General features: G+C 43.2%; 1 protein-coding gene across 2 annotated transcripts; it reads right to left on the bottom strand.

The window, feature by feature from the left end:
* Positions 1-18,492: 18,492 nt before the first annotated feature.
* HECA (hdc homolog, cell cycle regulator) lies at positions 18,493-61,673 on the bottom strand. Of its 2 annotated transcripts, none has more exons than XM_061130270.1 (4): positions 61,300-61,673; positions 31,606-32,655; positions 24,389-24,543; positions 18,493-22,020 (listed from the first exon to the last, which is right to left on the bottom strand). In XM_061130270.1, exons 1-4 carry the CDS (start codon positions 61,568-61,570, stop codon positions 21,856-21,858), a joined length of 1,641 nt encoding a protein of 546 aa, XP_060986253.1. In that variant the 5' UTR covers positions 61,571-61,673; the 3' UTR covers positions 18,493-21,855. The 2 variants fall into 2 exon arrangements, with proteins under 2 accessions (XP_060986253.1, XP_060986254.1); XM_061130271.1 differs by lacking the exon at positions 61,300-61,673 and adding an exon at positions 58,781-58,823.
* Between the last annotated feature and the right edge of the window lie 1,468 nt (positions 61,674-63,141).

Raw genomic sequence — 63,141 nt, 5'->3', positions numbered from 1 at the left:
CCACTTGACTTCACATTCCAGGATGTCTGGCTCTAGGTGAGTGATCATGCCATCGTGATTATCTGGGTCGTGAAGCTCTTTTTTGTACAGTTTTTCTGTGTATTCTTGCCACCTCTTCTTAATATCTTCTGCTTCTGTTAGGTCCATGCCATTTCTGTCCTTCATCGAGCCCATCTTTGCATGAAATTTTCCCTTGGTATCTCTAATTTTCTTGAAGAGATCTCTAGTCTTTCCCATTCTACCATCAATCACTGATAAATAAAGGTCAGTGTTCTAAAGCAAATCTAATTTCTTCAAAGTTAATGAGACCGCTAGTGGTTTTGTTGCTCTAATGAAATGATGGTTGCCAGCACTAGCTATTAGTATACCTATTAAGCCGGGCAAGGCTAAAAACCACTGTAAGCCTGAGATTGCTCTAACATCTACCAGGCAGATGCAAACAGCCATGGAACAGTCAAGGATCCCATATGCTAAGAAAAATCAGAGTCCAAATTTATAAAAATAGTATGACAGAGATGCCTTTCATCACATCTAAAGTCACATGGTTAAACATGTATTAGTTGGAATACTACCAGTGTGATAGCATAGGCAAGATTTATTAGAATATAGCAATGCTCTACCCAAACCAGTGTAATTCCTCATAGACTATTGTAATATAGTCTATATTACAAGTAAGTCTCTGTTTTCTTACATTCTAATCAAAGAGCCATTCCCTGGAACAAAATCACTCCAGTCCAATCAGAGTGGAAAATGTAGATAGCACTAACCCAGGAATCAGGCTGTTGAGTCTCTTGTTTCTGTTCTGCTGCCCACTTGCTGTGTGACTTTGGAGAAACCACCTAACATCGCTGGGCCTCAATTCACTCAACTATAAAATGATTACCTTGGACGAGATGATCTCTGAGGGTTTTGACATCTCTGATTAAATTCTCAAAAGACTTCAGAAGTTATGTGTGTTTTCTGCTCTCCAGGGAGTTTTCAATCTAAGAGATCTGCACATCACCTTGGGCACGTCTACTTGAAGTTAGGCAAGGGGAAAGAGACAGGAAACTACTCTAATAAATTGTTTTTAATTTTAAACGTTAGACAAAGTGTTAAGGGGTCAATCACACATTCCTTGATTTTTCTCAACAAATACTGAAGTCCTTCTATGTGTGAGGTTCCCTAGTGGCTGCTGGAACGGCAGTGGCTACAAGGCTGAGCCAAGGATTTCAGGACCACCCGCACCTTAACTCTGCTCCCAGTCAGAGCGCCTGGTCATCTGACTCAGACTTGAGCATCCCTCCCACTGCCTGTCCCACAAATTTCAACAGCCAAACAGCAGGAAGGGAACCTCTCGGAGCATCTTCATTACAAATGCTACCCAGATCCCCAGGTGGGAAAGTGTGTGTTCCTGATAGAGCAGGAAGATCATATGAAAGGTGCGTGTGGTTATTTGTGTGTGAATGTATATGTATATGTACATATGTGTGAATGTATACGTGTCTGAGTGTGTACTCGTGCGTGAGGGCCTTTACAAGATTTGTGTGTTATATGTACCAGTGTATGTATGCAGTTTGGGGCAGGTGTGTGCTATAATGTATCTCTATGTGAATGCTTACAGCTGAATGTAACTATACCGCTGCATAGTAAGTTGACATGAGCCTATGTAAGTGTGTGTAGTTGTGTCTGAGTTTATGGCATGTACGTGATGTCTGGGAACTGAAAAGCTGAAATGCTATACATGTGCTTTTAGGCATGTGGCTAGCTTGTTTTTATGGGATCATGTCTTGTTGCAGACTTCCGTTTACACAGCTAATCCTTTATTTTTTTGCTTGCAGTGTCATTCTTTTTTGGCTGACAATCTGCCTCTGAACAAACAGGGAGGTTTGTAAGGCTATAAGTGGTAGTGGCTGCTATTCATGAAATACTTGCACACACCACCAGCCCAAGGTGACATCCACCACCGACCCATGAGTCCATCCTCAGGCAAGGCTATGGGTACATCTGGGGACATTTACACGGACCTTATGAGACCTTGTGAGCAAGGAACATAAGCAGCGGCAGCACCAAGGCCTGGTCTTTCTGTATGTAAAGTAAGTTTCTCACATGGTCTCTGTCTCTAAGGACAGGATCCTTGGAGGCAGTGTTATAATTTCTATCCTTGCTAAACCAGTTTCCAACTGAAACCAACCCCCTGAATATCAAGAATGTTTCTCTGAACTAAAAACCAAAGAGATGGTCCCCAATCTGTTTGTGCCTTAATTAGTGAGTCAGAAGGGAACCAGAGTTGATTGCAGATGCTACCAGTCCACCAGTCATGCCCATGACTCATCCTTCGCACAGAGAGCTTTTTGGCTCTAATACAGTTCATCTCCCCAAAATACCTAGTATTGAAGAGCTGTGATGTCATAGCTGGATCATCTGGCTGCTCCCTTGTCCATTATTAGAAAACTGATCCAGAAGTCCTCCAATTCCATCTGGGAGTCATTCAAAGCAACACCCAAAGAAAGGAGAGTGCGATTTCCTTATAACAAATGAACTGCCTGTCATACAAGTTAACTGATGATCTTCAAAAGTTCAGGGGAACAAAACAACTAACCATAAATAAAATTAAAAGACAAGCACAGATTGGGAGGAGTTAGTCACAATAAGTACAACCAAGCATTAACATGCAGAAAACAAACAGAAATCCTACAAAGCAATGTAAACTCAGAAGAGTTTTACACTGCTGGCATGGAAAAGGATGGGAGTTCACAGAAGAAATGTAAATGACTGAAATACATCAGGCCAAGAAAAAGTATAAAACAAACAAACAAAAAAAACTATCACTTTTGCTCATTAGACTGACAAAAATTTAAATATTGGTAATATCAAATATTAGCAATTTAACAGACACTTAAATTGGAGCAGCTTGCCTTACCCAATCATCAGTTGAAGTGATTTGAAGTTGGGCTTCTGACTTTTTAAAGAATCTTCTACTTCCTATGATATAGTAATTAGAGAGTCCCATCCCACAGCCTGAGTTTTTGCCAGGACCCTAGATCATTGCATGCTCAGTCACTTCAGTTGTGCCTGACTCTTTGTGACTTAAAGAGCCTGGGCTGTAGCCCACCAGGCTCCTCTGTCCATGGGGTTCTCCAGACAAGAGTACTGGAGTGGGTTGCCATTTCCTTCTCCAGGGGAAGCTTCCTGGCCCAAGGATCGAACCCCCATCTCAGGTCTCCTGCATTGGCAAGCAGGTCTTTACAACTAGCTCCACCTGGGAAGCCTAGATCATCAGCTCTCTAAACACCAAGTCTATTCTTGATGCCCCATAAAACTATAGGAAGCTTTGCTGAGCTTCTCAGCCTCTCAGCCACAGTTCCGGTTTTTGCAAGTTCCTTGAGGGAGAAAACCAGTCCAAATGTCACTTCATTTCTGTTTTTTTTTTTTTCCTTTTCTTAAGGACCTTGTCCCTTCAAGTTTCTGCTGCCTGAGTAGCACTCCAGGGCCTTCACATTTATGTGAAGAGGCATTTTATGTATTTTCTCCACCTCTTCTAGTTGTTCTTGGAGCAAAGAACAACTGCAATGAGTGCTTCCTCCCTTACCAAAAGCAGAATTCCCACCCAGCTTGTCTTCTGAGCATCAACTTCATCATCTTGAGATTCTGGAAATTCATCCCATTTCTTTTGAGCTCTAAAATTAAATGATTCCCTATGGCTCTCCTTAGAGTTTCTGTTTCTTTAAAGAACCAAGTCTAGGGGATCTGCTTTGTCGTTTCAGCTAACATTTTGATCTTTATTATCTAATACAATGAAAATATTAAAGATCAACTGTAGTTGAAACCAGACAAAGACCTTTTTTTCCCATGTGCCAAAGACTCTGAGGCCACAACCGGTCCAGTAGGAAAGTGTGCCATGATAAATGAATAGTGCCTACCCTTGAGAGGAATGGTGGCCCATATTTGCCAGGCATTTGTCAGACACAAAGGAAATGCCCCACAAGTGGACTCATCTCTCTGAGAAATTACTCTGTATCCATTCAGATTTTTAAAAGACACAGCTAATACCTCTCTTTGCAAGGTGGGCAAGGGTTTGCTAACATGGCAGATATTCATCCCATAAACGAAGAGATTGTTGTTGTTCAGTTGCTAAGTCATGTCTGACTCAGCAACCCCATGGACTGCAGCACGCCAGGCTTCCCTGTCCTTCACTATCTCCCGGAGTTTGCTCAAACTCATGTCCACTGAGTCAGTGATGCAATCCAACCATCTCATCCTCTGCCACCCTCTTCTCCTTTTGCCTTCAATCTTTCCCAGCATCAAGGTTTTTTCCAATGAGTCAGTTCTTTGCATCAGGTGGCCAAAGTATTGGAGCTTCAGCTTCAGCATCAGTCTTTCCCACGAATATTTAGGATTGATTTCCTCTGGACTGACTGGTTTGATCTCCTTGCTGTCCAAGAGACTCTCAGGAATCTTCTCCAGCACCACAATTCAAGCATCAATTCTTCAGCACTCAGCCTTCTTTATGGTGCAACTCTCCCATCTATAATGACTGGAAAAACCATAGCTTTGACTATATAACTCTTTGTCCACAAAGTGATGTCTTTGTTTTTAATACACCGTCTAGGTTTATCATAGCTTTCCTTCCAAGAAGAAAGTGTATTTTAATTACATGGCTGCAGTCGCTGTTTACAGTGATTTTGGAGCCCAAGAAAAGAAAATCTGTCATTGCTTCTACTTCTTCCCCTTCTATTTTCCAAGAAGTGCTCAGATCTGATGCCATGATCTTAGTTTTTTCAATGTCATTTTCAGTCAGCTTTTTCACTCTTCTCTTTCTAAAGAGGAACTAAAGAGGCTCTTTCATTTCCCTTTGATTTGTGCCATTAGGGTAGTATCATCTGAATATGTAAGTTGTTGATATTTCTCCTAGCAATCTTGATTCCAGCTTGGGATTCATCCAGCCCAGCATTTCACATGATATACTCTGCATAGAAGTTAAATAAACAGGGTGAAAATATACAACCTTGTACTCCTTTCCCAATTTTGAACCAGTCATTTGTTCCATGTCAGGTTCTAACTGTTGTTTCTTGACCCAAAGACAGGTTTCTCAGGAGACAGGTAAGGTGATCTAAGTAATCCCATTTCTTTAAGAGTTTTCCACAGTTTATTGTGATCCACACAGTCAAAGGCTTTTGCGTGATCAATGAAGCAGAAGTAGATGTTTTTCTGGAATTCCCTTGCTTTCCCTATGATCCAATGAAAGTTGGCCATTTGATCTCTGGTTCCTCTGCCTTTTCTAAACCCAGTTTGTACATCTGGAAGTTCCTGGTTCACCTAGGGCCAATGCCTGTCTTGAGCATTACCTTACAAGCCTGTGAAATAAGCACAATTGTCCAGTAGTTGAACATTCTTTGGCACTGCACTTCTTTGTGATTGGAATGGAAACTGACATTTTACAGTCCTGTGGCCACTGCTCAGTTTTCCAAATTTGCTGACATATTGAGTGCAGCACTTTCACAGCATCACCTTTTAGGATTTGAAATAGCTCAACTGGAAATCCATCACCTCCACTAGCTTTGTTCATAGTAACGCTTCCTAAGGTCCACTTCATTTCACACTCCAGGATGTCTGGCTCTAGGTGAATAACCACACTATCATAATTATCCAGGTGTTTAAGACCTTTCTTGTATAGTTCTGTGTATTCTTGCCACCTCTTCTTAATCTCTTTTGCCTCTGTTAGGTCCTTACCATTTCTGATGTTTATCGTGCCCATCCTTACCTGAAATGTTCCCTTGATATCCCAATTTTCTTAAGGAGATCTTTAGTCCTTCCCATTCTATTGTTTTCTTATACTTCTTTGCATTGTTTATTAAAAGAGACTAAAGTGAAAATCACTCAATCATGTCTGACTCTTTGCAACTCCATGGACTGTACAGTCCATGGAATTCTTCAGACCAGAATACTGGAGTGGGTAGCCCCTTTTCCAGGGGATCTTCCCAACCCAGGGATCAAAGCCAGGTCTCTCGCATGACAGGCAGATTCTTTACCAGCCACCAGGGAAGCCCAAAAATACTGGAGTGGGTAGCCTGTCCCTTCTCCAGCGGATCTTCCCAACCCAGGAATTGAACCAGGGTCTCCTGCATTAGAGGCAGATTCTTTACCAGCTGAACTACCAGAGACTAGCAAAAACCAAATCCCAGTGATTCATGGTTTCCCATCACTTTGTTTATAAGAACTGAAGTTTGAATTAGAAATAGGGGGCATGTTGTTGATTGTCTTAGTCTTCATACTGCTATACCAAAATATCACAGACTGAGTGACTTAAAAACAATACAAATTTACTTTTCACATTTCTGGAGGCTGGAAAGTCCAAGATCAAGGTGCAGGCAGATTCAGTGTCTGGTGAGAGCCTGCTTCCTGATTCAGAGCGGGTCATCTTCTGTGTCTTCACCTGCTGGAGGGGTGAGAAGGCTCTCTGGAGCCTCTTTTCCAAGGGCATTCATCCCATTCAAGAGGGCTCCACCCTTGTGACTGAACCACCTCTCAACAGCCCCACATCTTAACACCATCACACTGTGAGTTAGTCGCTCACTGGTGTCCAACTCTATCATCCCATGAGCCCGCCAGGCTCCTCTGTCCATGGAATTCTCCAGGCAAGAATACTGGAGTGGGCTGCCACGCCCTCTTCCAGGGGATCTCATCACATTGGGGATTACAATTTCAACATGGGAACTTGGAAGAACACAAACAATTCAGTCCATAACATTGCTTGAGACTCAGCTGTCAGAAAGTGGTAATTATGGTGACTATATATTCTATACCCCAAATAGAAAGAGGCACTGGGGGCTACTGCCCTTACATCAGTAATAAGATCGAGGGAAATCAAGACTGACCAGGAGGAGTCAGCTCATAACTATAAAAATTTTAATTCTGTCACTGGTTCAAAATATTCTTGATTTTCACTAAATTGGCTCCAAAATGGGGCTTTAGAGAGCTGGCCACATTGATGAGATTTTCCAGACCACAGTTACAGGAGAGAAGGGCCTGCCTGGACTCTGGTCTCAGCCTCCAAGCTGCTCCCGGACCCATCTGCAGGGAACCAGATAACAGATTCCTAACCTGCTTATTTCAGTCAGCGGTTTTGCTTCTTGCAGTGTCCAACCTCACAGATTCCAAAGGCCTTTACTCTGAACCTGCCTGCGAGCAAGGACAGTCAGCAGCAGCTGCCACTGCGCCGATAATGGGTTTCTGCTGCTGCCGACCCAAGGAAGCCGCTTTGAGTTGACGATCTATCTGCATCCCTGCGGCCCAACCAACACCCTCCGCCATGGCTGCGGCACAGAGAGAGCACGAGCGCCACCTACTGAGCGCTGCGCGCGTAGCCGGCTTCGCGGCCAGCAAGGCGGGCGCGGCACCCAGGGCGGGCCTGAAAACCACCTTTGTACAGACACTTAAGGAGGCCTCATCTTCTGCCAAGGTTAGTCATTGTGTTTGAGGGTTACGCTGAAAAAAGTCACAAGGAAGTTCGTTTTGCTCTGAACAAACTTGAAACTAAACTACAGTTGGGATCCAGGCTGTATTCCACTTAAGTGAGCCCTGGGCAAGCCAGGAGCTGCAGAGTTTATAGCACACAGTTGAGGACTCACCCTCAAGCCGGCGGTGGGACAGAAGGAGGAATGATCTACACCAGACCAACAGCAGAAAGTGGGAACGCTGTGTCTGTACTCCACAGCCAGCACACGCGCTCACTGAGCTCAGCCACCATTCACGCCCCAGAGTCTACCTCCAAGGGTACGATCTGGGGGAGCCCGGGTTTTCCATCTTTCCCTGTGTTCTATCACCTCCGTCTCTAAGCTGAGAAGGAGAAGTCGTGAGGACTTCTTTACTGTTCTGTTTTGGTTTGATTTTTGAGTTGCCGATTGACAAATGATATGTTTGGAATTTTGTTCTCAAAATAGCTGCTTTGCAGATGCCCTAAGCCTGTCCTCTTGGCCAGCCTTTCTGAAAATACTGCCAGGAAAACTCTCAAAGTGTTCAGTCCAGTCCCTGTATTCACAAACTCCTCCACATGTGCTAATAGCACATTTCTGACAATGATCAATAAAATATGGTTTCAAATGCTTTTAGCACCTAATGACCCAATCTTACGTCCTCAATACATACAAACAATAGGTTAGTTAGTAAATAAACAATCTATTCAGTAAAAAACCCCAAACTGGGTGATATGGTCATGCACTTTCGCAGCTGGGCAGCAGGACCTGAACGCCCCAGGGGACCCTTCCTGCAGAGAGATCCTGGTGCCCAGCCTCGGTCCACAGCCATCATCCAAGCATAATCCAATGAACTGCACAGGTACGCTTCCTTCTCCGGGAAGAGACCAGGTAAACACAAATAATAGGAAATGGGCAAAGAAGTATCATGTTGGATGCAAGATACACAGATTGAAGGGAGAATTTATTATTCACAAGCTAAACTTTCTTAGAGTTTCCCTGTTAGCTCAGTTGGTAAAGAATCCACCTGCAATGCAGGAGACCCCAGTTTGATTCCTGGGTTGGGAAGATCCCCTGGAGAAGGGATAGGCTACCCACCCCAGTATTCTTGGGCTTCCCTGGTGGCTCAGCTGGTAAAAAATCCGCCTGCAATGTGGGAGATCTGGGTTCCATCCCTGGGTTGGGAAGATCCCCTGGAGAAGGGAAAGGTTACCCGCTCCAGTATTCCGGCCTGGAGAATTCCATGGACTGTATTGTCCATTGGGTCACAAAGGGTCGGGCACAACTAAGTGACTTTCACATAACATCACAAACTTTCTTAAGCTACTACTGTGAGCATTGCATTTAAGGCCCTGCTAAAGTTTCTGGTATTTTACTATGATTTTATTTTTTACTATAGTCCAGGTGGGCAATAACTTAAGGTATTAAATATATATGTGAGCTCATAGTTTTACCCATAAAGATTCAATCATCATGTTTTCCATCCATTCCAGCCCCCTTCTTTTTGCAAGGTTCTGTGCGAAGTCGTTTTGAAAACATGTTTCCAACCAATCATTCAACTGCTGACCCGGTAAGATTTCTTAGATGGCTTATTCTTTAATTCCTACAATTCAGTTCAAAGGGGGCACCTAAAGCAACTATCAGCTACTATAAATTCAAGTTTAACCATTAGGTGAGCTGCTGGGAGAAACTTCTCTAAGTACCTTGAAAGCTTACTTCCTTGGCCCACATTAGAAATCCGGTCCAGAAATGTATACTTTCAAAATGAGCACAGCTCCACAAGCAGACCATTTACTTCAAGGCCTTTCTGATTTTCTTCCTTTGGGGTTGAATTATAAATTTTGAAATCTTTAAACTCATAATTAGTATCTTGTTAACTTAAATTATATTTAAACCAAGAAAGGGCTTACCCAGGTGATGCTAGAGGTAAAAGACCCACCCGCCAGTGCAGGAGACCTGAGAAACGCAGGTTCAATCCCTGGATCACGAAGATCCCCTGGAGAAGGGAATGGCAGCCCACTCCAGTATTCTTGCCTGGAGAATCCCATGGACAGAGGAGCCTGGCAGGCTACAGTCCACAGGGTCGCAAAGAGTCGGACACACAAACCAAGAAAACTGAAAGTGTCCAAGTACCCACTCCAATCTCAAAATAGAGGCAGTTTTAAAAGAAAAAACTTCTCAACTGTTTTAAACATCATTCTTCTTTGACAAAATTATCTCTTTTGAATTTTAGAACTTAGCAATTTTGAATACACTTTCTTCCACAGCTTCAGTGATTTGCTAGAGATATTTTCTTAAAACTTTCAACTAATACAAACCCAAATATGCACATCAGCTTTAAGAGAAATCATAAGGTTTTTAGCAACAGAAACATAATTTGCCTGTTACTTCCTTTTTAATTTTTTCACCCCCTAAAGCTATAATAAAACATTAGTACCTCTTACACTCAACATCATATAAATACTTAATGTTAAAATCCCAATTTCAAAAGAGTAAGAACCAGAACCTACATCCCATCTACCTAGATGACAGATTAAAGACATCTGGAAAATGATTGTGATTTCAACACAATTCTTCAAAAAAAACTCTTGCTTCCTTGCACATAATTTGGTACATATGCATTAATAAACCTGACAAAAATGTAAATGAGAGACACGCCAGGAGTGGAACTTCTCCTTCAGAAATTTTTCAAACTAGTAAAATTCTTCTTAATCAAAAAATGCAAATCTTATAAGTCAAATGCTTTGTTAGAATTTCAATTCATTATTTTAAGATGGATCTATATATAAAATTTCATTTCAGTGTCAGGGAAGATCACAGATGACACAGTAATTCTCAGCAAGAATATTTTAGGTGTACAATCCTTGAGGAGTCTCATCCCCGCTCATGGAATGCCACCACTTCAGAAGTAGAATTCAGCAGTTTTTAAAAGCTGCACACAGCTATCAAATGTGACCAGTCTTCTGAACAGTCATGACTCCTTTTGGCTCCTACCCCTGCACATTATATGTGCTCAATAAACACTGAATTGACTAGCATTTAGCATGTCAAGCATGACGTGTGAAAGACAAATTTTAGTGAGATAGTCATAGCTGTTTAACACCAGAAATCAAGAGCATCTGGGATAGATGTTTGGTTTTTTTTTTAAGTAGAAATGGAGTCATTACTAACATGTTCATTTTAATAACCTCTTATGTCTGTTTCTCAGCGAAGTTTATAAATTCATGAAGCTATTAATTCATTAAACCTCACTCTAAGAATATTAGGAAGTTGGTATTTGTGTTTTCCTATGGTAACAGAAAGCGTGACCCAAAAGGTTAAGTGATATGCCTGAGCGTGTAGAAGGCACAGTTTAAACCCAGGTTTCCTGCCTCTGAGTCCCCGGGTGGCTGAGTGAGTTCAGATGACTGTTAGGGGTTACTGATCCTGTAGTATTTCAGCAGATGCATCGCAACCTTGATGCCTCAAGCTGGACCGGGCCAGTAGAGGCAGATACCAACACCACAGGGCATCACCCTGGCCAGCACAGTATGACCATGATCTGTTACTATCACACTCCAAGTGTTATCATTTGCAAGTGATGTTCACTGCACTAAGTCAGGAGTATGGATGCCAGCCTTCATGGGCATACTTGAGATGAAAAATATAATCACTTAGCACAACTGACAGGCCCCTGTCTGTTTTCACCATGAAGGGGGAAAAAATGGATCATTTCCCAGCCCAAGAAAGCACAGGTCTCGGTTTGAATCTAAACCCAAATAGGCATAATCAAACATGGCTTTAACGAAATGTCTAACCCACCTTACTAAATCAGATGTCACCTGTTTATTAGTCCCACCACCTCTCACCCCCTTCTTTCCTTACTGCCTCACTGATGCTGGCTTTAGTTCGCTCCACACACCCACTGCTTTAGGCTGTGGGGAGGAATACTGACACTTCTAGGGCAGAATTCAGCAAACGTTTTTTAAAAGATGTTCACAGCTATTGAAGATCTGCCTTCTGAACAAGTAAGCCTGCTCTCAAAAGCAGCTATTTTATGAGTCTGACATAAGGTGTGCAATTCCTCCCCTGGTATTAGAGAACTGTCAATATCTTCAGGAGCCCCTTAGGAAGAAACCTCCTGTGAAGCGCCCTTAGCATTATCCACTTTTGGCAAAATGCTTGCCAATGTGTGTGTTGTTGGGCCACTTTCCTCATCTGTAAAATAAATGGGTTGAGTCCATTTCTAAGGTCCGTCCTGCCCTAATAGTATAAAAATGCTTTCTGAAATAACATACATGATCAAAATAAGGCACATTTTTAGCACTTACTACCTGCCAGGGTATGTGCTAAAGCATTTTATTGCACTAAGCACTTTATTTACATTCCTTCATTTAAACCTTAATAATACCCTTACCCCCAGGCAGACACTCTTACTATTTACAGCTGATGAAAGACAGCATGAGTGCTTGAGCAGGAGAATTGTCCTCAACCAACCTTTCCTTGGCCAATCTAGCAAGTGCACTGACTCCAGTTCATTTTGTAAATCTACACTGCGATGAATGACCTCAGCACTGTGGATGTTAGTAGCTGGTAGCTGCTCTTAGGCAGGGTCTCCATACAGTTTACCCCTGCAAAACTGTGTCCTTATCAAGAGTTAGTCGTGTTTGTCCCCAAACTTGTTTGTGCCAGTTATACTTGGCACCGCAAAAATGTAATTTAATAAAAATAGTACATAAGCCAATGACATATAATTATATAAAGAAAACACCATTTCAGTAACTCAGTAAGATGCTTTGGAGTGACGGGACAAATCATATACACACAAAAATGTTGTTGAGTATAATACACACAGGAGATAATAGTGTCAAAGATTAGGGGCCAGAAATCCCCAAAGTCAAGAGAGTTGGTAAATTTATATTGTTTCTCCTGCGCCTTTAAGTTCTCACTCCATTTTGAAGAAAACCAAATGGGAGGTTTCTTAGAGAATGCATCACAAAAGGAGATTTTGCAAGAAAGGCAGCCTGGTCCTATAAGTGCCAGAATCACAAGTTAAAAAAAGCAAAAGAACCACATCTGCCCAATGAATGTGTATGTCTTATATACATAAAAAAAAAAAAAAGTTGATGGTATATAAGTCATTGGGAGTGGGACTTTTGTGCTTTATGGAGGGATCAGTTCAGTTGAGTTCAGTCCATCAGTTGTGTCCGACTCTTTGCGACCCCATGAATCACAGCACGCCAGTCCTCCCTGTCCATCACCAACACCCAGAGTTTACTCAAACCCGTGTCCATCGAGTCGGTGATGCCATCCAGCCATCTCATCCTCTGTCGTCCCCTTCTCCTCCTGCCCCCAATCCCTCCCAGCATCAGGGTCTTTTCCAGTGAGTCAACTCTTTCCATCAGGTGGCCAAAGTATTGGAGTTTCTTTGGAGCTTCAGCATCTATAATTCACATAATAAACTACACATATATAAAGTATACAGTAAGTTTTGACATATATATAAGAAGTCATCATCAAAATCAAGATTATGAACACATCTATCACTGCCAACGGAGAAGGAAATGGCAACCCACTCCAGTATTCTTGCCTGGAAAATTCCATGGACAGAGGAGCCTGGCAGGCTACAGTTCATGGTGTCGCCAACAGTTGGACACTGAGTGACTTCACTCACTCACTCATCACCCCCAAAAGGTCCTCATGCCTCTTTGTAATCATTTCATCTACCCTCCCCCTCACTGTGCTCTGCTGTCGTTCAGTCATGTCCAGCTCTTTGCAACCATGGACTGTAGCCTGCCAGGCTCCTCCGTCCATGGGGATTCTCCAGGCAAGAATACTAGAGTGGGTTGCCACGCCTTCCTCCAGGGAATCTTCCCAACCCGGGGATCGAACCCAGGTCTCCCGCATTATAGGCAGAATTTTTACTGTCTGAGCCACCAAAGCAGCCCTCCCCCTAATAGTCCTCTTTCCATCCCCAGGCGAAACTGATCTGCCAGTACAGGCTCATTTGCATTTTCTAATTCTACATAAATGGGAGTCATAGAGGCTATACTTTCCTCCTCCTGACTTCCCTTTAGTGTAATTATTTTGAGACTCAGCCATGTTGCATGCATCAGTAGCTTGTTCCCTTTTATTGTGAAGTACTATTCTATAGTATAGGTAGCCCCCATTTTGTTCATCCATCCTCCTGTTGATATAGACATTTGTGTTGTTCCTGTTAGGTGCTATTACAAATAAAGCTGCCAGAAACTTCTAACCGTCTTTTTGTGGACATGCTTTCACTTCTCTTGGGTAAATACATAGAAGTGGAATAGCCGGGACACAGAATAGGTATATGTTTAACTTTTTTCCCATCAGCAGCGTGTGTTTTTTATGTCACGTTTTTTGCCAGCAATTGGTATTCTTTTTTTAAAAGTCATTCCAATGGGTGTGTAGTGGTATTTCATGATGGTTTTAACTTGCATATCCCTAGTGACTAATGATGTTGAGTATCTTATCATGTGTTTGTCATTTTTATTCTTTTGGCAAAGCATTCAAATATTTTGCACTTTTTTTTAAAGTGGCTCATTTGTTTTATTACTACATTTTGAAGTTATTCATTATTTTCTGGATCTAAGCCCTTTTCTTCCAGTTTGTGACTTTTTTTCCTTAACAATGTCTTTTGAGAAGCTCTTAATTTTAGTAAAATACAACTTATCTTTTCTAGATTTTACATTTATGATCCACCTTTAGTTAAAATTTTTTAATAAGGTAAGTGTCTTGATCCAAGTTTTGTTTTTCACATATAGATATCAAATTCTCCAGTTCCATTTGTTACATTATCTTCTCTTCACTGAATTCTTTTTATGCCTTTGGCAAAAATTAATTGCCCATCTATGTAAGTGTGGTTTACTTTGGGACTCTATCCTTCCATGGATCAAATTGCCCACGTCTGTGCAGGCTTTCCTGGTGGTTCAGATGGTAAATAATCTGCCTGCAATGCAGAAGACATGGGTTCAATCCCTGAATTGGGAAGACCCCATGGAGTAGCAAATGGCAACCCACTCTAGTATTCTTGCCTGGAGAAATCCATGGACGGAGAAGCCTGGCGGGCTGCAGTCCATGGGGTCCCAAAGAGTCGACATGACTAAGTGACAACACTTTCCCTTTCCCATTTCTGTGCCAACTGTAGCAATCTATTCTTTTTAACTTTTTTGATTTACCAAACCAGCTCATGTCTAGGTTTGTCTGGGGGGTTTTACTGTATTCCTGCAAAATGGGAGACCTGGGTTTGATCCCTGGGTTGGGAAGATCCCCTGGAGATGGGAATGGCTACCCACTCCAGTATTCTGGCCTGGAGACGTCTACGAACAGAGAAGGCTGGTGGGCTACAATCCTTGGGGTTGCAAAGAGTCAGACACAACTGAGCCACCTTCACTTTACTATATTCCAGTGGTTAAGAAAACTGATAGGGAAGGGAAGGCAGAAGAAAGGACAAGATGGGCAGGTAGAAAAAAGATAAAGCAAAGGTATCACAACAGGTAATAGCACAAAGATTAGAAAAAGCTGACACTTCCATTAATAAAAAGTGGCTTTTTCTCAACTCTGCCATCAACAAAGATCACCCCCCACCTAACAGAACTCTTATCTTATTCTGAAAGGTTATGTCTATAAAATGTACAGTATTAGATATTAATTCATTTATCTTCTCATGTACTATTCATCAAAGGCATATACCATTGTGTTTCTGAGCAGTATGAGATAACCAAGGTTGCTGTAACTTGTGCCAAAAATAAACTGACCTTTTAGATATCCTGTGCAGTCTTGTGATGGGCAGTGTTCTGATCCCCATTAAGTTTTGTGAAATATTCCCAGAAGCCCCTGGGACTGCCACCGTCTCACTCTTGGCCCAAACCACTCTCTTCTGAGAGCCATGGGGTTCTTCTGCAGCTTCAGACAAACTCCAGCCCAGGGGCTTCACCTGGCTTTACTTGCTCCATCAACCACCTGCAGTGTCATCAGAGCCTCAGAAAAATATGTGATTCGTTGATGCAATAAAAAAACAACAAGAAAGTGTGAGGCACTGATTGCCAATCCATGGTTTTACAATCATTAGGAATGCCACTCATGATTAGTTCAAGAGATAACCCCTGCACCGTGAAAAAATGTATTTCTCTCAGCACTACAAATAAACAGTGATCAGGTAGGGCAACTCCAGAAAATCTGAAATACAGAGTACTGAGGAGAAACTGAACATGGAACACCCCAAGAGCAACTGTTTGAAAACTTAGAAAGGAAAACTCTGCCCCAGCTGGCGAGACCCAAGCTATCAAGCCTGACGTGTTTGAATCCAGAAACATCTTGAAGTCAGCTTCCGAGTGAAGAGTGACGGATTCTTAGTGTAGACTGTTACAATGTCACCCGGCACTCAGACACAGCTCTCTTCAAGCAATGATTGATTTTAAAAAAGAACAGCAGTCAACAAATGAACGCACAAAAAAATGAGGGAAAAGACACAACTATTCTGATTTCAAATATTATTTCTCCTCTTTGGTGAGAAGTGTTCCCGTTTGTTTTCTTCGTCCTGAAAATAGGAGCTGCTTCCCCACGTGCTCGTCGTCCTCAGCAAGCCGCTCGGAATTACTTCCATTTTAGCACCACTGCTGCTGAAGTGAGGGCTACTGTTCCTTTGAAATCCAGCACCTTGTCCAAGGGCTTCCCTGTGGCTCAGTGGGTGAAGAATCTGCCCGGAATGCAGGAGACACAGGAAACAGGGGTTTGGTCCCTGGGTCAGGAAGATAGGCTAGAGGAGGAAATGGTAGCCCACTTCAGTATTCTCAAAAATCCCATGGACAGAGGAGCCTGGCGGGCTACAGTCCACAGGGTTGCAAAGAGTCAGAGGCGACTAAGCACACACATGCCTTGTCAGAACAAATCCAAAGCTCTCTCTTAACTGAAAACAAAGTACACACTCACTGAGGTCATTTTGAGAAACAGGAGAGGAAATCCAGACTTAATTCCCAGTCAGCCATTAACTGTGCAGACTTATTTATGTAGATTTCAGTTCTCTGGGCCTCAGTTTATCTTTAAGATGAATATAACAGTCGATAAGATTGAAACGAACAAATGAAAATAACAACACAGAGAACAAAACTACTGGTTACCAATGGGGAGAGGGAAGTGGGGAGGGGCATGATAGAAGGGATTAAGAGGTACAAATTACTATGTATAAAATACATAAGCTTTAAAGATATATGGTACAGCAGAGGGAATATAGCCAAACTTTTACAACTGTAAATGGAATATAATCTATAAAAACATAGAATATAATCTATAAAAACATAGAATCACTATGTTGCACATGTGAAACTGATATAATATTGTAAATCAACTATACTTCAACTAAATGTATGTATGCGTGTGTATGCTCAGTCATGTCCAACTCTTTGCAGCCCTAGCCTGCCAGGCTCTTCTGTTCATGGAATTTTCAAGGCAAGAATACTGGGGCAGGTTGCCATTTCCTCCTCTAGATCTTCCCCACCCAGGGATCGAACCCGTGTCTCTTGCACTCCTGCACTGGCAGGCGGATTCTTTACCACTGAGCCACCTGGGAAGTCGCCCCACCCCACCCCCACACACACACAATGTGAACATGACAAAAAACACAGTCCTTGCTCTAAATTCTGGGATCTCTAATTCTATGACTGTTACAGGTATGAATTTTCTACTTTTAGGCTTATGGGGAATGTAATTAGATAATTCCAAACTTGATTTTAGTTATGATCTAAACTTTCAAACAACTGTATCAGAACCCCTGGCATGGTGTCCATCACCAGGAAATGGTGCTATGGGGCCAGATTCCATTTGGATTCCACTTGGATACTGACAAATGTAATCAGTGTTTTTACTGAATACCATGAGACAAAGTGCTTTGTTTATTTTTGCTGTCCCTGAGACAATACCAAATTGAGCTTATATGAATTAATTATCACAGTGTCAAAGATTGTCATTAGAATAAAAGTATTCTTTAAAAATACATTATTCCTAGTATATCTGCATGACACTTTACTATCTTCAAAGATATTTCATATTCATTAAATAAGGTTTATCCCAGGTATAGAGAACCGAAAGAACATAAAAAGAATACAAGCTCAAGCAAAGCTTTTTTTTCTTCCAAAATTTAACTCTTTACTAAACAGCCTATAAAATTAGCAATCTAACTGCTGCTAAATTTAAGTCAAAGCTACATAAGCAAGATTTAGAGAAATGGAAACCACTAGGAACAAATAAAATTTTCCTCCATTAAACATAATTCTTAATAATCAGTTTAACTTTTCTTCTTTCTGCCATAGTAAGAACTATATGTTCCTTACAACTGCAAAGGAATTTTGTTGAAATAAATTACACTAGTAGCAATCATGAGATCCCAAGTCATTAAGGCTTTGAATAAATAAGATTTATATCTCAGATGTCTGTAGGAAATAATGGTAAAACAAGCCTAGAATCCCCTGGAGACTCTTTCCTCACCCTCCTTTCCACATGTTATTATGTACTCTAATGATTTTGTGGATTTCAATTCTTTGACTAAGAATAATATGTGAAATGAAGGGAACAAGGAAATTTGAAACATAAAATAAACTAGATCACAGTGCCTCAAGTCAGCAAGAAGTTTAACAACTCAGTTCTCATTTTCTTATAACGAAAAAGGATATAATCTAGTCTTTTCATTATGCAAATTGTTACAGGCCTAGAAACAACAACAACAAATTATAGAACAGGATTATCTACTTAGTCAGATATGATTCCCTATAACCAGAACAATAATTGTGGATCATCCACATGGAACCAACTCTGTTATGTAGAACGCTTATTTTGTTGTAAAGGGAATTTGTATGTGACGCATCACTTTTAAACAGCAAAAAAAGTTCTGAGTCTTTATTAGCTGCAGTAGTGACTTTGAAATGGCTACATGAATAGTGACCCAACCTTAGGAAAGACGTCTCTATTGTCTTTTCTGACCAAACAATCCCAAGCTCAAAAACCTAAAATCCCAACAGAAAATAAAGCGGCACACTAGAGAGAGAATACAATATTAGTTTCTGAAATTTTATTATTTTTAATACATACATTTCACAAACAGAAACCTTCTAACACCACACAATTCCAAATGTTTCAGTTTTATCAACATTCTTTAACTATTTACACAGTCTCCTCTCAACAAAAGTGCAATCCAAGACATCTTGACAAGAAATCTTTACTGACAAGAACGTATTTTTGAGCTGGTGTTAATGACGCCCATCCATTATGTTTTCTTTCAATGACCTGGAATAATAATAAAGTCGGCAGGACACAGAGATGAGTTGGGTTAGGCAGCATCCTTTTACAGGAACCGAAACACTGAACAAGAGCACCTTCTCCTCACCTCCTCCCCAACAATGACCCAACAGCTGCCACCATGAGACCAAAGAGAAGAGCAAACTGGAGTGCCTGACCCGGATACAGGAGCAGACCGTGTGTTAAGCGCTGATCTTACAGGACAAAAAGAAAGATTTCGGCAAGTTAGTCTGGGTGATCTAACAAGTTACATTCAAAGTTCTTCTGTTAGTTTTAGGATTTAAACACCTAGGGATAGTCTTTCCTGAGGAGTTCATCTCCCCCCAGGCAGATATGAAAATAATTTTTATTCCCAAAATGAATACACTTCTTTTACAAAAACTGGAAATTAAAGACTGTTTGGAAAAAGCTCTTTCTTAATTACAATGGGATAATTCAGCCCACTCCCTAACTTCATGGCCATAGGTGTATCAATTGCTTCAAATGCAACCAGAAAACAGAAGAGAGTGAAGAGAACTGAGCTAGCCTGAAGAGAAGATGACGATACGATCAGAAATAGTCATCCCACTAAACTAAAGCAGGTAATTTTATTTGTTCAAGGTTTAACTCTTAAAAATAAATGATAAAACAAGTTAAAGTAGATAAAAATTACCTATAAGTGGGTTCATGTCATTGAACACTATCAGAAAAACAGAAAATGGACCTCTTGGGTGACTAATATCCTTTAACATCTGAACCTCAACCAAAATAATGATCTTTTTTGGTACATTCCAATTCTTATCAAGGTACTCAGAGCAAAGTACTTCTAGAAAGTACGATGAAAATATTAAGGTCAGCAGATTCCAAAATAAAATTTATTCTTCACATGGTTGCATACTCAATTATATTTTATTCTCAAATCTGCCAAATTTTCCATTTTAGTCAAGAATGCAATGCCGTAAAGGCGTTATCAATTTAGCACCCACAGAATCCTAACAGAACCATCAAAATAAAGGCCACAAGCAAATTTTACTCAGTTATAGTGAAACCTCCTCATACTTATTTCTCCAAGAGTAGACAACAATGTTAGGGGAAAATGTTGAACACATCTGCGCTTGCACTAGTTTTAGGCTGAGGGGCATGTAGGTGATCTACATGTAAGCTTTTAAGCTTCAGAACAACAATACAAGCAGGTTTCTCTTTAGAAATTTAGGTGGGTTAAAGAACAGCATTACAAATATTTTACTACTCATTTGAAATTCAGAAATAAAATCCAATGGTACTCTGAAAAGAAAAACTCCTCAATTTTTTTATACCTGGTACATGACAGAGAATCAATAAGGAAACAGCTGATTCAGTTACAGTTTTGTATATCAAAGACAGATTTGCAAGAGCTATGTCCTATAGACCTCGTTTCCTTGCATCAAACACTGTCAGACCAATAACAACTTGCTGTGTCATATGAGCGTTGAGCATCTCCCCCCACTGTGAAATATTCTTCAGATCATCAAACATCAAACTAGATGTGGTCAGCCAAGTTATCATCATCCAAACCAAAGACAAAGAGTATTAGTCAAACTCTCACAGTCAGCTGTGTTCCTTCAAACAAAACATCAAACATTCCACGTAGCAGAGCTGAAACTCACTTGCACTGATGCTTAAACACTTCTGAGAGGAAAAACAACTGTTTTTTTCTGGAGGGTGAGGGGGGTAAATGATATAAACTAAATAACAGAAAATATCCACATAACCCCAAATTTAGTTACCCATAAAAGGATATTCTCAGCATCCTTATAACACATATGTGTATTATAGTTGAAATTACCAAATTCATTTTTTGAGAAATCATATTCCAATTCCAGTTTTATAAAGATATGGGGTGTCAGTCTATTTAAATCAGGAAACTCTAATAAACAGAGGCTGTATTTTAGAAAGCTCAATGCTCTGACTAACAAAGTTCTATAAATTACCATCTTTTTCACCAGTGGTAAGGTATCATGGAGATCTTCAGAATAATCTATTCTCAAACATATTGTTATGCATTATTATTGGTGATCTTCCAAAATGAAACACTTTAAAAAGAAATACTAAAATTATTCTTTTCCTCAAAGCTTCACAAATAATTTTTTTCCATTCCTTCTGAAGGTCAAATCTTTGATTTTGGAAACTCAGCACTAACAGAGTAAAATGCAGCCATAAGCAGTTTGGGGGGAAGGTAAGTGTGGCAATGATTGCTTGTGAAACTCACCAGTTAGGGTCTGTGGCTGTGAGATTTACCTGTGAGAAGGATCTGACATCAAATGACACTTTGACAGTGTGAACCTATATAAATCAGTACCGCCCAAATCATGTTATTCATGGAATTCTCCTTACAAGCTTGTTTGACCAACCTCAAAGACACAATTCAAATGACTGGGCTCTGCCCTTGCGCCCTCGGAGTCAGTGTGCATCATTTCCAAATTCTTCGAGCATATTCTCTTTGTTACGCGTCAGTTTTACCTAAAAGTATGTGCAACACCCATTGTTTTCATGTGCCTTTTAATTCGGATATCATTTTCAGTATGAAAACTGGCTGCTAGAACACCACAGGGACAGAACCAGGACTCCGGTCCTTCCCGGTGACCTGTCAGTGGCGGAAGCCGCAGGGCAGGGTGTGCTGCAGGGCGCCAGACTAACGCGGACGAGCACATCAGCAGCTCTCCTGGCATAGCTTACATTCACTTGTCGCATGTTTTTCCCAAGGCCCAGAGAAGACCTAAAAGCGGATCTTTAGACAGTTAATACCTTAGTAAGTTTCTTCCCAGCTCCTTCTATGCTCTCAGTTTATGACCATGTGATCCCTTTCCTAAAGTCACCCCATCCTCCCCACCACCCTAAAAGCTGCCTGAGAGACTCTTAGTGAACCACTCCCCCAAGCTCACAGGAGTACCTGGCTGGGCTCTGGTCATGGCCACAGACTAACACGTGGGAGTCAAGAGAGGGCAAGGGGCAGGCGCCCTGGAAGTGGCACGTACACAAAGGAACTCTCCTTTCAATTAGAAAAGAAACGAATGTCACAGAAGGCTTCCCTAGAAAAGATATGTAACAAAGTAATACCAATAAAATAGCTATTACTAAAGCAAAGCTTTCATCAATAAGCTTCAAGAACTTTGAAGGAGGAAAATGGCTTCACGAAATGGTAGTCCAGGTTGCCACAGTGTGGACACTGCTGGACGTTGCTGTACTCGGAGAAGTACTGCATGCCAATCCGCACGTCGATCACCGGCTTCCCGCAGTGCTTGCAGTTCAGGCGGGCCTGCGGGGGGACACAAGATGCTGTGAGCCACACTAGCCCTCTGCCCCCCAGCGTTGCCGACCAACACTCAAGACTGCTTACCTGGGAAACGGATCAGGAGTTTAATAAAGCATCCCTTTATTACCCCAAACAGAGTGGGCAGAGCATCAGATAAGCAGGAGATATCATACAGGCAAATATTTATCCATCCACCTAATAGATTAACGATTCTTCATTTCTCTCCTGATGTGCAGCACTGCTTATAATTACTCTACTGATGGGAAGAAACCTGTACTGCCTAAACTTCTCTAGTAAAACACCTAACAAGCGAAAATCTCTTCCCTGTGGGTTTTAAAAAGTGGCTGAAACCAACCTCTCTCATCCGAACCTGCACGAAATTTCTTTGAAGATTGTTTTTGAGTTTATTTCTTAAATGTATATACATTTTTCATTCTACTCCTAACTACACTTCTGCTTTCTTTGAGGTAAAAATAAAATTTCCCTCAAATACTCTAGTAAAATTGAGGATCTGGAAATAAGGGCCATGTTTACGCTGAGGCTTCTGGAACCTGCAAGAACACTGTACCTTCATCCATGCCCTGGCCCCCCTCTATTAGCACCAGACCTAAGCTTTCAGCAATAGGTCCAAGGACTTCAGTGAATAATAGGAAATTATAAAGCAGCATCTAACATTTGTACCTTTCTCAGTGAACATAGTTAATTGATTTTTTTTAAGTCAAAAAATTGATTTTTTTTTTTTAAGTCCACTCCAGTAAGGGGCCAGAATAAAAAAAAACAAAGTGTCTGGGATTAAATTGTTGTAAGGAAGAAATATATGGTGAGTAACAACAGGCTGGGTGTGGCACGATACCACTGTGCTTTTCTCCCTGAAGATAAGACAGCAATTCCAGGGCCTGTCAGTGGGGAAGTAGAAAGAGCACCAGGCGAGGAGTGACAGAGGTGTGTGGTCATGCTATGGGTAGACCTGGGGGAAAAGTTCTGATTGTTCAGGCCTCCACTGCATGTGAAAAATAGAGAGTCCTTTCCAGTGCTAGCACTCTTACGAGTTACAGGCCCACACAGTCTTTCACGTCCCTGTTTCTTTCAAAGGTGACTGGTGTGTGTGGGAGGGAGCTCTTCCTCTTGTTTCTCTCATCTCAAGAGCAGGCATCAAGGTACACTGGGTATTATAAAATGCTACAAGGAGTAACTATTAGTAAAAGACAATGACATCTCATTTCCAAGGCTAAGTTTTAAAATGGAAATGTGGTCTGTGTATGAGAATAGCATAAAAGCAATCAATTATATCTAGAATCAGATGACAGGCTACGAATGACCATTCAGGGCTCTCACAACTACATTTCTCTTCTAAGATCAGTTGTACAGACACAGAAAGACTGAAATACCAACCCTGTCAACTTCTTCATTCAACCAACACAGCTTATCTTCTGAATAAATTGCTAATGGTAAGGATGTTCTCTTTATGAAAATCAAATCATAATGCTAAAGATATAAAACTATTAATAAACCACTGAAATGTTTATCAGGTGTTTATATTAAAGGCTTAACCACTTAAGAGGAAAGGAAAATAATCTCTCCAGCCTGTAAATATCAAGGAATTATACAAAAAGCATTTCCTTTTCCAAAGCACTTGGAAACAAATCAAGACATTTCCAAGGATTTTGTTTTGTCTCCTGTTTCTATGGACTTATTTAATGCATTTTCACATGCTAATACTTCCCTCTTTTCCTCATGACAGCTAAATTTCAGATGCTTTCTTAGCATCAGAATATGCCTCCCCTTAGCAGAGCTTTAAGGATTACAAATCTCTCCAGTCAGCCTCAGACACATTCCATGGCAGGCAGATCCTGTATAAACTGCACTGTCCCACACAAAGGAAACAAAAAGAAAATCCTGTCTACGAGAGGAAGTGAGACTTTCTTCTTTCCTTTTAAATGACAACTTTTTCTTACATCTAAAGCTTTAAAAACTCTAAGTAAACAAGAAGAAAACTAAAGGAACCACTGAGCATCCCATCCCATCATCCAGAGACAATCTCTAGTAACAGGCTAGCAGAGTCCTTTTCATGTTCACTTTTTACAAATCAAAGTGTGCTTTTCTGCCATTTAAGATGTGCTTTTTATGACTTAAAAGACTGAAACTATTTCCCACAGAATTATACATTATCCTGCAAGGTCCCGTTTAATGACCACCAAGTATCCCGGGAACAGCGGCCCCCCTCACTGCTGGACTCCTGGAGGCCCTTGGCCGCTCCTTCCTACGACAGGTTCTGCGCGCCCTCCCACCCCTCCAGCGCCGCCCCAGGACTCTCCCATGTCCCCGGGGACAGAGCCCGAGCCCCCCGCTTGCCCCGCGGGTCGTCACCAACCTGGCAGCACGGCGAGGCGGCCAGGATGTCGTAGGTGTACATGGTGCCCAGCTGGTGCCAGCTGCCATCCCAGCGCGACTTACACTTGATGCAGATGATCTTGTGCACACCCTCCAGGCAGTCCACGCACACCGCATACAGGTGCATGAGCCTCCCTGTGCAGAGAAGACAGGGGCTGAGAGGCTGAGAGCAGTCCCCTCTGGTCACCAAGGGGACTAAACAGTCACTTACGTATCAGTTATGAGCCAACACTTCTTCATCTGAACAAATATAGAAAGCAAAATAGATGGTACACATCATATATCCCCAAGTTGTCCTTTTAGAATAATGATGGATTACCAACTACTGTCAATGACACATGTACTGTAAGTTCAACCTTATTAAACACTGGCTTCAACTCACTTTTCTGAAAAGTGCTGCCAAGTTTACAATACGTATATCCAAACTCATGTGACCAAGCCACAGAGGCTCATAACCAACCTGGGATCATGCAGGACTTTCTGCTCAGAGGTCTACTGTGGAATATGGAGGCTGAACCAGTAATGCTGGTCTGTGCTCAGGGGTTCTCACTATCCCCTCATAAAAAGCCCAGAGTCTGTCTTGGTATTGATAGCCCAGAATTATGCCACAGCCAAAATTACTACGTTAACCATTCTTGCCTCCAAAATTGCTCAGCCATCACCACATCCAATTTAGGAACCAGAATTATATCTTACTTGTGTTTTTTTCCGAAAGGAGTTCGATGTCTTGTTATTTACTAGGCTCTTGAAAGTCGCAACCTCACCCCTCTACCATTTATCGATACCTAATGCTTATAAAGGAAAGACATCACCCTAGTTTATATGGAATGGTTTAGGTTCAAATCAGGAAGAGTTAGAATGTCCAGCACCAGGCAACAGGTAGCAGCCACAACGTGCTCTCCTCGTGGGGATCAGGGTTCCACTATGCTAAAAACCACCGTCAGCAGGACACATGCTCCCACGCAGTTTCTTATTCAGAATGTGGGGCCCACTGCCATCTTTTCAGTGGTTAAGGGCCAGCCTGCTCCTTACCCATTGGAAAGGGATATATACAGTACTTATGAGGAAACCTTTCATTTCATTCGTTTACAAGACTCTCTCCACCTCTGTGAGAACTATGCCCTCCTTGAAGATGCAATGTCTAGCACGGTATCTGGAATATGGAAAGCACTCCATAATGGTATGTTGCATGAACGGATGGAACATGTCAACAGCCAAAGACATTTTAACCTTGGCGGCCTCTGCCAAAAATGGGATGGGTGACAAGAGTTTCTTGCAATACTGCCCACCTCTGCTCTGTAGTGTTCTGAAAATAAAATGATCTCACATGCCATGCCCACTCAGAGTGGCCGAGGGCATTTCAGGATGTCAGTTCAGTATCCAGCTGCCACTGGAAAAGGCTTCATTTCCAATCCCTCTCCTAGACTTACTCACTGCAGTTCTCCAACACTCAAAGACACCCCGGTGGCTGGTTGGGGCAGGGACAGATGGAGAAGTCACATGTTGGTAGCAATAACCACTATGATGAAGTTGACAGTGAACCTCACTGAGTGCTTACCCAGGGCCTGGCACTGTGCTTGGAGGCTATGTGACTCATTATTGTTATTCCCACTTCAGATAGAAGGAAGTAAAACTTACTAGAGCTGAAGTAGCTTGCTCAAGTTCAAAAAGATAGTAAGTAGCAAAGTCCAGTCTTAAATTTCTATCTGACTCTTAACCTCCACTCTACAGCATGGGAATTCCTGGCTTGGACTGAGTCTCTGGATTTGTTTCAATTACTGTTTACACATTGTCCTAAGTACTGAGAATTTAAAATTTCTAAATCTATTCTAGGATTGTGAATTCAAACAAATAGTAGATTTCTGTTGTTCTAAGTGGTAAAGAAGTACCAAAAGAAATTCTTAAGTCCATCTTATCAGTAAATTAATAAATTATTAAATCTTCATAAATGATCACAACTAAGCAAAAGCTTCTTCGTCTGGAAAAGTCAGGGAAGAGGAGCTGGAAGCTAGGGACGACAGTGACGGGGACGCGCCCCAGGGCAAGGGAATGACAATCCACAGGATCCACCACTGGAAATAACACAATATTTCAGGAGTGTATCACCAACTACAGCCTGGAATCTTACGGCCTGGAATGGGCCCTTCTACTGGAACTGAAAAGGCTTTGAGGAATACATGGTTGAAACTCTGGAATGGAAGAAAGAGTGACACTGGCTTGTTATATAAAAGACTGCACAGACTGCTCTTAGATGTGGCAATAAAAACACGGACATACGCCAAGGCCCCACTTGTGCACTGACTTGTCGGGTACTGATAAAACACCCAGATCCTCAGATTTTTATTATCAACAATCAAACTGTTCAAGACCTTTGTGGTACACACCTAATGCACTCATTATCTGTGGATGTATATGTACTTCAGGTGTGTACAGACACACGAATTTTCAGGCTATCTAATTTTTACTCTTCTCATCCACTCTCTGATGGGTATCCAAGATCAGTCCTGGGCTCGGTCATATACTCCTGCTTTTCCTTCTCTTTTCTCCCCACTCAAGAGCTCTTCCACTCTTTTAGCCACTAACATTATAAATAAGCTTCAATGTTCACCTTAGGTGTTTATTTCTCATAGCACTTGTGAGAGACATCTCCACACAAAAGTCCCAGCATCTCTTCAAACCCAATACACAGAAATGCCTCATCTTCTTTTGTCTAAGGCCTGGTCCCTTCCCCAACTTTCTCCACTCCTGTTCATGATACCATTTACTTTGTCTACACTAAGAGTGAGCCAACAAGGACACATCTTCATGCTCCACAGTCAAGCTGTCTCCAAAGCTGTAATCTTCCCTTTAACATAACCTCTTACAGCTATTCCCACCTTTCAATCTCCACTGTCACCACTCGGCTGGTCCCTTTTCTCCTTGCATCTAGAATGGAGATTTAAGTTACAACTGCATAACTTCCACCCCTTGCAAACAATTTTTCTCCCAAGCTACCATTGGCTTTAAAAAAAAAATTTTTTTGCTAAATTCTTCAACTCATCAACATGGCAAAGCTCTTTGTTATGGCTTGAAAGGACATCTATTATCTGTTCTCCACGTACTTTATACTCATTTTCCACTCGAGAACCTCTGCTCCAGCCAAACGGTTCTCTCAGTTCTCTGTCTCCTGACCTTTTTATGAACCATCATTCCTTTGCTCACACTACTCCTTATCAACAAACACCTGACGTAGTAGTTAGACCCTGAGTTTATCAAAGTCCAGCACACCTCCTGATCTGTCTTCACACTGCCTCCTTTGACTATCCAGGTCAAAGTGCCCCTTTCCTCCTTGGAAATGATAAGATGCTGCTGTATGTACATAATAGCCAGGTGATACCACTTCCACAGGTGAGACTAGTGCCTTAGGCCTGGTAAGTTACATTTTTATAAATGCATCTTACATCCTAAGATTATAGACTGATGAGTAGCAAGAACTGATAGTACCCAGTTCAAGTATGCAATGTGTAAGTCTGGCTGGTTGATGAACTGACTAAATGAAAGGAATCTGTCCATCATGAATAGAAAAAGGACAACTCTCCTCGCTTGTACCCTATACCCTTGTATCCTCATTCATTTTCATGAAGAATATTTCCAGTCATGAAATGATGAAGATGTTTCCATCTTCTTTCCTCTATAATTATCCCTGCACAGTAGAAAGATCATGTAACAAAATACAAATTCCATCTTCCATGAAACAATGACATACTTGTAACTGTGAACCAAAATATGAGGTCAGAAATAAAATGGAGAAATAGTAAATGGTGCAGCTCTGAAACTGGACAAAAAGCACAGGGGAGGTTGAGATGAAGTGCTAAAGGAGAAAGAGTAATTTATTACTAAATAACCACACAGTGTATACTTTCATCAAGAAGCAGAGTCTACTGAATGATCCCCTGAATCTGGGATAGCCTGACAGCTTATTTTGAAGAACAGAATGTGACTGAAGTGAGTTACTCAGTCCCAAGCTTACGTCTCAAGACGGAAAGGCCATGCAGCTACATTCTCCCCATCTTCACTGCCGTCCTGAAAACAGCATGTGAAAAAGCCCCGGCTGGTCTACTGGCACATGAAAGGATGTATAAGCAGGGATAAGCCATTCTAGCCAAGGCTCCCAAGGTCAACCAGTCTGCCAACTGCGAGACATGTAAGATGCCATCCTAACCAACCAACTCATAGAACTGTGAGAAATTATAAATCATCACTGTTTCACACCACTAAGTTTCAGAGTGGTTTGCCCAATAACAAAGGCGAAAAGACACAGAGGAATAGGTGAAATTCCAGAAAACGCGTAAGACCAAATTCAGCTCACTTTTCCTGCTGAGAAAAATAAAATAGAAATAGCATCCATGAAATAAGAACAGGATGCTATTAAAAAGAACTTTAGGAAATTACAAATACAACACAGAATAGAAAACCTTAAACTCAGTAGAAATATTGGAATATAAAATCACAGAAATCTTCCAGAGAAAATGATAAAGAGATGAACAACAGGACCAAAAACATAATGAAGCATCTTTTCCACCTCAAAAAAAAAAAAAAAAAAAAAAAAAGGACCAGTCTAAGAGGTCCAACATCTGATTAACTGTTTTACAGAGTTAAAAAAAAAAAAAAGGGAAGAAAACGAAAATGGGAGTAAATCAAAGAAATAAATCAAAAGAAAATTTCCCCAAACTGAAGACTCTAAGTTTACAAAATCATAAAGTTAAGAAAGCATCTTGCACAATGAATGGAAAAAGAGAGTCACATCATGGTGAAACTTCAGAATACTAGAAAGAGAAAATCTAAAAACCTTTGGAGGATAGGAAGCCGGGATGAAGGAACAGGAGTAAGAATAATATTAGATTTCTCAGTAGCAACATGGGACTACAGGAGTCAGTGAAGAAAAGCCTTCAAAATTCCAAAGGGAAAATAATTATAACTTGGAAGACTATACGCAGCCAACTACCAATCAAGTGTGAAAACAGAATCAAGATACTATCAGACTTTCAACATCTGAAAACATCTATTCCCAAGTCTCCTTTCTCAGAAAGTTCCTAAAGGATGCTTCTCAACAAACAGGAAATTAAGAATAAAAAAGAAAGTGTGAGATCAAGGAAGCAGAAGATAAAAAACAGGAAAGAGATGAAGGAATTCCTAGGACACCTAAGTAGTACAACTAGGTAGTATTTAGGTGCACAAGGATGGACAGGAGCAGGAAGGTGAAAGTGTCCACAAAAAAAATTTCTAGAAAAAAATTCGTAAAATATTTGACTGGTAATGTGGAAATGTTTTTGAAAGGTGGTTTGTAGAGTTGCTGGAGAGTTAGAACTATCAACCAAAGCTTCAATAAAGGTTAAGCAATTATTAACTCTGATAAAAACAAAAGGTGTCCTGGAACACATGACTCTCTATACAGGAAATACATCTATACTTGCTGGCTCAGAACAAAATATTTACATACTCATAACAGCAAAATCACTAAGGATTCAACTAAGAATTGTGATGTATTCAACTAAGAATTCTGATGCATTATCCTGAGAGAAAGGGGAAGACACAAGAAAGCATAAATCCTCATCCACCTTAAAAGTAGATCAATACTTTACTTCCCTGTGGGTAGCGGTAAAGAATCCACCTGCCAATACAGGAGACACAGGTTTGATCCCTGGTCCAGGAAGACCCCACATACGGCAGAGCAACTAAGCCAGTGAGCCCAACTATTGAGCCTGTGCTCTAGAGCTGGGAGCTGAAACTACTGAGCCCAAATGCCGTAACTACTGAAGCCCTCGCGCCCTGGAGCCCAGGCTCCACCTTAAGAGAAGCCACCACAAGAAGCCCGCCCAAGGCAACTACAGACTAGCCACCCCCCCCCCCCCCACCCCATAGCAACTAGAGAAAAGCCCGTGCCCACAGCCCAAAAATTTTTTTTTAATTTTTAAAGATATATCAATAGGTAATACCTAAAATTGGAGAATGAAGTTAGCCGTTTTAAAATTATGATGGTAAAAATATGAAGTTAGTTAAGATTTGAGAGTGTCTCTGAGAAGTGAGACAGCAGGGGCTGGTAGGAAGAAGTTACGTGGGGATATATCCTTCTTACTATAGGCTTTCTCAGCACAGTTTTAAAGTTATAAACAGCTCATATGTCATATATCCCATATTTATATAAACGCAACAGTTTTACGTGAATTGACAGAGTCTTCTGTCCACTGACCAAGGCCGTCCTTCACTTTTCGGCTGAGATGTCCCAGTCTCCGTATGCTGTCCGCAGCACTGACAGGCTCCCCACCTCCTGCTCTCGCCTGTGTGTGCTAAGTCGCTCAGTCATCTCCGACTATTTGTGACCCCATGTACTGCAGCCCACCAGGCTCCTCTGTCCATAGGGATTCTCCAGGCAAGAATACTGGAGTGGGTTGCCATGGCCTCCTCCAGGGTATCATCCCAACCTAGGGATCAAACCCAGGTCTTCAGCATTGCAGGAAGATTCTTTACCTTCTGAGGCACCAAGGAAGCCTGAGAATACTGGAGTGGGTAGCCTATCCCTCCTCCAGGGGATCTTCCCGACCCCAGGAATCGAACCGGGGTCTCCGGCATCACAGGCAGGTTCTTCACCAGCTGACCTACCAGGGAAGCCACCCCTCACTACCAGAGTAATATCTGACTTTTCCTTTTGCTGTGATCAAGAAAGTCTCACCTTCCACAAATTTTAAGATTAATTCAACTAATCTAAAAACTCACTGTCTCTGACCCCTCCTTTTCCTTCACTGTGTTATGTTTACAAGGATCAAAGAGAATATACTATAGCTTGCTGAGTATATTAACACAGATTTCAAAGGCAACTATTTTATAGCAAGTAAAACATTTTTATGCAATTCCTTCTCTAACTTTCTTCCCAATTACTAAACACTACACATCCGAATCCTCTCTTCAAATTAGAGCAAGACAAAAACATAAAATTACCCACCAGGACCACTGTATACTTGGTATACCGTGACATCAGAGTGAAGGATACCATCTCCACCACCTCACTGGGCAGAGCTGAAATATTTAAATGTCAGCTAGCTCCTGACTAGAACAAAAACACACCCGCAGTTAAAATGAAGCCCAAACACAGCCATCCCTTCTCGTTGGCTTTTCACTTCTCACACACAGAAAACAGGCAAGGTGAGTGAACACCTGTACCTTGAAGGTGACAGGGAACATCGTATTCGATCTCATCGTGTCTCGAGGGGCTTAAGAACAGAGTTCCGTCCACCAGCGGGAACTGCTCGAACACCGGGAGCGCCCGGTGGCACAGGGCGCAGTTCACCACGTTCCTGTGGCTGGCGCTCAGGGCTGCCAGGATGAACTTGCGCAGGTCCTCGCCCTGGCCCATCTGGGCATCGTCCTCCATCCGCACGTGGAAAGTGTTCAGCTTGTGCCGGGGGATGTGAGTCAGGAGCTCGGACAGGTCCAGGCGCCGGAGGAACTGCACTGGCGCATCGAAGTGGCCCCCCCTATGAACGGACAACCCCACCGGACTATAGTCAAAGTGGGCGTTTCGGAACACGTGGCCCCCGGCCAGGGCCTTTTTGTGAGGCTCCAGGTGGATGGCGTTCTTGAGGAACTCCCCGAGGTACCTGGAGGAGCGGGGGCCGCTGAAGTGGGCGGGGGAGAGGATGGAGTAGCCGGTGGGCGGGGACTGGCCCGGGGAGCCGCAGGGCGAGCGCGCCCCGTAGGCTGCCGCGCCGGCCCCGGCGCCGCCCTTCTCCTGCGAGTTCTGCCGGTCCATGGAGTGCCGGCGGGGCAGGTCGTGGCTCGGGCCTTTCTGGGGCTTGGAGGGCGGCCGGCACTTCTTGGCCTCCTCCACCGCCTCGCCGGGGGGCCTCCCGCTGTTCTTCTCCGACCCCGACTTCTTCTTCTTCTCGTCTTGCATCCGCTTCACCGGGTACCAGTCCGTGTCCTTCTTCAGGTGGCCCTGGCCGCAGCGGCAGGAGCAGAAGCGGAAGGCCAGGTCGTAGCCCTTCTTGGTCCACATGTTCTGGCGGCACTGCTTCTCGTTCCAGCTGCGCGCGCGGCCGATGCAGTTGAACTGGACCAGGATGCTGCTCTCCCACTCGTAGAAGCACTGCAGGTGCATCCAGCAGCTGTGCGGGCACTGCTCGTTGTTGCACACCACCTTCTGGGAGTCGTCCTTCTCCAGGTCCACCGGCCTCCCGAAGCTGCAGAGCAGGGGCGTCGCACAAGGGGCTTCTGGGGAGAAGCAGAGAGAGAGAGATTCAGCGGCGCGCTCTGCCATTCCAGCCGGCGCCAAGAGTGAGGGCAAAGCGCACTCACCATCCCGCCTGAGCCCCTTCATGCCAAAGGGACAGCTCGTTTCTGGTGTGGAGATTCCCACTACTGGAACAACACCAGACCGGGTTAGAAAACGCTCACCGCTTTCTTTGGGTGGGATGAATTTATTCTGTGACATTTGTTATCAGCTGAAAAAACCATTTAGCTTCAAAAAGCCCAAATCCTTCACAGTGCAATTAGCTGCACATCAGTACTTCCAACAGTCCTATGAGGTCTTCCTGAGACATGAGTGTAATGACAGGCAGTTTCAGGGTTCTTTTAAAAATGAATCACTCCGCTGAACTAGAAAATAGGATGCAGCTAAGGAACCAACAAGAGGGCTTCCCCAGTGGCTCAACCATAAAGAATCTGCCGGCCCAGCAGGAGATGTGGGTTCCACCCCTGGGTTGGGAAGATCCCCTGGAGGAGGACATGGCAACCCACTCCAGTATTCTTGCCTGGAAAATCCCATGGACAGAGGAGCCTGGTGGGCTACAGTTCATGAAGTTGCAAAGAGTTGGACACGACTTAGCAACTAAATAACAAGAACAACTGAACCAACAAGTTCAGATGGTAGCTCCAAAAGGGCTCTCAAACCCTTTCTCACAGGGTTGGGTAATCCTGAATACCATGGAGAAAAGAAAACAGACTTGCCTCATCCCCAGCACTCTAGAATGATCTGATACCTAATGGCGGGATGTTTGATTAAACTAATTGTTTGTCTACAGAGAATTACACTGCCAGTTCATGAAGAAAAAAACAATTCTCCTTAAGCTATGAGGACAGCAAGCAGGAACACAAAGGTATCTCTACCCACAGGGTGTACAAAAGGCCAAGCAGGTTCCCAGAAGGGAGGTAAAACTTGGTAACACAGAGTAGACCCCATTTCAAGAAGTAAATAAGATTTATGAACATTTGGAAGCTATGCAATTTCCCTAAACCTTCCCAGCATCCCCACTGCCCACCAATGACAAGCACAACATGCCACCAAACGAAGCGACGCCAATGATGGGGCCCATCAAGCCGATGGCCCTCTATGGTCCAATCATCCCCTTCAGTGTGGGATTCCAGGAACTCGGCAAAGTGGCCCAAACTGACTTATCCACCTCCGTGATTACTATGGCTTCCCCATCTACCTCCTGGGAGTCACAACGCTTCATCTTTACTTGTCCAAGCCCCAAGTGCCCAGGGTAGCAATTTGCAGCATGAACTCTGCAGCCTGACTGCCTGGCTGAGAACTCCAGCAGTACCACCGATGAGCTGTGTGCTCGCCGACAGCTTACTTCTCTTTGTGTCACCTTCCTCTGTATAAAATGCAGGTGTCAACTGAATAGACTTTATATGGTTCTTAAAAGGATGAAATATATGGACACACAGGTGGTGCTTAGAGCAGAGCCTGGCATGCAGTAAACCACCTCTGCTTCTTCCCATTCTTCAAGGCCCACCTCTAGACACCAGGACCCCCCTCTTGCCTTGCATCCTGATCTCCCCACTCCCAGGAAGGTTCTGATCTGAACCTTCTCTGAGTCCACACTGTGGTCTCATCAGGTGATGACTTAGGTGAGGATGCCTATTACACTTATCTGATTTCCTGGCACCACTGGGCTCAGATCTTGCACACATCCAGTGCTGCATAAAGGCTCCCTAAAAAGACACTGGCACATGAAACCCACACATGATAAGCAGAGCAGAAGGGAGAGGCTGTGATCCCAGCAGAAAGACTAGGGTAGGGAAGCACATCTGGAAAGAAGAGTTGTGTGTACACTGGGTAAATTAGCTGTAGTCACCTAGGCTCCAGGTGACATTTTAAAACATAGTGTTTTAAATGTTAATTAGTCAATTAAACAAAGTTCAGTGGCTTTTATCATCAATCCTGCAGAGCAACAGCTTTGAAGGGAGCAACTCTGAAATGTACAGACAAAAACCAAAATGATATTAACCCAGGACTAAGGAAATCAAATTTAAGAATGACCCAGGAGTACCTCTGCATTCACAATATCCAAAACTTTAAATTTTAAATGTTGAGATTGACTTGATGTTTCTCTTAAAAGTATTTTTCACATTAAAGAAAGGTAGACTAAAAGGGGAAAAATTATTCTTACATCTTTTTTTTAAAGTTCCAAGTGCATATCATTCAACCAATCCTGAGCACTTCCTACATATCATGTCTTTGGACCTGGAAAGATTGGCAAGCCATGGTAAGAGCTCTAAAGACGTTCGTGCCTGGACCACATGCACAGAGGAGAGAACACAGCCCCACGTCCCTGTCCCTCTAACATATGTCCGTCTTCATCGCAGCCATTCCCACCTGCTTCTCCAGGGCAGACTCCACAGTGAAGTGTCTCCACTCCAACCTGCCAGCTCTGCTGGTTCACATGGCAGCCACTCTGATGTGGCCTTATGGTTAGATCTCATAAACATACATAAAACCAAGTGTATGCATGCTAAGACACTTCAGTCTTGTCCAACTCTCTGCAACGCTATGGACTGTAGCCCACCAAGCTCCTCTGTCCATGGGATTCTCCAGGCAAGAATACTGGAGTGGGGTTGCCATTTCCTTCTCCGGGAGATCTTCCCGACCCAGGGGTTGAACCCGGGTATCCTGTGTCTCTTGCATTGGCAGGCAGGTTCCTTACCACTAGCGCCACCTGGGAAGTGCTAAATATAGCATTAGCATGCGTGCGAAGATATAAAGCCAGGGCTTGTTTAACACCAAACATATGCAAAAATAGACACCTCACCCTGTTACATACCTCCAGCCTTAGGGCGAGCCTCTGAGGAACAGGGTGAGGAATAGGGGAGCCTTGGGAAAGCGCCTCTGACAAGGCTTTTATATCTACACAGCCTTCTTTTTCTTCCCCCCTTTTCTTTTTCTTACACAGGCTTCTAGTGAAGCCATGGAGGGCTTGCCTTCCTGCTCAAAGACACGATTTCCTCCAGGATTTGTTTGGAAAGGCAGCTGGGAAGAATGAAAGGGGTGTGGGCGCCAGTCCCTCTCCTGACTAGTTGTTTGACGGAGCAGTTTCCTCATCTGTAAAGTGAGGGTACAAATGCCTGCGCCCACTCACCTCAAATACAGGTGCAAGCGCTTTGTGACTGTAAAGTTCCATAAAAACTCTTCTAAATTTAGTGCTCCCCCGCTAAATGCAAGCTGTTCCAAGACGTTTAGAAAGTAAGTCAATAGATGAATTATGGCATGCCTTTTTTTTCAGTTTCCTAAGGTTTTGCAATTTACTGAAACATATAGCAAATGTTCTTTTAACTGTAAAAAAACAGCACTAGTGGCATTCAAATATCACACCTGTAACAAAACTTGCCACATTATAGAACGTATTTGATTGTTTCCTGAAAGCTACTTCTAAATTTAGAAAATTCCTAGCTATCAAGAATAGTAGTCCCATAAAGGTATAAATGAGGGGAAGTGAGGAGAAGGGAATCCTCACGTTCAGTGAGGGCCTCTGATACACGCAGCCCTCGGGACTTCAGTCTGAGCTGTGTTGCCTAACAAGCAAAATGAGAAAACGTTCCTTTATATGAAGACAGTGTGGCTTTAAAAAAACGTACAGGAACTCTCCAGTACATGTTTTTACGGCTTCACCATCAAACATCTCACACTCAGTTTCTCTTTCTCCCTGCCCGAGTGAAAATAATCAGGGCTCACCTCCTTCTGCTCCCTGATAGCTCAGTTCATAAAGAATCGCTTGCAATGCAGGAGACCCCAGTTCGATTCCTGGGTGGGGTAGATTCCCTGGAGGGATAGGCTACCCACTCCAGTATTCTTGGGCTTCCCTTGTGGTGGCTCAGCTGGTAAAGAATCCGCCGGCAACCAACGCAGGAGACCTAGGTTCGATCCCTGGGTTGGGAAGATCCTCTGGAGAAGGGAAAGGCTACCCACTCCAGTATTCTGGCCTGGAGCCGGACACGACTGAGTGACTTTCACTTCCACTTTCACCTCATTCTGGGCAAAAATCTCAAGTCGTTTCCAGTCTGGACAATAAGATAAGGATTTTGACATCACTTGGGCAACATCTGTCCCTCTCCATCTCCTCCTGTATCCTTCCTCCCACCTCAGGCCTTGGTATCCCCCTCCCCATCCCCACACCCGGCACCTAAAGGGAAGGATCTGACAGTGGCCATTTACACTGGCTGCCCAACCAACCCAAAGCTCTTGATGATAAACTCGTTCACATTGACAGGAACCCCCAAACCAGACACTGCCGTTTTCAGCTTCTTAACTGTGAAATTAACTGTTCTCACAGCTCTTAAAATAATTTCAAGCATCACAGGCAGGTGGGGAGTTTGGCGGGGTGGAGAGGCTTCTGATGTCATGTGAGGCTTTCTAGACAAAGCCTAAGGTAGGGACTCTGTCACTTTCATCCTTGCAAACCCACTACAGTGAAAACTATGTCATGTGTCTAATGAGTGTCTCGTGGAAGGCAACTAGGGCCCAGTCAGATTTAGATTTAGGAGTCTGCAGTGACGGAGTGCTGCAGGAGGGAAGGCGGGGAAGGTGGCCCCCGGGGAGCTCGGCCCCCTGTGCATCAGTCTCCCCGGGCCTTGGAGACTCAGCCAGGAGTCCCTCTCGGGCAGCACCGGGCCCTCACACTCACTTCCTCAAACTCACCGTGATCTAGTCTACCCTCCTTCAGCATCGAGGTACCAAATGCAAACTTTAAGGTTTCTGAACAACTGTTTTATGATACGGCTCTGTTCCCTGTTCCATATAGTAACTCCTCTTAGTGGGAGCACACCCTCGTGTCTGCAGAGCAAGTTCCTGGGGCGGGAGGATGTTCTGACCGGAGGATGCGCATCTATCTCCAAGCTTCCTGAGGGGCCAGAACATAGTGATTGAGGATGCTGAGTCTGGAGCCAGCCAACCAGCCTGGATTGACTCTCAGCTCTGAACTTAGCAGTTTTAAGACCTCTGACTAGTCACTTCAACCTCCCTGGGCTTCTTTCTTCTCACCTGTAAAATGGCAGCAACAAGAGTGAGCACCTACCTCAAAGGGTTGCCGAGAATATTAAAGGAGTTATTAAGGCAGTTTGAATGGTGCCCCGCCCATAATGAGCACCATTTAAATACAAGCTATTATTATTAAAAGCCCTATCACTTTACATTACTTGATGCAGAAACAAAAGGACTGCATTTAGAGCAAAGCTACAACCAGGAAGTGACCATCCTCCTTTCTCCATCTGTAAGTAAGTGCAAAAAATAAGTGCTTTCCCCCCACAAACAAAGCAGGGTGGCATGCATAAAATAAGTCACTAAATATGTACTGACAAGTTTTAAAGAAGCAGAAGGAAAATTCCGTTCTCCTAGCCCCTTAAAGATCTTCTACTCAGTGTCAGCCAAGTACCTTGCTATATGTAGTTTTCAACCTAAAAAGATCTTTTCCAAGCCTGGTTAACAGGGATTCACAAAAAGCATGGCTGCCTTTGATTCATGAGATGTGTTCCTAAAGAACTTACATAATTCAAGACTGATTATCTCACAGTCTGCGGGTGGAGTATGGGGAATGCATCCTCGGAACACATAAATCTGCAGCCCAGCCGATGCGCTGCGTTTTTGCTTTACTGCTGCTTTTTAATATCAGCATTATCTCTAATATTTCTCAGTTGTACCTCATAAATTGACAGTATGGCATAGCACAGTGTTTTATCCTATTTCTGTTCCAAAATTACAGATTTTCAGGATGTTTTCCAGCATGAGTATTATTAGCACAACTCAGATACTCTAAATGCTGTAATAAAGGTTTGAGTTATAAGCTAATTTGAAAATAATAACACAAATGTCACTTAAATCCATGAAGGATATCTGTAAGCAACAAGAGTTCACATAATATTGCCAAGGGTTAGAAGGTATTTCTCTGAAAAAGAAAAGGATGTGACATTGGGTAACAAAGCATTTTTACAATTCAGTTGACCTGTTGGCTTTGAAAACAGAGATGGCCTGATGCATAATTGGGGCAATGTGCCTGCCGAAATTTTGCACATAACATGAAACTTTTATTATCATTTATGTGTCAGTTGAAATTTACATAATTAAATTTGCATACAATGGGATCACGTGATACTAGGAAATAAATTAGCAGACTGCCTTTTCTCCTGCTTGGAGATTTAGATCTTGAGGGCACTGGATCACAGAGAACTACACAGCACCCTGGCATTTCATGTACTGCATGCACTCACTCTGAAGACTGGTCCATGAGCTCTCGGAACCAAACCACAATATCACAGGACGAAGACAGAACTCCAGGTTAAGTACATGTGTATGTGCACGTGTGTGCCTGGATGTGTGCATATATGTAACAACAGACAGACTGCCCAGCTATTAAACCATCCCACTGCTGAGACTCCAGAAAAGACCTCATGTTATCCTCCAGTACTGTAATCCAATTTTAAAGTATTTTCCTTGCTTCCCTGAAACACTAAAGAACCTGATTCTGATTATCCCTGTCAATGGTCTCCCCTTTGCATGCACAAATATTCCAAATACAGACATAATCAAAACTTCAAAATAATATTTTTATGTGATTCCCATTTACCACCTAAGTTATAAGTACAGTGTCCCAAAACTGTTGGCTTACTTCTCTCACGGTGCATCCAGAATGGTGCCTGAAGGCCAGAGGCCACAGTGGAGTTGGGCCCTCCCCTTGCCTCTGGATTCCCAAAGGCCTCAGCTGAAAAAACAAATGGCTTCACCTCCCCCCAGTCTGCCCGACGGGTAAAACATCCAGCTGTGTGATCAACTGGCAACAGGGGTCATCTGCAGACGAGGCACCTGTCAGAAAATATGCCCACGACTGACTGCTCTTCAACACTGTCCAAACATTCTACTGAGGGAAACAAATTTTAGGAAAGATGTCATAGATGATGTCCACACTCTTCTAGATCTGAGCTCCAGTGGGTTGGTCTGGCCTGCAGTTTCTTATTAAACCAATACAGGGATTCTTGTTATGAAGTGTAAATGCCTTTTAGATGCATCGTGCCCTCTCTGGGTCATTCAGGTCTCCACTCCAGCCCTGTTCATGTACTTATTCACACGCCAGGACCCTGGAGGCATCTGAGTGCGTCAGCCTTGCACCAGGTAAAAGCGCGCTCTTAGTTGAGCCAGGTGTCACAGGGCTGGTCACCTGGACCACACTGTTTTATTCCCTGGACAGGCTGCTTTTCATGATGCGCACGCATGCATGCTCAGTTGCTCCATGTGTCCGACTCTTTGTGACCCCAGGGACTGTAGCCAACCAGGCTCCTCTGTCCATGGGATTCTCAGGAAAGAACACTGCAGTGGGTTGCCGTGGCCTCCTCCAGGGGATCTTCCTGACCCAAGGATTCGAACCCGTGTCTCTTATAGTATGAAGGTATTACATGCATTGGCAGGTGAATTCTCTACCACTAGTGACACCTGGGAAGCCCCTTAATGATGTGAGCAGGCCTGATAAATCTGTTTTATTTATGAAAGGATACTGTCGTGGACAGTGCTCAGTATTTTATGACATTTTGTGACTCACTGGTTTTGTTTCGCTTTGCTTTTTGTCTGATGGACCCTGGAGTGCAGGCCTCTGCCTCTGTTTGCCTCTTCCCTCCAGGTACTAGAAATCTGAAAGCCGCGTTTGTGACCCACCTCTTGCCCCAAGATATCCATTATTTTTCCTAACAGTATCATCCCTATTGCTAATATTCTCATTTATTATTTCTTATAGTATTACATGTATTTTTGAAAGCCACTTTATTTGTAGGAGGAGGCTATAAATGATCAAAACAAAAATCCATTCCCCACCTTCTCCTGTAAATTTCAAACCAGCTTTGCCTAATTCATATCAAACTGTGGACTTGGCGTGGGGGGCAGATGCTCTCCTCCCTCCTCACTTTCCAAAGTCAGCCAGAAAAGGAGGCAAACTGAGAGGAGAGGCCAGTGCTGACCCACAGAGCCCATGAGCCCCACAAACACAGCCCCTTTGGGAACGGCTGTCCCCTCTGCCTGCCTGCACCCCACCCCTGAGGAGCGGCTGCTGCAGCATAAGCGCTGAGTCCTGGAGCCGCTGTGCTCACCGGCTCCACACTCTCACTCCTTCCCCTGGGTTCAGCCCCTTCAGCTTCCCACCCTGCTGTTCCTACCTAGCCATCCACCTGTTCCCAACTGGCCTGGTGTCTCTCAGACACATCCCAGGCTGACCCCTGCTGCTCAGAGCTCTACCGGCCAAACCAGCCCCTCCGGCTTCCTTGTCCCACCTGGACCAGACAGATGCCTCGTCCATCACCTGCTCCCAGCCTCCCTGGTGCAGTTGAGATGATGAAGTGGGCTCTGGCGCCTGCCAACTCCAACCTACCTCGTCGTCTTCTGGGAAGAGGGGATCCTGTCTCTGGGACTCTAACCCACAAAGCCTAGACTCTGTCATCCCCATGTGGGCCCAGTCTTGTCTCCACTCAGCTCTTCCCAACAGCAGCCTCTTTACCTCCCCTTCTTCCCACTCCTCCCTCACCTAGCAAACCCAGGAATTCATTTCCGGCAAATAGGCAAAGGACAGTCCCATGTTCACTGCAGAGACTAGCTCTAAGGGGAAAGGCAGACAAAAGAGCAATGAACTGCGAAATGGCAAGTATTACAGATGTGGCCACATAATCTGAACCTGCTGCGAGGTTACGTGGCCACTGACAGCTACAAGAGTCCAACCAGCTTCACCTTCCAAGGATGAACGTGTCAATCGCTCAGCTGTGTTTGGCTCTTTGCGACCCTATGGGGAGGGTAGCCATTCCCTTCTCCAAGGGATCTTCCCCACCCAGGGATCAAACCCGGGTCTCCTGCACTGCAGGCGGATTCTTTACCATCTGAGCCCTTAGAGGATGGCAAGTGAAAAAAATGCCACTGTACAACCTAACAACAAGAATAGCAGATTACCATAGCCATCGAGCCTTTATTAATGGCATTAGCAATTATAATGACAACTTGTTTTAATAGTAAAAGTCACGTCCATTGGTACACTAATTATAAACACATGTACTCACATATAAGAATATAAGAAAAAAAAAAAGAATATAAGAAAAAAACAAGTTTATAACATGCCAACTGAAATAAGGCACACAGTCATACATAGGGGTATGAGTGTATCTATGAATAACCAGATATCCCCCTAACAGTGTAATTTCATACACATGCATGTTTACACGCATACACACCTACTCTAGATGCAATATTACTTCCACAGTGAACAACAACAAAAGACCCTGGCTTTTCCTAACCAAGTTCTTCAACAGTTAAGTTTTAGCCTCAAGATCCACTGTAAACCCCAGTCCTTTTGGCAATTACAACTGCCAGTGAACAACTATTAGCTTTATAGTTTGCTCCTTCTCATGTCACTCTTTGAATATTGCCAGCCTAGCATTAGCCTCGGCAGGGATCTGTCAACACCTTTTGGAATTCTGACCACATTCTCCAAGATATTAATCTTCCCTTGCCTTCCTGCCTGGCATCAATGCAAATTCAGTGAGCATCTTCTCCTTGCAGTAATATGGGGTTTCGAGGCTTGCAGGTCCAGTAGGTTTGCTTCATCTATTTTTACAGACACTGGAGCAGAAAAGAATCATGAAAAATATAGAAAAATATACACAAATAAATATCTGAAATCAGGATATACTGATAACACTCTGTGCACTGATGTGATGTCTTCAGCAGTTCCACTTTCCTCCTCTGCTCCTGGGATGAATCAGGGGATGTCAATACAGTACATAACAACCCTGAATTTCTGCCATCCTCAAGACTAATCGTGAACACAGTAAAGGTTTATTTATCATCGGCAAATATTACGGATTTGAGGCCAGATTTGGTTTCCAGGTTTTTTAATAAGCATATCCAGATATGTAGATGTAACACCGGTTTACTAGGTCTGACACACTAGTTTTGGAATCTTTACTATAAGGAAGTCAAATACTGGATAACATGAGCACTTGATTACAGGTCTCTAGAGAGCTGGACATTTGTGAAACAGTACAGTAGTTATATTCTCAAAATGCTGTAAAAAGTCAAACTACCCAGGCAAACTTCACACACGAAATATTTCAAACTAATCTGGTCTCTGAATGAGGCAGTTTTCTTAGCAGATTTATTATACTTAATTAATTAAAGAAAGAGCTTTCAAATTTTCCAGAATACTAATAAACACTCATCTGGGCAAATGTATGGCTTCTTTTAATAGTTATCATTTAATAAAGATCCTGTTCTAGGGGACAAAATAAACACACCAGGGTCTGTCTCAGGGTTAAACACTTAATACAAAAGGAAAGACATTTAGGGTCTCTGAAAATCAGCTAATTACAGGTCAATTCATTAACACTTCTGAACACCTGCACTTATGTGCCCCGTGCAGAGCTTCATATAGGGGCTGCAAATGATGAATAAATTTGTTAGCCACACTTTCCTGTGTCTTTGAGTATCTTATACTTTTCTCGTTGAAAACTAGACACTTTTAATAACCGTGGCAACTCTGAAAATCAGAGTGGCAACTCTGAAAACCAGATTTTCTCTCCTTCCAGGATGCTGCTGCTGTTGTTCAGTGACTAACTCTGTAAGGTCTCTCTTTTTCCATCACATGTAGCCACCGAAGTTTCTGCTCAGCTAGTTTAGTGGTCAGCTAATAACTGGACGGAGACTTCCTTAAAGGCCCTGAACAGTAAGTGTCCCACCCTTTGCCAAGGGGCTGTGTGTGTGCTGGGTAAGCCTTCAACGCTTCAACAATTTACAACCCTACTGGCCTTTACTTTCAGCTTTTTTGGAGTCTCAAAATCAGCCAGAATCAAGAATGAGGGGCTCTTCAAGTCTTCCCTAGGCATGCTCTGAGCCCTGCCCACGTGCACAGTCTTCTAGAGCAGCAGTCCCCAACTTCTTTGGCACCAGGGATCGGTTTCATGGAAGACAATTTTTCCATAGATCAAGGGTTGGGGAGATGGTTTCGGGATGGCTCAAGTGCATTACATTTACTGTGCACATTATTTCTATTATTACTGCATCAACTCCACCTCAGATCATCAGGCATTAGATCCTGGAGGCTGGGGACCCCTGTTCTAGGGCACCAGGAATGTGTCAGAGCTTCTCAAAACCACTGATGGACTTCGCACTTTCAGGACATTCTTCTTAAGTGTTTTGACCCATTTCTTGTTTGCTCCAACTGGTATCATGGCTGCTGGCTAGTATCACAATTAAAAGGACAAACAACTGTTGCTGAGTGTGTTCAGCAGACATCCTAAGAGGGCTTCTAACACTGGGTAACCTCTGAGCCAGGTCAAATAAAGACCAGCCCTGTAAATGAGGTTTTACCAGGCAGCTTCCAGACACGTCAAACAATGGCAGGTCTCTGGGACTAGAGTTTTCTGGGAAGCTTCAAACCTGTTCTTCCCCCTCCAATGACTACTAGGCTGCTTGTTTTAAGACTACCATGCATATTACAGGGCTTCCCTCGGTGCTGAGCTGGTAAAGCACCCACCAGCAATGCAGGAGACCTGAGTTCGATCCCTGGGTTGGGAAGATCCCCTGGAGAAGTGAACAGCTACCCACTCCAGTATGCTGGCCTGGAGAATTCCATGCACCGTATAGTCTATGGGCTCGCAAAGAGTCAGGCACTACTTTCACAATGCATACTACTATGTATAAAATAGATAAACAACAAGGTCCTACTGTACAGCAGAAGGTATTATATTCAATATCTTATAACAACCAAAGGAAAAGAATCTGAAAAGTATACATATACATATGCATGTAGAAAACTAAATCACTTTGCTATACACCAGAAACTAACACAACATTGCAAATTAACCATCAACCATACTTCAGACACACACACACATATGTAAATATAAATTAAAAAAAAAAAAACCACAAGCTACCATGGAGCCAGGGAGAGGGAACAGGAACAGAGCAAGTTAAGAGTAAACAAAATTCATTGTTCCTACTATGACTCAGTCATTTCCCTTGAATAAAAACTCCAAGGATTATAGCAAGTCTTTTGTTAATTTCTAGAATTCTGAAAAGTTGATTTTGATCATTTTTTCCGGTGTTCACATTGTTTTTAAGGAGAGGCAGATATCTAGAGGTCTTTCTGCCATTCCGGAAGTAGTTCTTAATATAAATTTAAGTTTAAAGACATTTTGTTATAGAAAAATGACAGGATAATAAAAATAGAAAAAAATGTAAAATTTCTGACCATGATCTTTTAAATGACTATGGCTATCAAGTTACTATGCTATTTGGATTCTGTTTAAATACATCAAAATGACAAGATTTACATTAAACTGAAGACTGTACCCTCTGCATTTAAACTTAAACAAACAAACAAAAACAGGGTGAAATAGTATTAAGTAAACGGGACTTTGCTTTCTCAAATTCCTTTAGGGGATACACAAGCAAAAAAAGTATTTTTCAAGTATTTTGTCAACTTGTTTTAATACAGGAGCTATAATAAAGCTCACTTAAGTATATCTGTCTTAAAAAAGTTTTATCAACACCTTCAAATCAGCCTGCTGAAGATTACACAATGATGACATCACACATGCTTTCAGGAATCTCAGAAACTCCCAGCCCAAAGCCCCACGTCCCTCGGCTACACTCAGAGAGCGCCACGACCAGGCCCAGGCCTGGATCTCCCACCCGGCCACCCACGAGGCCCGTGTGCCTAGCCTCTGCTGCGGTCACCAGCCGGCCCCGTGGGGCAGCACTGAGCGCAGACCAGAGGAGGAGGAGACCGGTGCCCACAGCACACCTCAGGCTCACCAGGGGGTTAGAAATCATTTCTTGACTAACTGCTGAGTATTTTCTCAAGTGAAAACTAAAAAAGTTTTTAAGTAAATTTTCTCAACTATTTCGAGACCTTTCTCTACTAAAACTTTTTAAAAGATACTAAGTCCTGTAATGAAGGGAAACTAATACTTTCAAAGTATTTTGTCAACTTGTTTTAATTAGTATGGGAGCTATAGCAAAGCTCACTTAAGCATATCTGTCTTAACCTATGATTTAGTTTATCCTCTCTGATGTTATTTTAGTGTGTGAGACTGTTCCAAAGAGGGTAGCAAGTTGAGTACATGGAGATTAAATTCAGTTAAACATGTTTTCATGCTTTGAATAGGATTTAAACACAAGACTTTTACTCAGACAAACCACTCTACCCAAATAAACATGGAAGCCTCATATTTCCCCCACCAACCAAAAAATAAAGAACAACAATGTGCTCTTCAACTATATTTAACAACTTGGGTTTTTAAAGTTGTCTCAATAGATTCAGTTTATTCTCCTAGACGCACTCTTTCTTAGGTTCAGTTAAAATTCACAAGCCTACCTAGTCTGAAGTTAAAACTAAATAGAAAGCTACAGACTTACATTTTATCCATCTTTAAACTTCCATTCTGGCTCAAAAACCCTGATACCAGTAAGAAATCTGTGTCAATAATGACTTTAAAGTAGAAAACTCACAGTTTTCTTGTCTACCAGAGATCATGTCAAGACCTAAAAAGACCCAGACCCTAAATACGTCTGCTTTATTTCAGGATGAAGATAAAGGTTTCATAATTTTCCCTGAATGTTCCTTAAAAAATACCAAAATTTCACACAATACAAATAAGACAATCCCTTGGTTCAGATTCTACAAACATGTCCTAAGTCCACAAGGGAATCCTTTAGTGCTCTGCCCAAGGTCATTAAGCTAGCAAGGCGCCTTCCCTCTTCCATACCCACCCACACTGCAGAGATCAATAAAGAGCACAGAGCCAGCTTACAAAGAGAGGCAGTGACCAATAATTCTGTGTAACAAGATATAGTAAGCAGTTCTCGAATTTGAAATAGTGTCTCATTCAAAATTATCAAACTACCTACTATGATCTGGTTACACAAGTTTATTCAGAACAGTCAATGCCCACATCAATCCAGAATTATTTAAAAACTAGGTCTACAGAAAGTCAAGTGAAAGAAACAAGTGCTTAAACCCAATTACAATATAAAGATTTCCTGGCCCCAATCTTTGCACTCCTTAAAAACAAAGAAAGAGAGTGAGGTAAATCTACTCTAGCTAACAGAAGTACTAATCTCAAAAAAAAAAAAAAAAAAGCCATGAGCAAAGGCTTACTCGTCAACAAGGATAAAACAACTTTTCTTGGAAAGAACATACAGATTTGGCATTGTATCAGTAGACACTGTGGAATGGGACAGCAGAAAGAGCTGGCATTGAGAAGCAGAACCTCAACCTGCTTTGCCTGAACCCTGCTTGGGTCAACATGCCAACAATCCCCAAGAAGATTTTCAGGCTACTGTTGTCATTAAATCAATAAATCCCCAGCACAACGTGGCTAAATTCATTTCCCTACTCTATCCACACTCCAAGCTAAATCAATCCTTACACTCCTTTGTTTTCCATATTCCTTCCTATCCTGCTGAACTCCCTGAAAAATACACTCTCTCAGGTCCCTTGCCTTCCTTTCAAAATAAACCTGGGGAAACACGTTATAGCATTCCCTTCCACCCCTGCAGTCACTCCGCTGTGAGCCAGGGAGAGAAGACAAAGCTTTAGCCTGGAGGGCCACACTACTTGGCCTATTTCTGAAACGCTGCATCAGCAACCAACAAGCAAGTTACAGAACCTGTTGTGACAAGGAGAGACTTGTCAAAGGAGAGGGTGCGTCTAAGCCTTATACATGCCTCAGTGAAAATGAACACTAGACTCAAAAATAAATCACATCTACGTCCAAACTCAGTAGTTCACCACATATACACACTCAATAAAGCTGCTATGACTTATTTTCAGAAGAGTACACCATAAAATTTCCTACTGCAAAGGAAGCTCAAAGTTTTTACCCCACTGATATACTAAGCCAAAGATGCCATTATATTATTAACTAAACAATCACTCCTTTCCCAGTTACTAACTTTTGTGGAACACAAAATATAATTTTATAGTATGACTATTTTCAAAGGCTCAAAACTATTCATTTCTAAACTAGAGGGGAAATATACCATTTATAAAAGAGTTAGCAAAAATATCTAGAAAGTTCTCTTTGGTCATAAAAGAATTTGTCCAGTTAAATACAATTATATTAAAATTTATAAACATATACAAATGTATATATGATTATACTCTGTAAAAATTCTAATCAGTATTTCAAAATCTGTCAAGAGAAAAAATTTCAAATTAATTCTTCAAAAACTCTTCCAAGTCATCTTTAGATCACACATCTCATGGAACATTAAAAAATAAACTATGAGGAAAACTGATACAAAGTCAAAAATTTCAAATCTGAATATCTCAAAGAGAAGGCTTGTTTTTAACCAACCAAATACCAAGAAAAATAATGATTTAAAAAAACACATCCATATTTAAAAAACGCATCAATACATTTATAGAAACAACTGACACAGACACATACCAAGTGTCATATGCCTATAGAAGTTATCTTGTTAAAATCCATAATACAATTTGGTATATTCACAATTCTTTAATCTTATTTAAGAGGTAAAATCTGAAAGGGAGGTAAGGAAACAGCCCAAAGTGTTATGACCTGGAGGAGGAAATGGCAACCCACTCCAGTATTCTTGCCTGGAGAATCCCACAGAGGAGCCTGGCAGGCTCCATAGGGTCGCACAGAGTCAGACACGACTGAAGTGACTTTAGCACGCATGCACAAAAGTGTTATGAAAGTATCCCAAACGCTTTTACAACACAAACTCCTACTCCACAGAACCCAAGAAACTGGTAAAGAGCAGGGAGCACAAAGGCCTGAAGTGAGAGGACACAAACTAAAGAAGGCACGATTACAGACACAGGGACACCAGTGCAAATCATGCAGTACAACAGGCCAAAAGCAAGGCTCTGCTAATCAAATGGTTAAAACCACAGCACAGTTTGTGGTTATAATGAAACCTGGGGACAGATGATTCACAGATCACAACGAAACAATCCACAAGTCAGCTCTCCTCAGGCTGGGGGAGAGCACCGCCCCATGGCTTCAGCCTCCGCAGGCCTTCCCCTCAGCGGGTCAGAAACCCTAGAAGAGCCCACTCAAGGAGGGTGCTCACCCTGAGACCAGCAGGTCAACACTGCAGATTCCTTGGGAAAACCCACACGGCAAGAGCTGCCTGACCTGAACCTGCAAAGAAATGAAAGGCTCTCCCAAGGAAGCAGAATCAGCATTTTGGAAGAGCAACATTCACTGCAAGCTGTGGGGCAAAGCCCAGGTTGGCCCTGGTTCTTTCAACAAATCAGAGCATGCATTCACCATTAGGGGACGCGGACACACAGCCCCATGACAAAGAGAAAACCAAAACACCAACTAGAAAACACCCAAACCCCAAAGCATGACACAACCATGGGCTTTTTCAAAGAGCACTACAGTTTTTTGCAACGAGTTAGTCACACACAACATGTTATCCTGCTTTCCACAGATAAGAATAGTTAGCCTCAGAAAGCACCATCAGCCTTGCAAAATGGCAGACCTCAAGCTAGGACCTGGGGCTCTCAAATCTCACACACTTTAAGAAAGTAGTGAGTTTGGGAATCTCCTGCAAGTCACATCTATCTCTGCTTTATTGACTATGCCAAAGCCTTTGACTGTGTAGATCACAAGAAACTGTGGAAAATTCTGAAGGAGATGGGAATTCCAGACCACCTGGTCTGCCTCTTGAGAAACCTGTATGCAGGTCAGAAAGCAACAGTTAGAACTGGACATGGAACAACAGACTGGTTCCAAATAGGAAAAGGAGTATGTCAAGGCTGTCTATTGTCACCCTGCTTATTTAACTTATATGCAGAGTACATCATGAGAAACGCTGGGCTGGAAGAAGCACAAGCTGGAATCAAGATTGCCAGGAGAAATATCAATAACCTCAGATATGCAGATGACATCACCCTTATGGCAGAAAGTGAAGAACTAAAGAGCCTCTTGATGAAAGTGAAAGAGGAGAGTGAAAAAGTTGGCTTAAAGCTCAACATTCAGAAAACTAAGATCATGGCATCTAGTCCCAACACCTCATGGCAAATAGATGGGGAAACAGTGGAAACAGTGGCTGACTTTATTTTTTAGGGCTCCAAAATCACTGCAGATGGTGATTGCAGCCATGAAATTAAAAGACACTTACTCCTTGGAAGGAAAGTTATGACCAACCTAGACAGCATATCAAAAAGCAGAGATGTTACTTTGCGAACAAAGGTCCGTCTAGTCAAGGCTATGGTTTTTCCAGTAGTCACGTATGGATGTGAGAGCTGGACGGTGAAGAAAGCTGAGCGACGAAGAATTGATGCTTTTCAACTGTGGTGTTGGAGAAGACTCTTGAGAGTCCCTTGGACTGCAAGGAGTCCAAGGATCCAACCAGTCCATCCTACAGGAGATCAGTCCTGGGTGTTCATTGGAAGGACTGATGTTGAAGCTGAAACTCCAATACTTTGGCCACCTGAAAGAGCTGACTCATTTGAAAAGACCCTGATGCTGGAAAAGATTGAGGGCAGGAGGAGAAGGGGACGGCAGAGGATGAAATGGTTGGATGGCATCACCAACTCAATGGACATGTGTTTGGGTGGACTCCGGCAGTTGGTGACGGACAGGGAGGCCTGGCATGCTGCAGTTCATGGGGTCGCAAAGAGTCGGACATGACTGAGCAACTGAACTGAACTGCAAGTCACAGACGTTTGAGAAGTACAGGGCAGACTGGATCAGTGTGATGAACAGGGCGCAAATAAACTCTTGATCCAGGTGAGTTCTGTGTTCTCACTTTCTTAACACAGAAATGTAATTTCAATCCAAGTGCCAGAATGAAAAAAAAGTGAGAACTTTCCTATGATTCATCATTTAAGTTTATGATCACAGGGAATTTACGGGTAACTTAGCCATAAGAGGCCTCAGTTTGTAGCAGAGGTGATAAGTAAATAGTAAGCTTTTATCTACAAGTTTCAAAGTCCTTGGAACTGGCTGAAATAAAAACTGCAAGGGACTTTAAGAATGAGCAGGAAACGACAGGTGTTGAGCATGGGAGCTCAGCTGTCAACTGGACAGGAGTGGTCAGGGAGGAGGTGAAGGAGGGTGGCAGAAACTATAATCAATCCTGTGAAACAAAGCCTTGCAAATTAAATACAAAAAGGAAACAGAACCTCACAAACCTAACAGTGCTACTATGTGCTGATACCCAAATAAATTCAGTCACTAGCCTGACTCCAGGCCCGAACTGCTTTTCCTACAAGTAATTTTACAGACAACTTTCCCACTCTCTCTTGTCTTTCTCTTGAGTTTCTATCTCTACGTGGATTTTCTGGGATCATACAAATCTACAACATTTCTAACCAGCCAGGATGCTTCAAACAAGGTAAGAAGATAAACAATAAGCCAGGGGAAATGTATGTCAAAAAGTAACCTGAATATACAAAGACCGTATGCAGATCAATGCCCATTAGTTAAATGGACAAAAAACACAAACAGGAAAAAGCACAAACGAACAGTATACACACACAAAGACGTTCACTCAGCTGGTAATTCAATAAACGGAAATGAGAATTACAATGGGATGTGACTTTTCACCTATCTGATTGGCAGAGGGGAAAGTGGCTATCAAACTCCCAGTGGAGGAGTGTGGAGGATGGAGCACTCCATGCAGTGCCGGAGTCAGTGGGAAGAGGGAAACCCTTTAGGGACAGCAGTTTGGCAACATGTATAAAAGCCTTGAAAATCACATGCCTGGTGACTGGTGGGTGATCTCACTTCACTTCTAGGACTTCGGCCTAAAGAAGATAATCGCATCCTCGCTATGAACTGTGATCCATTAAGAACTGGAAGTGTCCATTCAAATGTCCTGTTTCCGTCATCCCAAGACCAGGAAGTCCTTTTGTCATGAGAAGGATCAGATTAACATGAGTGTACAATGTGTAAGCTAACTGCTTCCTTGGTCAAGTGTTTTCTTGTTTCACAAATTTAATTTCAGTTCAAGCACCAGAAAGATAAGCATGAGGTCTTTTAAAAGTAATTTAAATGGCCCTATTCCTTTCTTGGGATTTCCTGGTGGCTCAGCGGTAAAGAATCTGCCTGCAATGCAGGAGGCCCGAGTTTGATCCCTGGATCGGCAAGATCCCTTGGAGAAGAGAATGGCTACCCACTCCAGGATTTTTGCCTAGGACACCCCACACACAGAGGAGCCTAGCGGACTAGAGTCCATGGGGTCTAAAAGAGCTGAACACAACTTAGTGACTAAACAATAATAACAATGATTGCTTCCCTTAATGTTTTTATACTAAATTTAAGCCCTCTACTTAAAAACGTGTTCATTATTCATACACAGGTTTGCATATCAGTCAAAACAGACCCAGTATCATGTAAGATCTGATTGCAACATCAGGGTCCAGCACATCTCTCCAACACCAGTGTGCCTTTTCTGCAAAAAGAGAGGGAGGCCATCTCTGGAGCTTCATGTTCCTGTCCTCCAATGCAGACTGCAGACGGCAGGGGGTCCCACCTGGCTCTCAGTCAGAGCTCCATAAAGGGAGTGATCATTGTTCCTGTTGCCGACAATAGCTGCTCCTGCTTTCTGTGGGTTCCAGGGGTTCTACAGCCCCAACATAACTACCATCCAGGCATTTTACCTAATTTGCTACTGAACCACATCACATCATCAGCATTTGTAAAACAAAATGCCCAATACAGAGGGATCATATCATTATAGGATTAACAAGACTCCAACTTGTAAGCACTGCCCAGTAAGAACAGATCTAAGGAGGTGAAGTAGAAGAATTCTCCAAGCTGTCCTGTCTATCAGACATGCTTATTTCTGCCCCCACCACAGAAAAACACTTCCTATTTTCCAATGCCAGGCTCTCTCGTGGCCTCTAGCGTGCTGTGTCTGTTCGTAACAACCATCACCAAGCATCCCAGGTTCAGCCTCTCAGATTACAGACTGCACCTGCTGCCAATCAAAAATAGCCAGACCTTGATTCCCTCCACTCCCCATTCCCTCAATTTCTGTCCAGGCACTGAGGTCTGTCAGGCATAACATGTAATGTGTCAGTTTAATAAATTCTACAGTTCAACTAAATATTATATTGATGTAATTGTCACATTCAGGAGTGCTCATTTAGAAACCTAAAATAGTCTGTGATTTAGTTTCAATACTAGTGTCAAAAGACTCCTGAGATGCTTTTATGATTTACAGGGACATGATCTAAGGTATCAAACCTATACTAACCCCTAGGAAAAAACATCCATTTGAAATTTGAAGAGTATATCTTCTTTACTTATAGGAGCAAGTTGATATCTTCCTAACTTTTACCTAATTTATCCTCTCAGTTTATAAAGGCATATGCCTTAAGGCCATCTATTTCTAATAAATGTCCAATAAAATGAAAAATAGAAATTCAGAATTATAGCACTATCTTTTGTAACTGCTATTATGGGGGTGATACTGAACTTCAACAAGTTTTGAAGGGGTTCAGAATCTGCCACTGTGGCCTAAAAGTTATTTTAAGCTGAAGGCATTTGAGTTCCTAAAATCTCTGCCTAAAAACAGAGCCTCTCAAAAGAACTCAATTGTCATAAATCCCCTTTCAAAAGCAACCTGAGTACCTTTTACCATCAGAAATAAGTCTCCACACCACACCTAAACACACACTGTCACAAAATGATCATCACCCGTGTCTTCTTTTAGGGCCCACTGAGCTCTTCAAAAATTCGTTTGTTTTCCTATAGGCACCCTTTCTCCCTCTCCCCTACTCTTACTAAGAAGCCACTCGCTTTCCTAGAAGAACCCTTCTCCCCTCCCCATCTCTTATTAAGATAGTATATAAGCCACAAATTCTAACCACCCCTTTGAGTCACATTTTTGTCTGTGAGTAAATCTGTCTTTTCTCTTGCTACTCTGTCAGTTTAATTTGCAAGCCCCAAAATCGTGAACCTAAGAGGGGAGAAGAAAAGTTTTTACTTCCTTGACAATCAGTGAAGTATCAATACACTGCACTATATGTGTACATATGAAAACCATGCAAACATTCTTATTAATCTAAACAATGATATGATTAACATTTAACACCTCCTTTTTAGGAAAGTGTTCACTTTTCTTTAAACTTCCTCTTAATATCTTTCTTGTTTCTAACTTTTAGATTGCTTTCAAGTACTATCCTCCTAAGTATAATTTAGCAGAAATAATTTGGTTTTCTATCCACTTCTGATAAATCAGAACATACAATTAAGAATTAGAAATGCTACTTATTTTTTGCCAGTTTACAAAAACCTCTCAAGTACAACTGAGCTAAAGCATCCTGTTGATTAAATAAAGCAAGCTACTATTTCACCAACCACTGAGAAATAGAGGCTTTCTGAAACGCACGAACTTAAAAACAGTTATTTTGTATAAAATAATGACATCTCCCTCACCAGAGTTTATTGTTTTACAACTGATTCAATGAAGATAAAAAATAAAATGACAAATATAATTAGTCCAACCTAGAGATAGACACTTTCTGTCAGGATGTGAAAAATAAACCATAGCGACAGCCCCTCCATCCAGAGGAAGCCCTTCGGCTCATATGGTACCCAGCCCTCCCTTGGCGTCAGGTTCTCTGAAGTTCACCTCAATTAGCTAACCTCCCATGGCTAACAGAGCATCAGGATGCTGGTGCCTACAATTAAGAGAGACTTTTCCTTGGGGCTGTCACACTTTCATCTTGCTCCGCAGAAAAGCAGTGTGTGCCGTGTGCCCACTACTTTACTAAAAAATCACAATCAACGGTCAGCGGCAGGCTGGACCACCAAACCATGATTAGCGGTAATAAAAGAAAGAATGCCGAAAGATACCCATGATGTTAAAATAAACAACAACTTTACAAGCTTGCCAACCTATGATTACTGCCCCTCGCAGGCTCAACCAATCATGTCTTTGCTTATAAACCTCAGGGATGGTTCTGTACTGGCAACAAAGCATCCAGAGTCGACCGTCTGGACCCACTTCCTTTCCACCACCGAGCCTCACACCAGCCACGAGCGACTACAGCAGCAACCAGAACTCAAGGCTCTCGCCCTCCTCCCCCAGCCACCCCCGAAACACCCTTCCTCTGCTTTCAGAGCTAACTGCTTCTCTTCCTCCAAGACTCAGCTCAAAGGTCCCCTCTTGCAGGAAACAAATCCTTTCTTGTACTGGGCACCTATGAGCATCACCCCTGACGTGTACATGTCTCTCTCCCAGGTTCACCATGAGCCTGTGGGGGTGCAGATTCTGGTGTCTCCACGTACAACTCAATGTTACACTCCCAGTCATAAAAGACAGCAGGCACATAACAAGTGTTTAGTAAATGCATGAGTGCACAGATGAACAAAATAGTGAATGAGCAAACAAACAAACACAGGAGCTAACGAATGAACTTTCAAGCTGCTGCCTGGAGAGAGGAAAGGGTCTTTTAATTCTTAATAATACTAAGCCCCAGCTGACCCCCAAAGAACACCCGGAGCACCTCACCTCCTCTGAATTACTCTTCACTTTCATGTGTTCAGAGAAGGAAATGGCAATCCACTCCAGTATTCTTGCCTGGAGAATCCCATGGACTGAGGAACCTGGCAGTCTACAGTCCATGGGGTCGTAAAAGTCAGACACACACACACAAAAAAGTCAGACACGATTTAGCAACTAAACCATCACCTATACTGAAGAAGTCCCTGGAGAAGGAAATGGCAACCCACTCCAGTATTCTTGCCTGGAGAATCCCATGGACGGAGGAGCCTGGTGGACTATAGTCCACAGGGTCGCAAAGAGTCGGACACGACTGAGTAACTAACTTAACTTTATGTGTTCAGTTCATTTGCCCATGTCCTCAGACACAAGGCCCAGTTTTAATCCAATACGTGACCACCTCACAAGTTCCTGCTCCTCATTCCATAGCTGCCTTTGTGTAGCACATGCAATAACCTACTCTCATTCATTTCCATAAAGACTCACAACTAAGCCATAAGCCCCCAGGGCCTGATTCTTTTGTCCTTGTAATCCCAGAGCCTAACACAGTGCCTGACAAATAGCAGGCGCTCAATACATATTAGATGGATCAACGAACGAATGAAGAAAGGAAGAGGAAACCGTTTTCACAGTTTGCTTTTTACTTTTTTCTTTTGGCTAAATCCTCTGATTTTTCCAGGTAAGCTATAGAAAAAGAGAGGTGATAAGGGAAAAATAGAAAATCGTGTATAGTCAAATCAATGCCTGAATAAAAATCTGTATGATACCACAGTCTTTTTATACATTAAGAAATCAGCTTATTGTCTCTCAGTGTCTGTTCTCAACAGAATAGTTTAACAAGTTTTGTAACTGGATAAGGCTGAACAAATCACAAAACTTATAAAAGACATTGTTAATAGTGTTCATATCTGCCAGGCCCTATGCCAAGATCTTTCACATATACCGTTTTTCTTAATCTGCAAAAACACTCCAAAGGGTTGTGTTCAAACAGTTGAGGCTGAGAGAGGTTAGGTCACTTTGCCCTTAAGTTGTGGCACCTTGGGTTACACCCAGGTCTGTTCAAACACCACGTTTTGACTAAAACTTACAAAAAAATTCTACGGCTTATTTTTTTAAGACCAGAATAACAGTGCAGAAAGAATTTCAAAAGCTTATGCTTGCATCCTCACTAATGATTGTGCATGCATGTTCAATCCCTGAGTCGTGTCTGACTCTTTGTGATTCCAGGGACTATCACCAGTTACTAAGACACCATTTACCATTATTAGGTATTTTGTTGAATCCTTGTTAGCCACCAGATCACTAAAAAGCACAGGAGAAATAAATGCAGCCTTGGAAAATACCCCTAAGTATGGCAGCATCTGCCCCAGGCTCTGAATCCAAACAGGGCCTTCCTATTGCTGATACATTTGGGGAGTACCAGCAATTCTCCAGCACACCTTTAAAACAGTAAGAACTAGAAACTGAAGAGGCCGGGGGAAAAGAGCACTCTGACCACAGTGAAGTTAAAATGGTACAACCTTTCCATAGGGCAATCTGCAGGCATGTGTTAAAAGTCATAACAAAGGGCATATTCTTGGACATAGCAAGTCTACGGGTAATAGTTTATCCTAAAGAAGTAACTGAATAATGCTTAGAGATGTACAAGTAAGAACTTAAAGATCAAACAAGAGCAGAATGATCAGTTTATCCAAGATGCAGACACACAATGGTATACTATGCAATCATTAAAAACAGTGATGTACCTGTACTTACTACTCTGCTGAAATGTCCACAGAAGCTCTACAGCTAACAGTTGTCACCCACCTCCCAGATCATTCTCTCTTCCTGGGGGCACCCCATGTCCAGTGACCAACCAATGTGTATGTGGGGGCGGGGGGTAGTTAAGGTCCACCCCACACGCCTCAAGGTAAGATAACTCAGGAGGGCCAGCCCACTCCAGACCTCCCTCACATCACAGCTCAGCTCCTCCCTCTGCTCAGTCTTGCTTCCCTCACTCCCTGACCAGTAACAATGCAAAGAGCACATCCAGTAAAGAGCTGGCAGGTAAACCTTTGTCTCAAAGACTATTTCCAGAATCTAAGATGAGTGGCTAACCCTTAGTAGGCTTGTATCATGTAAGTCAGCCACTATATATATATATATATATATATAAATGTATAATATTATATATTGCTGTTGTTGTTCAGTTGCTAAGTCATGTCTGACTATTTGGACCCTATGGACTTCAGCACGTCAGGTTCCTCCGTCCTCCACTATCTCCTGGAGTTTGCTCAAATTCATGTCCACTGAGTCAGTGATGCTACCTAACCAACTCATCCTCTGTCACCCTCTTCTTCTCCTGCCTTCATCTTTCCCAGCATCAGGGTCTTTTCCAATGAGTCGGCTCTTCGTATCAGGTGGCCAAAGTACTAGAGCTTAAGCATCAGCTTAATATTATGTATAGTATTATATACATTATAATAAATGCAGATCAATCACTGGGTAAACTAACCCAATCTACTACAAAGAATAATGAATGAATGGTTGAATGAATGAAGGCAAACTCAGCAACCCAGAGGTTCGGGCGGTAGTCAGGAATGAATGGAATGGTGAACCATGGTCATCCATAAAACAGAAACTTATAAAAAGGATTTGAGATTCAGGCCCATTAAAAAGTAGATACTATGACCAAGAGTTCATATATTTTTAGGCCTCAAGCAAAACCTAGTGGCCTTATAGAACCAGAATTCCAGAGTGAAACTATACATGGGTATAATCTACTGCATGATTACTAGAACCTAAAAATAATCACTGGCAAATCTTGTCCATCTACAATCAAAATGTTGCAATATGTGCAGACAGATGTTTACTATGTAGAAAGAGGACTGTGCTTCCTCATCTTTTACTCCAATCCCCACAAAAACTTCATAAACCAGTATCTGAAAATGTACTAATTAATTTCTTCTTAGGGGTACAAAGTCCTTACAATTAATATTCAACTTAACCAGGAAGCCTAACTTCAAGTGGTTTAACTTCAGCTATAACCCAGCCATGGCTTCCTCAAGGTTTCCCTAACCACCAAATCTTTTTTATAGAATCTGTAGTTATAAATAACTACTGACTAACAGTGAAAAACTAAGAACAATATTACCCTGCCCTGGTGTCCACACTGTCCAGGAAGCACAAGACATAAAACCATCCTATGAACTCCAAACAACTACAAATAAGTACTATTAACTTTAGGTGAAGTCATATAGTTTGAATGCTTGCAGATGTAGGTCACAACGGACTTGAACAGTGACAGCAAATCATTTAAAAGTTTAATAATGTAAAGGTACTACACTCTTGAAATAACTGATGTGTAATATTCATAATCACAAAATCTAATGTCACAGCTAAATAAAAAAATTGACTTAGAAATACTATGAGTTCAATTAATGTCATCCTGAAATTTAAAAATCGTGGGTTTTATCAGTTGATTGAGAGGTTGCAAGAATCAGTTGCCCCTTCCTTTAAAAATTCACCAATGCCACCTCTCCCACATCCACATTAAAAAACACATCTTTAAATGGAAAAAAAAAAAAAGAACAAAAAAGCATTTATAATTTCTTTATTTACCAATTTTGCACACAGGAGACCTCAGCATCCATGTGCAATTATCATCAACGGCAGTGAAAGATTCTTCACATTAAGGTGGATCACTCACTGAGACTTCACACCACGTCAGAATCAAGAATTTGGCATCATAAAATTCAACTCACTGGGGACTCCTTGGTGGTTCAGTGGTTAAGACTCCACCCGTGCTCCCAGTGCAGGGGGCCCAGATTCAATCCCTGGCCAGGGAACTAGATCCCACAAGCTGCAACTAAAGATCCTACACGCCCAACTGAGACATGAAACAGCCAAATATATAAATAAACAAACATTAAAAACAAAAAAAAAAAATTGCAATTCACTGCTCTAACATAAGTTTGTACCTTCTCTAAGTGTGATTATTACAATGTTTGGCCCCTTTCTTCCTTTTCTCCCCCATTCATGTAATAAAACAAGCTCCAAATCACAAATACATACCTTCACATGGATACACACAGAACTGCTAAATATACCTGAGACTGCCACTTCAGTGGAGAGCAGTAACCGGGCACCATAACCACAGCCTAAGGAAAACATGCCCTCACACCGCCTTTAGGAGGTCTTCTCTTTTGAAGAAAGAAGAAAAGGGAACAGTCAACCTGAAACTTTCAAGCAGATGCAGGGTAAACCCTCCGAGCCACCCCAGGAAGGCAAGCTCCGGAGAGGACCAGGGGTCCTTCCTTGACTGCCACCTGTCCTTTAATACTTAACACAGTACTTGTAACATGGTCAATGCTCAGTATCTTTTGAATGAGTGAATGACAGCTGTCACCCACTGATCACTTACTTTCCTTGACAAACCTGACCAAGCTTGCTACAAATGTAACCAGCCTCTAAAACAAGCCCAGGGGGTCGGGTAGAGAAGGGACACTCTGAGCTTCATGATAACTTCCTGAGGGAGCCGATACAATCAGTATAATTCTTTTTCCCGATTTTACAAGGTAGGAAATTGAGGCTCAGAACAGCTGTCCTTCCCAAGATGACAAAACTGAATGGCTGAGCAAGGAGTCTCTTCTTTCTCCTCTGCCACATCAATACCAAGATGAAGTTTAGTACAAAAAAAGGGTGGGGGGGTCCATTAAAGTGACTCAGAAGTTAAAGAAGGCGGAGACCCAGGTTTGATCCCTGGGTCAGGAAGATCCCTGGAGAAGGGAACGGCAACCCACTCAGTATTCTTGCCTGGAGAATTTCATAGAGGAACCTGGCAGGCTACAGTCCATGGGGTGGCAAAGAGTTGGACACAGATGAGCAACTACACGATTTTTCACGGGGAAAAATAAAGAACACGCCAAAGACAGTCTGGCCAAAATTTGACTTTTCAAACATTCACAAATGGGATGTTTGTTCCTGAGAGGGGGGCGGGAGGCGGACTTCCTATTTCAAAATTGCAGAGATATAGCCAATGGGGCCTAAGGTTCTGTTTCTAATAGGCTAATCTTCAGCCTCCTCTGCTCTGATCACCGTGGGGGTTCTTCTAAGAGCAGTTCACCTGTTTAAAAGTAAGTGATTTACATAAAGAAGGGCTTTGGAAGCTGAAACCTACAAGTTAAAAGTCAGATATTAAGAACCCAATCTCTCATCAAAATATACCTATATTCCCTGCCCTGAAAACCTGCTTGACCAGAGGAATTCAAAGAACTGCCCAAGTCCGAGAAAGTGTTTGCCCAGTACCCTGTAAGACTGTGTCTCTGAAGTGACAACGGCAATCCTGTGGCATCTTCACTATTCCTTAAATGCTCCCTCAAAAGGTGCATTCAGATTATTAAGCTTCCTCCTAAAATGTGAAGTCGAATTAAATAATGATTTTTTTTTTTAAACTCCGGGCTGAGAACGGAAGTCAAGTTCAGAGTCTCTTCCTTCCTCAAGCGAACAGAATTAAAGAGCACACCCCCGCCCCCTCACCCCAGCGACACACACACACACACACACACACACACACACACCCTACAGTAAAAATGTCTCGGGGCCTCTTCACCTGTGGCAATCGACACAGCAAGCCCCGGTCGGCCGGGATGTGAGGCTCCCCTTCACTCAGGGGAGGGGAAGGTGGGTGGGTGAGGGGAGCACGGGGGAGAAGGAACTGGTGCCTAAGTTTTCAATCGGACCATTCTTCTCAACTTGAGCGGCTCTTTCTTTCCTTCCTTCCTTCCTTCCCCCTGGTCGGAGGCAAACACTCGGCTTTGCCAGCGCGGGGACAACCGGCAGGGCCCGAGGGGATCGCCGCCCCGACCCGGGACCCGAAAGCCCCTCAGAGTTTGGGGCGCAGGCTGCCCGGGGCGCGCGACCGGAGAGCCGCGCGGACACAGAGCCGGGGCCGCAGATCGATCGCCGCCGCCGTGCGTGGGGACCGGGAAGGGGCAGCCGCGGCGGGGCGGAGGGGCGGGGTGAGCACTTCCTGACTCTCGCATTGTCCACGCATCGCCCGCGCCACCCTGGGCCCCGCCGCCGCCGCGCCGTCCCCGTCGGTGAGGAAGTTGGCGCTCGCCCGACCGGACCCGACTTACCGTTCTTGGCGTCGCCCGCGGCTGCAGCCCCCGCGGCGGCCGCGGCGTTGGCGGCGCCCGGCCCCGCGCCTCCCGCGCCCGCCGCGCCCCCGGTGCCGGGTGCGCCCGCCGCCGCCGCTCCGCAGCTGGCCGCCGCCGCCAGGGCCCCCCCGGCCGCCGCGCCCGCCGCGCCCGCCACTGCCAGGGCCCCGGCTCCATTTTCCTGCTCGTCCCCGCTGCTGTTGGCGCGCTTGTTTTTGCGGCCGCCTTTACTGTTTTTGGGGTTGGGCATCTCGCGAGCGTCCAGGTGCCCCGCGTCGGTGAAGGCGGCTCCCAGCGGCGCGACGCCGGGTCCGGGAGGCCGAGAACGGAGGGCGCGGGCCGGCGGCTCCGCTGGCGCCCGTCTAGCCGCGCGGCCCGCGCCGCGCCATCCCGGCTGCCGCGCCCTCCCCGGCTTCCTGGAGCCGGCGCGCGGTCACCCGAGGCTCGCAGCCGCGCGGGCGCCGCGGGATCGGGGCGCGAGCAAGACGCTCTCCAGGCAGAGGGAAAAGGCGGGTCTCGGGCTTGTTTTGATTCGGCTTCGCTGACACGCTCTGGCCCCGCCCCCTCCCGTGACGACACTGGGGATTCGGCCTGGCCGCACCCACCAGGTGACCTCACGGTGGCCTGGCCCGCCCGCGTGACGTCACGCCCCGCGCTGAGCCGGCAGCCTTGGAGTGACGTCATCGGGGCGCCCGCGCTCCGGGTCTCCGGCTGCACCTGGGCGCCTGAAGACCTACCTTCCTGAAGTGGCCCTAAACGCTAATCCAGTGGCATCTGGAGTTAGTCGGGGGCCTTCTGACCTTCATGTAATTGAGGCTTAGAACAATATGATCGGGGAAAAATAGGGGGGTGACCAGAACAGAATTGGAAAACAGAGGGTTTCTAATTAATCATCTATCAAAAGGCTCTGCCATTCAGAAACAATTGTAGATTCACTAATCAAAGAAATCGAGTCAAATTCCTAGACAATGAGAAAGGACCCAAGAGTCCGTGAATGGGAGGCCATCACAGTCTAGCGGTGAAACCGCTGGTTCAAACAGAACACACCATCCAGGGATGATACTCAACGTCTCCTGGGTCAGAGAAGCAGGCCCTACCTGGAGGGGAAACCCAATCCCCGTGGCCTGAGTTGTCCTGAAAGACCGGCGGCCACTGTTGTGAGCAGGTGGAGAGCAGAGGGCGACCCCAGTGATAAGGCAGTGACTTGAGTCGCAGGGGACCCCAGGAGCAGTTTCACGTGGCCTCTTTTTCTGCAACTCTTTTTCGGCTTTTTTGAAGACCCGCTCCTTCCCACCGTTCAGGTCTCAGCTCAAACACATCACTTCCTTCGAAATGATAGAACTGACACCCTTCCCTAAAAGGGCTATCAGAAGTACCACCTCATCCATCTCTAATTATGTTGTCAATGTATATATGTTTACTTGTTTCCTGTCTATCTGCTTCTCAAATGAAAGCTCAACATGTCGGAGATTTTATCTGTCTTGGGCACCTCAGCAAGACACCTGGCATGTATTTGTTGAATGTATATGTTAAGTTCTTTTCCCATGAACTGTGGAGGGAAAACTATGATAACTGACGATTGACAGTTCTCCCTTCCTATACAGTGTGATCTTTTTTAATTAACCCAGCTCTCCAGTAAAGAATCTTGGAACTCTGCTCAATGTTATGTGGCAATCTGGATGGGAGGGGAGTACGGGGAAGAATGGATTTATCTGTATGTATGGCTGAGTCCCTTTGCTGTCCACCTGAAACTACCACGACATTTTTAATTGGCTATACTCTAATACAAAATAAAAAGGGTTTAGTTTTTTTTAACTTTTA

Source organism: Dama dama, chromosome 26, assembly GCF_033118175.1.
Source record: "Dama dama isolate Ldn47 chromosome 26, ASM3311817v1, whole genome shotgun sequence".
Taxonomy (NCBI): Eukaryota; Metazoa; Chordata; class Mammalia; order Artiodactyla; family Cervidae; genus Dama; species Dama dama.
Note: the sequence above shows the minus strand (reverse complement) of the source record. Positions and strands in the feature narration are given on the sequence as shown.

Excerpts from the sequence above, each read along its gene's own strand:
- HECA (XM_061130270.1), bottom strand. The coding sequence starts at position 61,570 with ATGCCCAACCCCAAAAACAGTAAAGGCGGCCGCAAAAACAAGCGCGCC. Across the intron at positions 32,656-61,299 it reads CGCGGGCGACGCCAAGAACG|AAGCCCCTTGTGCGACGCCC; the intron begins GTAAGTCGGGTC and ends GCTTCTCCCCAG. Across the intron at positions 24,544-31,605 it reads TGTTCCCTGTCACCTTCAAG|GGAGGCTCATGCACCTGTAT; the intron begins GTACAGGTGTTC and ends TTCTCTGCACAG.